The sequence below is a fragment of the Rana temporaria genome, chromosome 3 (genome assembly GCF_905171775.1).
Source record: "Rana temporaria chromosome 3, aRanTem1.1, whole genome shotgun sequence".
Classification (NCBI taxonomy): Eukaryota; Metazoa; Chordata; class Amphibia; order Anura; family Ranidae; genus Rana; species Rana temporaria.
In genome coordinates this window covers 449,679,402-449,751,490 of record NC_053491.1, presented here as the reverse complement: position 1 = coordinate 449,751,490, position 72,089 = coordinate 449,679,402, and the positions used below count along the sequence as shown (strand labels likewise).

At 42.4% G+C, this 72,089-nt stretch overlaps 1 protein-coding gene across 1 annotated transcript; it reads left to right on the top strand.

The window, feature by feature from the left end:
• The first annotated feature begins 24,589 nt into the window (after positions 1 to 24,589).
• On the top strand, positions 24,590 to 56,837 carry LOC120933411 (gastrula zinc finger protein XlCGF17.1-like). The gene is made up of 2 exons (XM_040346625.1): positions 24,590 to 24,960; positions 55,614 to 56,837. The coding sequence occupies exon 2, from the start codon at positions 55,776 to 55,778 to the stop codon at positions 56,634 to 56,636; it is 861 nt and encodes a 286-aa protein (XP_040202559.1). The 5' UTR covers positions 24,590 to 24,960; positions 55,614 to 55,775; the 3' UTR covers positions 56,637 to 56,837.
• The last annotated feature ends 15,252 nt before the right edge of the window (positions 56,838 to 72,089 follow it).

Sequence of the window (72,089 nt, the reverse complement as noted above, 5' to 3'; positions counted from 1 at the left end):
CAAGACATCGTCCGCATAAAGCGATATCTTGTCTTCCTCCGAACCCCTTCTAAACCCCAGTATGTCTTTGTTTAGTCTAGCTTTAATAGCAAGAGGTTCCATGGCCAATGCAAACAGGAGTGGGGGAAAGGGGACACCCCTGTCCCGTTCCCCTCTCAAGTTTGAATGTATCTGAGGCCTCTCCATTAATTTTTATTTTTGCTATTGGTTCGTTGTATAGGAGTTTGACCCACTTGGTAAATATTGGACCAAATCCGAAGCTTTCCAATACCTTCCATAGGTATGGCTATTCAATACTGTCAAACGCTTTAGCGGCGTCCAAAGCCAACAGTGCTCTAGGCCGCTCGATGTCGGTGGGGATCTGGATATTTAGGAAGGCCCTTCTGATATTTATGCTGGTTGACCTGTTCGGGATAAACCCTGATTGGTCAGAGTGGATAAGACTCTCAATGCACCCTTTTAAGCGATTTGCCAAAACCTTGGCAAGGATTTTTGCATCTGTGCAAAGCAATGAAATTGGTCGATAAGAGGAAGGGTCTAATTTGTCTTTTCCCTCCTTATAGATTACCACAACCATTGCCTCCATCATAGAGGGAGGGAGTTGTCCCTCCAAAAGCGCACTTTTCAATGTCTGAAGCAGTTCTGGTAGCAAGATTGCACCAAACCGCTTATAGATCTCTATTGGGAGCCCATCAGGGCCAGGTGATTTGTGGTTAGACATCCCCTCCATCACCAGCCGGAGTTCCTCCAGTGTAACAGGGGACTCCAATTTCTCTCTATCTTTATCTGACAGAGTTGGAACTGGAGTTCCCCGAAAAAAGGACTCCATTCCTTCATTTCCTCCCTTAGACTTATAAAGAGATTTATAGAAATCATAGAATATATGTCTTATCTCCCTGCCATCAGTGCAAATCTCCCCTGCAGGGGCCCTAATTGCCACAATATTGGAGGAGGGAGAGTTGGCCTGTATCAGCATGGACAGCAATCGTCCAACTTTCTCCCCTTCCCCAAATTGGGTTTGTCTCTGGAATATTTGATGATTCTGTGCTTTTCTCATAGTAGCCATTCTATAAACCTCTTGTCTGTCCCGCCACTCTTTTCGGGTGTTTAGAGACGGGGCCTCGATAAATCGTTGTTCGGCTACCATCGCTTCACTCCTTAGATCCTCTTCCCATGCCCTGGACTCCCTGCGTACTCTGGCCACGCTCTGAATCAACAAGCCCCTTAAATAGGCCTTCAGTGAGTCCCAGACCACTCCAGGCTTTGCCGAGCCTGAATTTATTTGCACATATTCATTCAGACTATTGAGAAGTTCCCGTGGTTCGCCCAGTAGCTCAAGCCAGTTTGGGCTAATTTTCCATTCTCTTGGAAAAGTTCTCATGTTTGTCCTAATTACTAACTCCAAGGGTGAGTGGTCTGAGACCACCCTTGGCCCATACTCTACCTTCTCCACTAGATCTAGTACCAACTCATTGTCCAGGGCCATATCGATTCTCGACAACGTAGAATAGGAGCTAGAAAAACAAGAGTATTGTCGGATACCAGGATGGCGAGTGCGCCAGATGTCCATTAGTCCTGTCTCGTCTAGGAAATGGGTCAATCGGCTCACTTGTTCTAGCTTTGGTTCGTGTGTCAGAGGAAATCTATCGTAGGCTCTATCTAGAACTTCATTATAATCGCCTACCGCAATCAGGGGGGTATTGGTTTTATCCAGCATAAATTCGACCAACCTCTGTAAGATGTCAAATTTAAAGGGAGGGGGGATATAAATATTGGCTAGTACAAATGGCCTGTTCCCGATAGAGCAGGCCAAAAATATGTACCGACCCTGATCGTCGATCCAGCTTTTCTCGCAGGTAAATGGCACATCCCTTCCCACCATTATGCTCACCCCTCTCGAAGAAGAGGAGTGAACTGAATGATAGCGGAATGGAAATTTCCATGAGCCCAACTGGGCCATTGTATCTTTGGTTAGGTGTGTCTCCTGTAGGCAGAGTATCCCTGGCCCCCTACCGTCGATTGATGCTAGTACCAAGGCTTTCTTAATAGGGTCCCCCAATCCATGTACGTTCCATGATCTAATCCTCCAAGCCATAGACTGTAGAGAAACAAGCAATTATAAAGAGTAGCAGTACCATACAAAAGCAAAGATAGTAGAAAAAAGCCACCTCTTCTGGTCTCCCCCTCTCCTCCCTCTCTCCCCCTCTCCTCTCCTCCAGACACCCATCTGGACTAAAGCTCCTCCTTTTTCCTGTATTAATTAAGGTACCTCCCTCTCTCAGAACTCCCCCCCTAACCCCCCTCCCTCTCCCCCAAACCCCCCTCCCTCTCCCCTCCCCCCCCTGCCCACCTGGGCTCCCCCATGGGGCTACACCTGTGGCCTCACCTCTCCCATCTACCCGCAGCCATACTCCCATTCTTACACTCATTTACCTCTCGCCCTCCTTTGAAGTGCGAGAATATCCACCCTCCCTCCCCATCAATTAAATCAAAATCGAATTATGGCTAAGTGTGCCATCTCAAATCAAGTAGACCCTTTAAGAATACAAAAAAACAACCCAGAAGAAGTATAAAAGTGTCAAAATGAATACATAGTGCCCCCCCCCCCCCCCGAGAGGAAAGGAAAAATCACCCCTCCTTCCCCTCCCCTCCCCCCTCCTAATGAAAAGACCCCCTAGGTTAATAAGAATTGAGTGCAATTTATCTTATAGTGCAAGTTTTCTTATGCTAATTTTTCTTGTGAAAGCTCTCTAAGAAAAAAGAAAAACGGGGAGGATCCATAGGATCCAAATTCATGTTCATCTAATAAGTGAAAAAATAGTTAAAAGTCAATGTAGTGTACCCAGCAAAAAAAAAAAGGGAATAAACAAAATAATAAGTATTAAGTGCCGTTCATCATGTGGTACAAATTCTCTTATGCAGAATTTTCTTGTGAGAGTGATCTATAAAGAAAAGAATTCCATAAAATCCGTATGGACTTTCTGTGCACCTAGCAGTTAAAAAAAAAAAAATAATAATAATAATTAAAGTCAATAAAGAGTCTCCCCTCACAAAAAAAAAGGGAAGGGCGGCCCTCCAAAAAAAAAAAAGGGGGGGGGGAGAGGGGAGGGTAAATAATTATGTTGATGTCTATAGGTCCTTGGAGTTTGCTTCCAGCCATTTTGTCCCTTCTGCCGGGGAGTTGAAGAAGAAGGTCCTGCCCAAGGCTGTAACCCGTAAGCGGGCTGGGTACTGTAAGGCATATACCACCTTGTGCTGTTGTAGGGTGCGCTTTATTGGCATAAATTCGGCCCTGCGCTTTTGTAGGTCAGGGGAAAAAATCGGGGTAGAATGAGATTCTGGCTCCCTTATACATGATATCTCCCATTCCCCTAGCTTTTTGAAGGAGAGTGACCTTGTCACCATAATAGAAGAGTTTGAAGAGTAATAGTCTAGGCCGCTCACCTTCCTGCGGGGGTTTAAAGGGCACGCGGTGAGCCCTCTCAATAGAGAAAAAAGACGAGAAAGTAGCAGTGCCAAAAATCTCCTTGAGCCAGCCCTCCATGAAGGCTATAGTATTGGGCCCCTCACTCCGTTCTGGTAAGCCGATCACACGGACATTATTCCTTCGGAGCCTATTCTCAATTTCGTCTATTTTTGCTGCTTGTTGTTTCGTTTTCTCCTGTAAACCTCGGAGTTCATTTTCAAATGGATATAAAGTGTCTTCAACTGTACTCATTCGTTCTTCAAGGGTGGTAACCCTTTCAACAGTTTTACGCATGTCTTGATGTATTGAGACAAGCTCCTCCCTCAGAGTCTTTAGCTGATTATCAAAGCCCACCATAAACTCTTTGCAGTCATTGACAGCCCGCAGAACATCTTTCAATGTTGGCTCTTCTGCTAGCTCAGGGCCGGGTGGGGTAGTGGTATCAAGTGCCACTTGTCCAGCTAATGCAGGCTCAGTCACGTGTGCCCCCCCCCAAGCCCTTTAATCATATTCGGGGCTTTGGTTGCATTTGAGTTTGTGGGGTTGGTTGGTTTAGAGACTGCCGTCCCCAGACTTTTCCTAGCCCCTGATGCTGCTGCAGAGCCCCTAAACTGTGTAGCTGGAGGTGATGGTGATGGGCCTCTTTTAGTGGGTGATTGAGGTATAGTCTGGGAAGGGTGAAAGAAGCGCTCCAGCTTAGCTGCCGCAGCCTGGCTACCCTTTTCCTTTCCCTTGGCGGACCGTGTGGTCGGGGCACCCTCTAAATGTTGCTGGTCCTCAGCCCCGCGTTTACTAGTCATGGTAAACATAGTGGGGAAGATAAAGGGGAAGATCAAAAATGGAATGACCCCCTAGAAATGAAAAAAACAACGAAGAAGGGGGAGGGAGGGGGGATGACAAGACTCTTAAGAGCCCCCAGGGCTTATCAATAACCCCCGTATCTCCCCAGTTCGTGGGAGGATGTATATGGAGACAATACCCCTTAGGGGTTAAATGGACTGCTACTTATGCCAAATGCAGTGAGATATATCCCCCATACACCTTCTCCATTAGACCACTCCGCCAGCGAACCAAAAAAATTTTTTTTTTTTTTTCCCCTTTCTTTTAAAGAGATATTAAAGTCCACTTCTTTCACCTCTCTCTTTCCCCTTTCCTTTCCTCTCCCCGCCTTTTTAGCCAACAGTTGTAGTCCTTAATAAGCCCAGTCTATTGTTACCAAAGAGATGGGAGCCGCAACTATTAAACCAAGTCCCAAGTCGCAGGAGCCCAGCTCAAATAGCCACCAATAATCATTAAATGCTTGTTCCTACAAGCTGCACCAGGTGTCCCCTTACCAGTACCGTCAGGTGTAGTCTATGCTCCTCTGTTGAGTCCCTCTGCTAGCGCCAACGGGGCCGCTCGTTTTTCCTGTGGTTCTGCAATTCGCTTCCCCAGCTCTGGTCCGGACGGTGTAGAAGGAAGTCACACTCACGGGGTCCCGAGATCCCGCGAGATCATGGGAATCAGCTGATGTCGGGCAGCTCCGGTCACTCGCCGCTCCTCCGTAGAGACGCAAGCCGGCTCCTACTCAGAGAGGGACACACACGTGCAGCGGGGGGGATCCACTAACAGCCCGGCACCCAATCAGCCCCCGGGAGAGACAAGGTAAAGGGTGGGCTTTAAGGCAATAATTTCTGGGGGTTTGGATCCATCCTCAGACACAGCTCAGCGGCATGAGAATTCGCGGAGGGGAGAGGAGGCGAGGACACCACCACTCACATCACCACCACTCTCGCTCTCACTCCCTCCTACATCCGACCACGCCCCCACGATCTGGGTGACACTCTTAGTTGCACTTTTTCTGGGGAACTTTACAGAAAAGTGTGGATTTTAAGGGGAACTCCACCCCAAATAAAAAAAAAATGGCGTGGAGTTCCCCCAAAAATTCACACCAGACCCCTTATCCGAGCACGTTAACCTGGCCGGCCGCAGAAAAGAGGGGGGACAGAGTGCGGGCCCCCCCTCTCCTGAACCGCACCAGGCCACATGCCCTCAACATGGGGAGGATGTCCCCATGTTGATGGGGACAAGGGCCTCATCCCCACAACCCTTGCCCGGTGGTTGTGGGGGTCTGCGGGCGGGGGGCTTATCAGAATCTGGAAGACCCCTTTAACAAAGGGGACCCCCAGATCCTGGCCCCCCCTATCTGAATTGGTAATGGTGTACATTGTACCCCTACCATTTCACAAAGCAAGTGTAAATAGTTAAAAACACACACACACACACACACACCATAGAAAAAAGTCCTTTATTAATAAAACAAAAGAAAAAAAAATCCAGCGGTGACACTCATTCGCGGCTTCCTGCTTTAACGTTGTCTGTATCCAGCGACGGGTGCGGGTGATCTCCGGTCCAGCGATGAGAAGATCCATCCATCCAGAATGCAGCATTGCTGACCTCCTCTCTCCGCTGGACACAGTCCAGCGAATGAGTGGCTGAATCTGTGACATTTCTTATATAGGGGAGGCGGGGCCACCCATCACGTGACCCCGCACCCTCTGACGCACCCTCTGCTACGTCGCTGGGGAAGCCCAGTCTTCCCCCTTGCTGGGCTTCCCCAGTGACGTAGCAGAGGGTGCGTCAGAGGGTGCAGGGTCACGTGACGGGTGGCCCCGCCTCCCCGATATAAGAAATGTCACAGCTTCAGCCGCTCATTCGCTGGGCTGTGTCCAGTGGTGAGAGGAGGTCGGCGATGCTGCGCTCTGGATGGATGGATCTTCTCATCGCTGGACTGGAGATCACCCGCACCCGTCGCTGGATACAGACAACGTTGGAGCAGGAAGCCGGGAACGAGGGTCACCGCTGGATTTTTTTTCTTTTTTTTATTAATAAAGGACTTTTTTCTACAGTGTGTGTGTTTTTTTTAACTATTTACACTTGCTTCGTGAAATGGTAGGGGTACAATGTACCCCATTACCAATTCACATGGGGGGGGCCAGGATCTGGGGGTCCCCTTTGTTAAAGGGGACTTCCAGATTCTGATAAGCCCCCCGCCCACAGACCCCCACAACCACCGGGCAAGGGTTGTGGGGATGAGGCCCTTTTCCCCATCAACATGGGGACATCCTCCCCATGTTGAGGGCATGTGGCCTGGTACGGTTCAGGAGAGGGGGGCCGCACTCTGTCCCCCCCTCTTTTCTGCGGCCGGCCAGGTTAACGTGCTCGGATAAGGGGTCTGGTGTGGATTTTTGGGGGGAACTTCACGCCATTTTTTTTTATTTGGCGTGGAGTTCCCCTTAAAATCCACACCAGGAGGCGCATGCGCGGCAGCTCCCAAGATGGCCACCGGCATCTAGAGCTCCGCACCACCACGGCCCTACTCTGAGCACCGGAGCCGACCGAGCGCTCCCCCGGCCTGCACTCCGGGAGATTTGTGCAGGGGAAACACTCGGGAACCCGCGGATGTCATCCCCGCCGGTCAGGAGGGATCTCTCGAGCCAGATGGCGGAGGCGCCCGGCCCCCTCAGCTATGCCAAGATGGCGGCGGCTACACGAGGCCAGCCCGCCTCGGATCCCACAGATGAATCCATAGCCGACCAGGACCTGGTCCAACTACACTCCCCAGGTACCGATTACCCCCCGCTGCCGCCGGCTGTCTCCCCAGCCTCTACAGAATCTTTATTGGGCAGGATGGGAGCGGGCTGTCCCACTACCCCCATGCTGGATCCTCACACAGGCATGCTGCTTGCAGTGTGTGACGCGCAGGTGGAGGCCCCTACTCCCACAGACTTTAACTCAATGATGTCTGCTTTCTCACAGATGCTAACTAATAGCCTGGCTCTGAATGCAGCACAGATTACATCCTCTATACATGCGGATCTGCAACAGATAGGTTTGAGGATGGACAATATTGAGCAAAAGGCGGACCAAGCAGTGCTTAGAATTAATCAAAACTCGGCCAGACTCCAGGATGTACAGGATCAGTTGGAGACCGCGTTTGCGAAGATCGACGACCTCGAGAACAGATCGAGAAGGTACAATTTTAGGGTACGGGGGCTCCCGGAATCAGAAAAAGAGGTTCAGGCTGCAGTAAAATCTCTTATTAAAAATGTAATCCCTGACATTGCGGAACACCGCCTTGAACTGGATAGAGCTCATAGAGCGCTGCAGGCCCCTCGCTCGGACGGTCTGCCCAGAGACATCATAGTAAAACCTAATTTCTATTCAGTGAAGGAGGAGGTCATGAGAAAATCTAGAGCTGCGGAAAGCCTCACCCTTCTAGGGCACAAGATTCAAATATTTGCGGACCTGTCCCAATATACGGTCCAGAGGAGGCGTGCACTCAAGCCGTTGCTTCAGGTCCTGATGGACAGAGGAATTACATACAGATGGTCCTTCCCTCTCCGCCTGAATTTTTCCTACAAAACTAAGAACTTTGGCTTCTCCTCGTTCGCCGAAGGGGAACGTCTCCTAACCCACATTGGACTGCTCCACCTGGACCCCCCCCTGCACAGGCCAATAGGGGTACCCCTTCATCTGCAAAAAGACCACCTCCGGCGAGCCCGCTGCAGCAGACCTGGATGAAACACGGCTCCAAGCGTTCCAAAGAAAATTTACCGCCATGAAGAGTCTACACATCTTTTTGTTTGATTCCTGACTACAAGGCTGTATTTTTGTGTTTGGTTTGGTTCGCTGGACTTGGACTGGTCCTCCTTCTCTGGAGCTGTTCTGGGGCTTGTCCCTGCCGTCCTGGTGGGGACTGTTCATGTGGGCCCTGATTCATTTTTGTTTCCTTCGTTTAAACGTTTATTTGTTGATAGATTTTTTTTTTTTTTGTCTCTCAATTTACTCTCCCACTCTGAGGGATGACCTGGACTGGGACTTGGAAAGGGGGATGGGGAGGGAGGTCCATATCCCTATCTCCCGGAGGAATGGTTTACGCTTGCCATGTAGTCAGGTCCTATTTTTTCCCCTTTTTTCCTAATTGTTTTGAGCTGACAGGCAGTCTCCTCTTCCAAGGGGTTATGGGCTGGGTTGTGCATTTCACTGTTTGGGGCCTAGCCTGGTATACACGGTCTTGCTCCCCAGCTAGATTAGGAGGGCATGTTTAAAGATGTTGTACGGGATTGGGGCTACTGCTCGAGAGGTCATGCATACCTTCTGGACCTCCAACCGGGGGGGGGGGGGGGGAGTCGGGTGGGCTTTCATTCTTGCGCTGAACTGCACAATTTGTATCTAGGAGCGCTCGGTATTCACGGGATCAAGGGTCTTTTTGGGACCTTCAGTTCTATGTACAAAAGGGTGTTGGGGTTGTGGTGGTCCCAGTGCACCTCCATTGGTTCAGGAGCACAATTGGTGCTTCTTGTTCCGTTTCCGGTTTCCCTGACTTCAGGGACTTCCGGTGCCTTTGGGTCATGGGGATGGGGATGGCTAGCCCACTCCACCCCAGGGGGGGGAGGGGGTCGGGGGATCCCCAGGTAATGTTCTGCTTGGTTATTATAGTTAGATTGTTCTCTCAGGTACGTAATGATGTTCTCTTCTTTTCTCTCCTGTTTCTCTTTCATTTCTTTTACTCTTCTGATCCTTCACTTAACCATAGGTGTCCGCAGGCCTCACGGATGTCTCCGATCTCCCTTCCCGGGCCCCGGGCCGTGGTCTCTGGAACTCATCGGATTTGCTTCCCTCTCGATCCGGGTAAGTGGCGGAGCTTCTGCACAGCCTCATTCACTCTGTACCATGACTGACACACACTGTCCCCTACCTACTCTCAAGATTATATCTCACAACACTCAGGGCCTCAACTCCCCGGTTAAACGCCGGAAGCTTCTCCAACTTTATAACTCCATGCATGCGGATGTTCTCTTACTACAGGAGACCCACTTCCCCTCCACCTTTAATCCCAAATTCCTACATCAACGCTTTCCCCAATTTTTTCTGGCATCTGCGGACAACAAAACCAAAGGGGTGGCGGTATGCTTCGCAGGGCATATCAATCTCTCACAGCCTGAATCTATTGTAGACCCGCAGGGCCGCTACATTCTAGTCTCGGGGCATATTGATGGGGAATTATACACTTTTGTTTCCTACTACACTCCCAACAAGGGGCAAAAAATATTTTTCGAGTCCTTGATGGGTAAGCTCCAAAAACACTTTAAAGGTACGGTCTTTATAGGCGGAGATTCGAATATTGCTTCCGATTATGCCCTGGACAGACTGGCGAACGGCTCCTCAAAGCCCAAGCGCCCGTCTAAACAGAGCGTCAACATTGCTAAATTGCTTAACTCGGCAGGTCTAATCGACATTTGGAGGGAAGTCAACCCGCGCACTAAAGATTATACGCACTTCTCGGCACCCCACAACTCTTACGCTAGGATTGATCATATTTTCGTTCGCGCAACCACGATCCCACTCATTAAAAGCTCCAAGATTGTGGAGTCATCCCTATCGGATCATTCCATGGTCACTTTAATAACTCATAGGCCCACGGCGTCGGGTGACCCACCTCGGTGGCGCTTACGGGAGTCACTTTTAAGCGATCCAGTGCAATGCTCCTTGCTGGAGGAGGCCATTAAAGAGTATTTCCTTCTTAATGATACGAGCGAGGTCTCACCTGTTTCCGTCTGGGCGGCGCACAAACCTGTCATCAGAGGGAAACTGATCCAAATGTCGACTAGACTAAAGGCGGAGCATAATGCGAATACGTTGAAACTTACGGAGGACTTTCGGAAATTGGCAAGGGCCCACAAATCCCGACCAACACCCGAATCTCTAGAGAAGTTAGACAAGGCCCGGGCACTCCTGAACCTATCCCTGACCACGGCAGTGGAACAACACCTTAGGTGGACGGGGGCTAGGTTCTATGCACAAACTGACCGGATAGGGTCGAGGCTAGCCACAAAATTAAGTCCCAAACCGCGTACTCTGGCGTTCCCTAAACTTCGGGTGGCCACGGGGGAACTGACGCAGAACCCTTCCAAAATAATGGACGAATTCTTACGTTTCTACTCTGACTTATACAAACCTTCCTGCACCACTCCCAACTCTTTGCGAAATGAATTTCTGGATGGGCTCCCTCTGCCCACACTAACCAAAGAACATGGCGAACTCCTGGAGAGTCCGTTCACTCAGGAAGAAGTCTTAGATACTATTAAGGCACTTAAGTTGGGCTCCTCCCCGGGACCGGATGGCTTCTCCACTGGTTACTATAAGAAGTTTGGCGCCTGCCTGGCGCCCCACCTGGCAAGGCTGTTTAACTGTCTCAGGGATGGGGCTCACCTGAATACGGACATGAACTCTGCTTACATCTCGGTAATACCAAAACCGGACAAAGACTTTAGCGAGGTGGGAAATTATCGCCCTATATCACTTATTAATAACGATGTAAAGATTATGACCAAAATAATGGCTACCAGATTATCTAGTTTCATTGCACAGTATGTCCACAAGGACCAGGTGGGCTTCATCCCTGGGAGACAGGGCCCGGATCAGATACGTAGAGCAATTGATATAATTTCCCTGCTCAAGTCGGGTTGGGATGGGGGATCCCCTCAAGAGGGATTCTTGCTTTCCATAGATTTACATAAGGCTTTTGATTCCATAGATTGGGTTTACCTGTCTGAGGTTCTGGGGAGATGGGGCTTCGGCCCAAACTTCCTTAACCTTGTCAACTCGCTCTATTCCTACCCCACTGCGCAGATTCGCCTACTGGGCAGATATTCGGACTCCTTCTCGATCGGTAGGGGGACCAGACAGGGATGCCCACTGTCCCCCCTCCTCTTTGCGGTAGCTATAGAAACCCTGGCCATAGCTCTGAGATCGAATTCGGACATCAAGGGGGTTACCTGCGATTCCCAGGAACATAAGTGCGCTCTTTATGCGGACGACCTCCTTCTTTTTGTCACCTCCCCCCTGACTGCCACCCCCATGATTCTGAAGACGTTGCGGACATTTAGCGCAGTTTCTGGCCTGAAGGTCAACATGGACAAATCAGTTGCGTTGAATGTCACCGTTCCCCCGGACCTACTCGCTCAACTGACTAACAAATTTCCTTTTGCATGGGCCCCCTCCCACATCCCCTATTTGGGAATCAAACTGACGCCTGAGGTCAAGAGCCTTTTCAAAACTAACTACCCCCCTATGTTCAGCAGATGTCAGGGAGACATGGATCGGTGGAATAGGATGGGTTTGTCCTGGTTGGGCAGGATACATGCGGTCAAAATGACCCTTCTCCCACGCCTTTTATATTTATTTAGATCTCTCCCGATCCCGGTTCCGAAAACGGTCCTCGTTGGGTTGCAGTCAGGGATAACACGCTTTGTATGGGGTAAAAAGGGATACCGTTGTCCCTCAAGTGTGCTGGTGAGATTAAGATCACAGGGAGGCCTGGGCCTCCCGAGCTTATGGGGTTATTACCAGGCTGCACAACTAGAACAGATATCATTGGCCTTTGCCAGGGGTCCGAAACCGGACTGGTTGTCTATGGAGAGGCAGGCTGTCCCGTTGAATACAATAGATTACCTCTTGGGATGTGACTCTAAAGATAAACCAGCCATACTGTCGCCAACTCTCTCACATTCTGTGGCTCTTGTCTCCAAGCTCTATACCCTAGGTTCCCTGATATCGCCGTGGAGGCCTCTACGGCATTTATTTCATAATAAGGAGTTTTCCCCGGGGTTGGATATAGCCACGTTTCGATGGTGGACGGATAAGGGACTATATAGTATTGGGCACTTTTTTTCCCCGGCGGGTCCCCTTTCCAAATCACACTGCAGGGAGAAGCTAGACATGCCTGACACAGAGCTCTTTAGGTTCTCTCAAATCTCTCACTTCCTGCACTCCATCCGGACTGACAAACATATGCCCCCCTCCATTACTCCCTACGAACAATGGTGCACAAATGCTACAGATCGGAGGGGAGGAATCTCGCTGATTTATACGGCGCTGATGACTAAGACGGACAAGCCAGCGTATGCTCGGGCCTGGGAGGAGGACACGGGCGGCTCGTGGGACCCAGAAGTCTGGTTCCACGCCTCGAGTAGAGCGTATAAAGGTATACTCAATGTATCTCTCATCGAGGCTAGCATTAAAGTGTTGATCAGATGGTACTATGTCCCTTCCAGGCTGGCAAAAATGTACCCAGGGACGCCCCCAGTGTGCTTTAGAGGCTGCGAACTTGTGGGCTCCATGCTGCACGTTTGGTGGACCTGTCCGCGCATAAGATCCTTTTAGCGGAAGGTATTCCGTTCCATTGGTTCCTTGACTGGGGTAACGGTATCCCCTCATCCCACTGTAGCTCTGCTAAATCACAGTATTCCAAACTTATCCAAAACTTCACAAGCACTGGCATTTTTTATACTATTGGGCGCCAAGCTGACCATCGCAAAGGCCTGGAAGAGACATACTGTCTCCTTCCAAGGGTTCAGGAGGAAAGTCTCTTGGATCATGGTACAAGAGCAAATGGTTGCTAAACTTAATGATAGAACGGAGAAATTCAGGACCATCTGGGAGCCCTGGGCCACTTCCTGCAATATCTCCCTCATACCGGGGGTTCGGGGGGGGAGACTAGAAGGTCTGTATCTATCATAATCTGTGTACACACCTCCCTTCTATCCTCTCACGTTTTCTCCTTTATTTTCTTTTCTCTATTTTCCGCAGCCTCTCTTGGCATGCCTGGGTTAACCCTCTATCCTGATGGCTTACTAGGAAACTTTCCTTCAGAGGCATATTGAGATGGACCGTCGGGGGGGGTGTCCCCCTCTGAGTGGGGTTGGGTGCAGATCCGGTAGCCACGGGGGGAGACTTGTGGCCCTGCCTCCTGGGATGCAGCATGTTCCCTTTGGGGCTACCGGGGGAATGAGGGTCTCGAGGCTTGTCCCACTATGATACGGCTGGTAGGGTCGGGACTTGGCTGCTGGGTGTGCGCCTGGGTCTGGGCAGTAGGGGGGACAGGCTTGAAGTTGAGCACTATAGTAGCTCCTGTTATTATTGTTAGTAAATACCTGTGCATCACTTAGGTGCGGTACTGTATAAATAGCTTTCGTATTACTTATCCACTTTCCCACCGGACCATTTGTCAGCCTTAAGACCAGAGGTGTTTTTACAATTTTCCACTGCGCTGCTTTAACTGGTAATTGCGCGGCCATACAATGTTGTACCCAAACAAAATTTGCGTCCTTTTTTTCCCACAAATAGAGCTTTCTTTTGATGGTATTTGATTGCCTCTGCGATTTTTAATGTTTGCGATATAAACGGAAAAAGAGCGAAAATTTTGAGAAAAAATGATATTTTCTACTTTTTGTTATAAGAAAAATCGAACAAACTCAATTTTAGTCATACATTTTGGCCAAAATGTATTCAGCCACATGTCTTTAGTAAAAAAAATGCCAATAAGCGTAAATTTATTGGTTTGCGCAAAAGTTATAGCATCTACAAACTAGGGTACATTTTCTGGAATTTACACAGCTTTTATTTTATGACTGCCTATCTCAATTCTTGAGGTGCTAAAATAGCAAGGAAGTACAAAACCCCCCCAAATGACCCCATTTTGGAAAGTAGACACCCCAAGGAACCTGCTGAAAGGCATGTTGAGTCCATTGAATATTTTTTTTTTTTGTAACAAGTGATTGAATAATGACAAAAAAAAAAAAAAAAAAAAAAATTACAAAAAGTTGTCACTAAATGATATATTGCTCACACATGCCATAGTTATATGTGGAATTGCACCCCAAAATACATTCTCCTGCTTCTCCTGAGTACGGGGATACCACATGTGTGAGACTTTTTGGGAGCCCAACCACGTACGGGGCCCCGGAAATCAAGCACCGCCTTCAGGATTTCTAAGGGCGCAAATTTTTGATTTCACTTCTCACTACCTAAGACAGTTTTGAAGACCATAAAATGCCCAAATAGCACAAAATCCCCCCAAATGACCCCATTTTGGAAAGTAGACACCCCAAGGAATCTGCTGAGGGGCATATTGAGCCCACTGAATATTTTTTTTTTTTGTACCAAGTGATTGAATAATGACAAAAAAAGAAAAAAGAAAAAAGAAATTACAAAAAGTTGTAACTAAATGATATATTGCTCATACATGCCATGGTTATATGTGGAATTGCACCCCAAAATACATTCTGCTGCTTCTCCTGAGTACGGGGATACCACATGTGTGGGACTTTTTGCGAGTCTAGCCGCGTACGGGACCCCGAAAACCAAGCATCGCCTTCAGGATTTCTAAGGGCGCAAATTTTTTATTTCACTCCTCACTACCTATCACAGTTTTGAAGGCCATAAAATGCCCAAATAGCAGAAACCCCCCCCAAATGACCCCATTTTGGAAAGTAGACACCCCAGGCTATTTGCTGAGAGGCATGTTGAGTCCATGGAATATTTAATATTTTGACACAAGTTGCGGGAATATGACAATTTTTTTTTTTTTGCACAAAGTTGTCACTAAATGATATATTGCTCACACATGCCATGGGCATATGTGGAATTACACCCCAAAATACATTCTGCAGCTTCTCCTGAGTACGGGGATACCACATGTGTGGGACTTTTTGGGAGCCTAGCCGCGTACGGGACCCCGAAAACCAAGCACCGCCTTCAGGATTTCTAAGGGCATACATTTTTGATTTCACTCCTCACTACCGATCACTACCTATCACAGTATTGAAGGCCATAAAAGGCCAAGATGGCACACAACCCCCCCAAATGACCCCATTTTGGAAAGTAGACACCCCAAGCTATTTTCTGAGAGGCATTTTGAGTTCATGGAATATTTTATATCTTGCCACCAGTTGCTGGAATATGACAAACTTTTTTTTTTTTTTTTTTTTTTTGCACAAAGTTGTCACTAAATGATATATTGCTCACACATGCCATGGTTATATGTGGAATTGCACCCCAAAATACATTCTGCTGCTTCTCCTGAGTACGGGGATACCACATGTGTGGGACTTTTCGGGAGCCTAGCCGCGTACGGGGCCCCGAAAACCAAGCACCGCCTTCAGGATTTCTAAGGGCGCAAATTTTTGATTTCACTCCTCGCTGCCTATCACAGTTTCGGAGGCCATAGAATTCCCAGATGGCAGACAACCCCCCCAAATGACCCCATTTTGGAAAGTAGACACCCCAAGCTATTTGCTGAGAGGCATGGTGAGTATTTTACAGCGCTCATTTATTTTTGAAAATGAAGAAAGATATATATATATATTTTTTTTTTTTCTTTTTTCAATTTTCAAATCTTTGTGACAAAAAGCAAGATCTGCAAAATACTCAACATACCTCTCAGCAAATAGCTTGGGGTGTCTACTTTGCAAAATGGGGTCATTTAGGGGGGTTTTGTGCCATCTGGGCATTCCATGGCCTCCGAAACTGTGATAGGTAGTGAGGAGTGAAATCAAAAATTTACACCCTTAGAAAGCCTGAAGGTGGTGATTGGTTTTTGGGGTCCCGTACGCAGCTAGGCTCCCAAAAAGTCTCACACATGTGGTATCCCCGTACTCAGGAGAAGCAGCAGAATGTATTTTGGGGTGTAATTCCACATATGCCCATGGCATGTTTGAGCAATATATCATTTAGTGACAACTTTGTGCAAAAAAAATAAAATAAAATAATAATAATTCTCTTTCCTACAACTTGTGTCAAAATATAAAATATTCCATGGACTCGAGATGCCTCTCAGCAAATAGCTTGGGGTGTCTACTTTCCAAAATGGGGTCATTTGGGGGGGGTTTTGAACTGTCCTGGCATTTTATGAACAACATTTAGAAGCTTATGTCACACATTACCCACTCTTCTAACCACTTGAAGAAAAAGCCCTTTCTGACACTGTTTGTTTACATAAAAACATATTATTTTTTTGCAAGAAAGTTAAGTTGAACCCCCAAACATTATATATTATTTTAAAGCAAAGGCCCTACAGATTAAAATGGTGGGTGTTGCATTTTTTTTTACCACGCAGTATTTGCGCAGCGATTTTTCAAATGCATTTTTTTGGGCAAAAATACATATTTTTTTATTTTAATGCACTAAAACACACTATATTGCCCAAATGTTTGATGAAATAAAAAAGATGATCTTAGGCCGAGTACATAGATACCAAACACGACATGCTTTAAAATTGCGCACAAATGCGCAGTGGCGACAAACTACATACATTTTTAAAAGCCTTTAAAAGCCTCTACGGGTTACCACATTAGATTTACAGAGGAGGTCTACTGCTAAAATTACTGCCCTCGATCTGACCTTCGCGGTGATACCTCACATGCATGGTACAATTGCTGTTTACATATGACGCCAAACCGACGCTTGCGTTCGCCTTTGCGCAAGAGCAGGGGGGGACAGGGGTGCTTTTTTTTTTTTTTTTTTTTTTATTATTATTTAATTTGCTTTTTTAATTTTATTTTAAACTGTTCCTTACTTTTTTTTATTATTTTTATAATTTTTATTGCCATCTTAGGGCATGTAAATATCCCCTATGATAGCAATAGTTAGTGACAGGTACTCTTTTTTGAAAAAATTGGGGTCTATTAGACCCTAGATCTCTCCTCTGCCCTTAAAGCATCTGACCACACCAAGATCGGTGTGATAAAATGTTTTCCCACTTTCCCAATGGCGCAGTTTATATCCGGGGAGGGGACATACCCTCCCACTGCTTGTAAAAGCAGTTTAGAGGCTAATTAGCCGCTAGGACTGCTTTTACATGAAAGCCGACCGCTGGCTGAAAAGAATGATACCAAGATGATACCTAAACCCACAGGCATCATTCTGGTATAACCATTCAAAGTCCAGCAACATACCATACGTTGATGGTTCTTGTTGGACATGTATTGTAATCTTTTTTTTTTTTCATGCAGCCTGTTGGCTGAACGAAAAAAAGATTGATCGGTGGGTATGCCCACCATTAGAATACCTCCCTTCATCCACCCACTTCTAATGATGGGCATACATGCACCATTTATATATGCCGAAGCATGGGGCATCCTCCCGCAAAAAAGTTATGCCGCTCACACACGTATGTACGCCGCATAAAAAGTTATGGCGCATACACACGGTCGGACTTTTCCACGGGCAAGCTTCCGACGGAATTTCGACCGTATGTACGCGGCATTAGGAGCAAAATCGCTCCTCCGCCCCTAATGCCCCCATGCTTCGGCATATATGCTCTTTTTTTAACTGTGGTGGTGAAATCACCTCCCACAGTGTTGGAGTCGCGGCTTTATGTATCGTGGGAGCAAACGCTGTTGCTGTCACGCTAAATAAATCCGTGCTGCAACTGAATGGCGTACCTGCTAAGCAAATGATGGTTAACATTATAACAAAGTAACATTACATTTTAACATTAAGATCTTACCATACCATACCTGCAAAGCAAATACCAAAAAAATAAATACAGTAAAAAATAAAACATTTTTTAACGCAACCTGTGCCTAAAAAATATACATGCCAAAGCATGGGGGCATCCTCCCGCATAAAAAGTTATGCCGCATACACACGGTCGAACTTTTCCACGGGCAAGCCTCCGTCGGAATTTCGACCGTATGTACGCGGCATTAGGAGCAAAATCGCTCCTCCGCCCCTGCTGCCCCCATGCTTTGGCATATATGCTTTTTTTTTTAACCGTGGTGGTGAAATCACCTCCTACAGCGTTGGAGTCACAGCTTTATAAATCGTGGGAGCAAACGCTGTTGCTGTCACGCTAAATAAATCCGCGATGCAACTGAATGGCGTACCTGCTAAACAAATGATGGTTAACAATAAAACAAACATTACAGTATAACATACCATACCTGCAAAGCAAATACAATAAAACATTGTAAAAATAGAGAGAATAGATATAGAACAATAGTGAGTGGACAGTAGAGAGTGAACATAAGAGAACAATAAAGAGAGGAGAAAAATACAACCACAACTATTTTTGGATTTTTTATTTTATATTTTTTTTTGTGTTTTTGTGTAAGTTTTTTTAATTTTTTTTCCACTTTTTTTCACTTTTATAAAAACTGTAAGAAAACTGTAAACTGAACGTTGCAGATTATGGTCTCTCAAAATGTGATGGCCATCACATATTCCGAGACCCTGTGTTGGTGTGCCTAGGACTGTGTGGTGCTGTACCCTACGCTAAAACTCAATTAGTGTGTGGTAGCGTTTGAAACATACACCAATGCAGAGACCAGGTTGGTCAGGACAGTCGGGACAATAAAAGCGGGTGTCACGCCTAAATCCGAGTTTGCTGCAGACACGACATCTTTTTTGGCGGGCTCTTTGGGTAGGGGTACCAGGGAGGACAAAAGGAAAATGCCTCTCATACAGCCGGCTCACTGCATTTGCGTTGGGAAGGTGGGGCACAGCACCATCTGGAAACAGAAGGGCTTCGACGATCTCTTCCTGGAATTTTAGGAAGGATCCAGTCCGTCCTGAAGCTCTGTATAGCACATGAGCGTTCAGCAAAGCCAATTGAAACAAATACACTGACACTTTTTTGTACCAGCGTTTGGACCTCCGGGCAATTAGGTACGGCGCCAACAACTGGTCATTGAGGTCCACCCCTCCCATGTTAAGGTTGTACTCGTGGATACAGAGGGGTTTCTCCACAACACCAGTCGCCGTAGGAATTTGGACTGCCGTGTCTGCGTGAAGCGTGGACAGAACGAAAACATTCCGTGAATCCCTCCACTTCACTGCTAACAAATTATTACACCGTAAGCAGGCTCTCTCCCCCCGACTAAGACGGGATTCTACAAGCCGTTGGGGGATGCCCCGGCGATTAGGTCGCACGGTGCCACATGCGCCAATTCCATAATCAAAAAGGTGACTAAAAAGTGGCACGCTTGTGTAATAATTGTCCACGTACAAGTGGTACCCCTTTCCGAATAAGGGTGACACCAATTCCCACACTATCTTACCAGCGCTCCCTATGTAATCTGGGCAATTCTCCGGCTCTACGTGACTGTCTTTTCCCTCGTAAACCATAAAGCTAGATGTATAGCCTGTTGCCCTGTCACAGAGCTTATACAACTTGACCCCGTATCTGGCACGCTTGCTGGGAAGGTATTGTTTGAATGACAAGCGGCCAGAAAACTTAACCAGGGACTCATCAACGCAGACAACTTGATTGGGATTATACAAGGCTGCAAACCGTTCGTTGAAGTGGTTTACGAGGGGCCGAATTTTGTAGAGCCGATCGAATTCAGGGTCTCCCCGAGGACGACAGAGTTCATTGTCACTAAAATGCATGAACCGCAAGATCTGCTCGTATCGTGTCCTGGTCATGGAGGCAGAGAAAATGGGCATATGGTGAACTGGGTGCGTGGACCAATACATCCGCAGCTCACTCTTTTTAGTAATGCCCATGATGAGGGAAAGGCCCAGAAAGATCTTAAATTCGGAAACCGTAATTGGCTTCCAATCTCTGGCAAGGGACAGCTGGGGATTAGCGGCGAAGAATTGACCAGCGTACAAATTGCTTTGGTCCACAATAGATCTATAGAGATCTTCCGTGAAATACAGCGAATAAAAATCCAGTGACGTAAAATCAACTGTATTCACCTGAATTCCGGGTTGGCCAGTGAATGGGGGAAGTACGGGTGCTGCAGAAGTGGTGGGTACCCAATCAGGATTGGCGAATGCAGCAGGAAGGGCACTATGGGGACGGGCCTGTCTTTGTCGTCTTCTTCTTCTTGGTGGCAGCGGGACACTACTCGTGCTTGCCACCTCTCCAGCTTGAACTGCACTTATGGGACTCGCCACGTCACCAAGTGTTACTGCAGTGCTGGATATATGACCAGGATGTACTAGGCCGCTGGTGCTTGCCAGTTCACCAGAAGGAATAGCGGCGCTAGTACTTCTCTCCTCCATACGAGAGCCCTGCGGTTCTTGCACCTCAGCGACAGCAGAAGATCGGGGTCTGGTACGCCTGACCCTAGCAGGGACCACTCCGTCGTCAGAGCTATCTGTCAGGGAGCCACTGTCGTCTACAGGATCGTATTCTGAGCAAGAATTTGACAGATGCGTGACCTCCTCATCACTATCCGTCAGGCTCATAAACAAGTAGGCCTCTTCATCACTGTACCATCGATTTGCCATTTTGGGCTCTAAATTTAGGGGTACAGTGGTGAGATTCACAGGCAAAAAAGCACCTGACCTGTTAGCGACTGAGTCAAGCGCTACCAAAAAAACTGTTAGCGATCGCAGAGATCAGGCCTGACTCTGCGAACGCTGCAGTTATGTGTTTTTGTGTTTTGTGTCAGTGATCGATCGATTGATCGATACTGCACTTCGGTGGGCTGGACTGGGCGAAGGGGCTAAACGCAGGTGCTAGCAGGTATCTGGGCTGATCCCGCTAACCATGCGTTTTTGGGAACCCTAAACTGCAGGGGACGCTAGTATAGATCTGATCAGATCAAGTATCGATCCGATCAGATACTATACCACTAAAGGGATGCGTATGGTGCGTGCGTGGGTGTTAGCGCTATTGGCCGCTGCCTGGGGCGACGCAGACCCTATCTGGCGCTAAAACCAAACTTTGATCACCCGCCGGGCGATCAGGGGGTTAAAATTTTATTGCAAAAAATATGGCGGGTGCCTTGATGCAATAAAAAATTAACTAGCTAAACTGCGTCACCGGTGACACTTATACTGTGATCACTGGTGACAGGGGGTAATGATGGGGTTAAACCTTTATTGGGGGGGGTTAGGGGGGGTCCCTAGACTATTTAGAGCCTAATACTGATTACCCTAACACTTATTTTTGTCACTAATGACACTAGTACAGCGATCAAAAAAAAATCTGATTGCTGTACTGGGTGACACAGTGACAGGCAGTGAATGGGTTAATTTGGGGGGTGATCGGGGGGTGATCAGGGGGTTAAAAGTGTGCCTACGTGACCTGGTGTCAGTGTAGTGTTGTGCAACTCACTGTTAGATGCTCTCTCCCTCTCGGTCTGGAACGGAAAGACCGACACGAGGGAGAGAGCAGTACTTCCCCTGCCAATGTTTACAAAACATTGCCAGGGGAAGACAACCATTGGTAGGAGCGATCACCAGGTCCAGGCCAGATTTTATTGGCCTGGACCTGGTGATTGATCAGTTCTGCATCGAATCTGATCATCGTGAACGGCGGTGGGGCGCGCGCGCGTGCCCCATCGCCGTTCACGCGCCGGACGTCATAATACGTGATCTCGCCCAGGAGTGCCATCTTGTGGACGTATTATGACGGTGCGGCGACGGCAAGTAGTTATGCACCTTGTATTTTGCTTATTCTACTTTTGTTCTCATCTGAAAATTGCAATAAAAACTTTTGAACCAAAATCCACACCAGACCTGAAGGGTCTGGAATGGATATTTGGGGTGAACACAATGTCATTTTTTTTAAATTGACGGCGGGTTTCCCTTAATATCCATTCCAGACCTGAAGGGCCTGGTAATGGAATTTGGGGGGACCCCCACGCTTTTTTTTTTTTAATGAATGAATTCGATCTGAATTGCCAGAGCCGACAATTCATTATAGCCGCAAAGCCGGTTTTAAAAGACTTTTTTTTCCTTTCAGAAATTACACTTTGTGCAGGGACAGTTCTATGTACTGGAAACATGCGCTATTTCACATGCTAACTTTACACCCCCCCTAGGTACGAAATTTAAAGCAATATTTCACTTTTATTGTTTCACTTTTAGCATTATTAAATTCAGTTTTTAAAACTTTTTTTGCATTGATACATGTCCCCTGGGACAGGACCCAGGTCCCCAAACACTTTTTAGGACAATAACTTGCATATTAGCCTTTAAAATTAGCACTTTAGATTTCTCCCATAGACTTTAACAGGGTGTTCCGCGGCTTTTCGAATTTGCCGCGAACACCCCTAATTGTTCGTTGTTCCCTGAACAGGCAATGTTCGAGTCGAACATGAGTTCGACTCGAACTGGAAGCTCATCCCTACTGATACTTATGTAATGTTGAAAAAGATTAATAAAACAGATTAAAACAGAAGATAAAATGCTCCCAAAAGGAAACATCAGAAGGAATATGGAACTGTTTTACTTCGGATTGCCATAATATGAAACATTTAGCATGGAGGTCATTTTAAAGATATTACTCTTGTGTTTGGGTGTTGTGTTTATGCCCCTAGAATTACTCAAAGATATATATATATATATATATATATATAAATAAAAACATTCATTATATTTGTATGTAGAGAGAGGTTTACTATATAAGAGTTAGTATTCAAATTGTAGTTTCTCCCACAATTTTTTATGATTTTTCAGAGAAGTAAAAATAAAGAGTAACAAACAATAGACATACAAGGCCAGCAACAGACCAGTATGTACTGTATGTACTGTACTGTAGAACACAATAGGTTAAAAGGACTCAATGGGCGCAACAACCAAATGACCTCAGATGGTGTTTGTAGAAATAACAAATTCAATTGAGCCCAACCCAGAGAGATGGCTAACAGCGCCTTAACTCACAAGGGTTAGAAAAGGAAAGAAAAGAAATAAAGAAAGAAAGATCCTGAGCATGTCACTCCTGGGAGTAGAGAACTCTAGATAGGTAGGTAGCAATCAATATAGAGGCCTCATGAGGTGCAAATGTTACTCTTATCGGAGTGTAATGTTCATGGAAAATGTTTTATAGCCACTTGGTAAAAATTGTAGGATAATAGTGCATTGCAGTAAGACACAATTTAAGGTGCATAGTACTGCAACGCCTGTTAACTCATATTGAATGGTACCTCAATGCTTGAAGATTAGACAACTCCAATGCACATACTTTGCAGTGCAAAAGTATGTGATGTGCTGCATTGCCAGAAGTGGTGTATGTCTTTTTTTGTGCATATTTTGCCCCCCATTTATGTTGTAAAAAAGTCCACGTTAACAGACATGTGTAAATGTGACGCACTAGGGCTTCAATTGAAATAAAGAGGCCCTTCCCAAGGGCGACTCTTTTTCTGCACTAGGGCTTAAAGGTCTTAAAGGGCCCAAACCATTAAGTACATATAAAATAATGAAAATAAAGGGTAGTGGCGCTGTCTTATCTCTCCCCTATCGCTAGGGTGTAATATCTGAGCTGATCACTTGCATGAGAAGTACCAATATATACTGCTGAGAGAGCTACTTCCAAGCTAGGGTCATGCAAAAGGTGTAGCTGGTAGTTATACCATACACAAAAATAAGTGAAAAGTCATATATATATATATATATATATATATATATATATAATCGCATAAATGTGCGTTAATACAGTGTAAATATGTGCAGGATTAGAAAATGCCCCAGGGGCTATTATTTAGCCATATAATATATATGAAAACTATAAGTGTTTGTTAGTCTATAAAGGTGAATGTGACTGCACAAACTATGCACTGGTGTGTGAATACACAAAATACATAAAAAATAAAATATAAATATATTAACACAAGGTGTATCAATTACAAGTGTACCACCAATATAGAACAAGTGAGCCTGTGAAATTGAACCATAGAGTTCTAATCACATTCAATTAAATAAACAAATAAAATTGCATTTAAAATTGCATAAATTAGCAACAGCATTGGGAATATAACAGTCCAAAGCCGCATATACGATCCATCCAAACGATTATCTTGGTGCAAAATATATCACAATATTCGTGACTGATGAGTGCTCAAAAACGATCAATGGTGTTTCCACGCGTGATGCCAGTGGTCCCCACTCACCAGATATCACAACCCCTGCAGGGGTAGAACGCGTAGTATATTTATTACTCTGGAGTCTGGGTGTCCTTTATCTCTCCTTCCAATCTCCTGAGATGTGCTGTTCAGGTCAGGTTATCCACAGCTGCCAGTAATCCGCACTACTCAGTTCAGACAAAAAGAGACAGGCTTCCATGGTGTAGTAAAAAATAAAAAGTTTTTATTTGCAATACCCCCGCTGCTCAGGGAAATGCAAGACAAAGTTGGCTTAACAAGAAATAGCCAGATAACACAATACTTAAAATAAATAAGATAAAATAAAACGAGGCCAGCATCCAATTTCCAGCTATATGAATCTGTGTCTTGCTGATATAAACACCGTGCGCTCCAGCTGATTAGCACAGGCGTCTCAGCTGACTTCCTGGAAAGGATGCAGTAGTGCATCCTTTCCAGGAAGTCAGCTGAGACGCCTGTGCTAATCAGCTGGAGCGCACGGTGTTTATATCAGCAAGACACAGATTCATATAGCTGGAAATTGGATGCTGGCCTCGTTTTATTTTTATTTTATCTTATTTGTTTTAAGTATTGTGTTATCTGGCTATTTTTTGTTAAGCCAACTTTGTCTTGCATTTCCCTGAGCAGCGGGGGTATTGCAAATAAAAACTTTTTATTTTTTACTACACCAAGAAAGCCTGTCTCTTTTTGTCTGAACTGAGTAGTGCGGATTACTGGCAGCTGTGGATAACCTGACCTGAACAGCACATCTCAGGAGATTGGAAGGAGAGATAAAGGACACCCAGACTCAGAGTAATAAATATACTACGCCTGCAGGGGTTGTGATATCTGGTGAGTGGGGACCACTGGCATCACGCGTGGAAACACCATTGATCGTTTTTTGAGCACTCATCAGTCACGAATATTGTGATATATTTTGCACCAAGATAATCGTTTGGATGGATCGCATATGCGGCTTTGGACTGTTATATTCCCAATGCTGTTGCTAATTTATGCAATTTTATATGCAATTTTATTTGTTTATTTAATTTAATGTGATTAGAACTCTATGGTTCAATTTCACAGGTTCACCTGTTCTATATTGGTGGTACACTTGTAATTGATACACCTTGTGTTAATATATTTATATTTTATTTTTTATGTATTTTGTGTATTCACACACCAGTGCATAGTTTGTGCAGTCACATCCTCCTTTATAGACTAACAAACACGTATAGTTTTCATATATATTATTTGGCTAAATAATAGCCCCTGGGGCATTTTCTAATCCTGCACATATTTACACTGTATTAAATGCACATTTATGCGTTATATACTTTTCACTTATTTTTGTGTATGATATCACGGGTTTAACTACCAGCTACACGTATTGCATGACCCTAGCTTGGAAGTAGCTCTCTCAGCAGTATATATTGGTACTTCTCATGCAAGTGGTCAGCTCAGATATTACACCCTAGCGATAGGGGAGAGATAAGACAGTGCCACTACCCTTTCTTTTCATTATTTTACTTATTATATGCTCTTCTTAGGGGGAACATAGTATAGGGGGCTGCAGTCTTATAATAAGCCACTCCTAAGCGCAGGTTCCCCATTATTTACCTGCATTAAGTACATATGTACCAAAATAAATATATTATGAGTGTATTATAGTATGACAATTTTGAAAAAAAATGAATATTTTTTACTTTTTGCTGTAATAAATATCCCCCAAAAATATATAAAAAAACATTTTTTTTCCTCAGTTTAGGCCGATATGTATTCTTCTACATATTTTTCATAAAAAAATCGCAATAACCGTTTATTGATTGGTTTGCGCAAAAGTTATAGCGTTTACAAAATAGGGGGTATTTTTATGGCATTTTTATTAATATATTTTTTTACTAGTAATGGCGACGATCAGCGATTTTTTTCGGTACTGCGACATTATGGCGGACACTTCGGACACTTTTGACACATTTTGGGGACCATTGGCATTTTTATAGCGATCAGTGCTATAAAAATACATTGGATTACTATAAAAATGCCACTGGCAGTGAAGGGGTTAACACTAGGGGGCGGGGAAGGGGTTAAGTATGTCCCTGTGTGTGTTCTTACTGTGGGGGGGGGGGTGGCCTCACTAGGGGAAACACTGATCCTCTGTTCATACATTGTATGAACAGAAGATCAGCATTTCCCCCGCTGACAGGACCGAGAGCTGTGTGTTTACACACACAGCTCCCGGTCCCCGCTCTGTAACGAGCAATCGCGGGTGCCCGGCGGCGATCGAGCCCGCCGGGCACATGCACGGGAGTCGGGGGCGAGCGGGGGGCGCGCGCCTCCGGCGGCACGCACGCGCCCCATAGTGGCCGCTCGAAGAGCGGACGTATAGCTACGGGCTCTCGCCTAGGAGAGCCGACCTGCCGCCGTATAATGACGGTGCGCGGTCGGCTAGTGGTTAAAGGGGTTGTAAAGGTAAAAAAAAAGAATTTCCCTAAATAGCTTCCTTTACCTTAGTGCAGTCCTCCTTCACTTACCTCATCCTTCAATTTTGCTTTTAAATGTACTCATTTCTTATGAGAAATCCTCACTTCCTGTTCTTCTGTCTGTAACTACACACAGTAATGCAAGGCTTTCTCCCTGGTGTGGAGAAAGCCTCTTGAGGTGGGAGGGAGCGAGCAGGAGTGTCAGGATGCCCACTAACACACAGCTCCTTTCTCTATCTGCAAAGTAGAGAGTGTCCTGACCCTCCTGCTTGCCCCCCCCCCCTCAAGAGGCTTTCTCCACACCAGGGAGAAAGCCTTGCATTACTGTGTGTAGTTACAGACAGAAGAACAGGAAGTGAGGATTTCTCAGAAGAAATAAGGACATTTAAAAGCAAAATCGAAGGATGAGGTAAGTGAAGGAGGACTGCACTAAGGTAAAGGAAGCTATTTAGGGGAATTTTTTTTCTTTACAGCCCCTTTAATAAAAATGTACTGTTTCTGACCAATTGTACACACTGCTGTTTCATCTGCGGTCTTTATATTCTTATTGAGAGTTTGATATACATTTTCTGGTGACAGGACAGTTTAGTATCATGGAGAACAGGGGAAACTTCCACAAAAAAAAAGGTAAACCTCTATCTGACGAACAAAATAGGTCTATTATTGTTTGATGAATAAACATGTCACTACTACCTGAAAAAAAAGTGCTGTAATAGGTAGGGAAAGTTGATTGTAAAAGAAAAAAGAAACAATTCCACAGCCAAATATTTACTGCTAGTGTATGCTGTCGCTGTGTACTGTTCTGTAACATCACATACAGCTTTAAAGCATCTCACAAGTATATTACATAGGGCATTGCTGTATTTGAAATATTGCCCGTAATATACAGAAAACTGACAATCACCTAAAGCCTCGTACACACGACCGAGGAACTCGTCGTAAAAGACACATCGTTTTCCTCGACGAGTTCCTTATTGTCGAGAAACTTGACAAGCTTTCTTTGCATACACAGAGTCAAGACCAAATCTCCTTGTTCTCAAACGCGGTGACGTTCAACACGTACGACGGCAGGGGAAGTTCGATTCCACTGGCACAACCCTTGGGGCTGCTTTAGCTAATCTCATGTTACTGCGTGTTGAGTAAAAGTTTGGTAAGAGACGATTTGCACTTTTCAGTCTGTTACAGTGTGACAAATGTGCTATCTCCATTACAAACGTCCTTTTGCCGAAGGTGCGCTCCTGTCTCATACTTTATTCTGAGCATGCGCAGGTTTCGAAGCATACACACGAATGTGTTTCTCGTTGAAAACCAGCCCGATGAGGAAAATGAGACTCCCGGCGAGGAAAAAGAGAACTTGTTTTCCTCTGCAAAAAAGCTCTGCCACCAAGTTTCTTGATGGATTCTGTTGAGGAAAACGGTTGTTTGTACGAGGCCTGACTGTACAGTATTTTTTACCCATTGCCTTTTTTTTTTACAATAGTTTGACTATTAGTTCTACAAATAACCAGATTGGGACTGGAATTTGTGGCTAAGGTTGGGTTCATTGAATTAAACCAATACAGATCCCACTGTACCAAATGGTCATCTAACTGCTACTAATTTCATTTCTCTGCAGGCAGTTCCTCTGTGAATTATTATTATTTTTTATGTTATGAAAACCAAGCTGAGAGTTTGAAACTAAATTTAAATATAAATTTAGCATTACAAATGGCTGCCTAAGTAGACTTTAGTAGATTTATCTGCAGAGACAGAACAGTATGGTTACACAGCTCATGGGATCATGTGACTGAATCTTAATGAAGATCACAAAACATTGCTTTACCATCTCCAGTCTCTTTTGTCATTGATAATATATGTATAGAGTCACCTGTTGTTTATGCTAAAGATGAGAGACAGCAGCCATTCATTTTCAATGAAGGTACACTCCTACAGTCTTCCCTCCACATATTAGAATGTTAATGAACTTGCCCTGGCTGTGATTGTGATGGAGAGCTGAAACAAAGAGAAGTTGAAACTATCTATGTAGACTGTGAAGATGTCTTTTGTTAAGTAGAACACACCTTTTTAACCAATGGGAAATGAGCACGTGTTAGTGGATGATGGTGAAATAAATAAAAGATGAGGCTGGGCTCAGTCACTTACAAGAACTACTGGTCAAGTGAACTACTAAGGAAGCTACTAAAGGATCCTATATTACTTTATACCAGGTGGGTACATTTTTATGATTGTACACTTGTACTGTTTAGATGATTGTACAGGTTTATCTATTACCATTTAACCGTGATCTATGGTGTCAGTAGGTGGACTACATTGCAGCACTTGTTTTTTCACATAGTAGAACTTCTATATAGAAAAATTTCATAACATATGCATTTTTTCATATTAAAACTGAAAAATATTAACTTTTTAAATATATTTGTGACCATTTTATCTTGATATTTTTGCTGTCTTTTGATACACTTTATGTTTGTATTACACCCACATATTACATTTACCATTTGTGCATCAATAAGCATTCATGGGTTTTCTGAACAGGTATATTTATATCCATATACCATCATTTTATAATGACATTTATTCATACTGGAACTTATGACAGTTTTGTTATGTGTTTCACAGGTGACTCTAATTCATAAAGACCCACAGTCTTCTCAAATTTCTGTACAAATTAAAAATGCACATAAGTTCTAGACATGTGCACACTGAAATATTTTGTTTCAGAATTTCGTTTTCCTAAGAGAAATATTTTTTTTTATTTTTTTTATTTTGTTTAGTTAAAAAATGCATTTGTCCGAAAATCTGAAATAATTAGGTCAAATCTGTCATTGAAGGCTTATGGTGTCTGTCGAATGCTCTAAGAAGATTCGACAGAGCAGCTAAACTGTATGATGCCGCAATCATACATTTCCAGTTGAATGGTCCGCCTACAAGCTATAGTAGAATTCTAATGTTGTATGACACTAGTAATAATTATATTTATTAATTATTATTACTAGTCAACCAACATTAGAATTCTTCTATAGCCTATGGGCGGAGCATTTGACCATAAATGTCTGCTCGCAGCAAATGCTTCGTCGAATCTTCATGTCAAATCTTCATGTCAAATCTTTTCTCTCTATGTCGAATAATCTTTGACTAATAGAGTTAGGTTAGGCACATTCAACCTTTTTTGCTATTGTCTCTATAATGTTGAATCTTTTCTCTCTAAGTGAAATCTTTTCTTTCTATGTTTCTTGGGCTAATCTATCTTGGGCTAATAGAGCTAAGGTTAGGCACATTCGACCACAGGTTCGATAGACACAGATTGCTATTGTCAGCGTCATGTCGAATCTCCTATCTGTATCGAACTGTTGTCGCAACAAAAACTAAAATAAAGCATTTGTTTATGTTGGAACTTACGGTTTTTGGGTTCTGTGCGTTTGTCATCGTTTGTTAAAACGATAACGAAATTACCCGAAATTCGGTTGAAAATGCATTCAGATGAAAACGAATGCACATGTCTAATAGGTTCTATAGTAATAGAAATACATCAATATGCAGGCTAATTTACAAAAGTTGTTTAAGGTTATTATAGCAATTTATCTCTATATTCCTATAGATCTTAATCAGCGCAATATGATCCATGAGAAATCCTTCAGCAAAGCTCAGTAATCATCAGAGAATTACCATAGGAGAGAAGACTTTTTCAATATATTTCTATATAAGATATTTCTTTGCCACAAGAAGATCCAGAAGGTGAAAACATGTTGAAATGTTTGGAATGTGATAAGAATTTCTCAAGAAAGGCAAATTTTATTATACACATGAGGAGTCATACAGGAGAGAAGCCATTTGGGTGCTCAGAATGTGATAAGTGTTTCTCATCAAAGGGAGGTCTTACTATACACCAGAGATTTCACACCGGAGAGAAACCGTATAGATGTTCAGAATGTACAGAGAGCTTCTCACAACCATCATCTCTTTCTTACCACCTTAAGAAGATTCACCAAGGAGAAAATACATTTAAATGCCCAGAATGTGACATGTATATCTATAAGAAGTCAAATCTTATTGCTCATCAAAGGAGTCACACAGGGGAGAAGCCATTCAGATGTTCAGAATGTGACAAATGTTTCTCTGAGAAATCTAAACTTAAGCAACACCAAAGGATTCACACTGGAGAAAAGCCATTTATGTGCTCAGAATGTGATCAATGTTTTAAGCAAAGTACTCATCTTATGCAACACAAGAAGATTCACACAGGAGAGAAGCCATATATATGTTCAGAATGTGACAAATGCTTTGTGAAAAAAATATATCTTACTCTACACCAAAGGATTCACACAGGAGAGAAGCCATATAGCTGTTCAGAATGTGACAAATGCTTTGTGAAAAAATGGTATTTAACTCAACACCAAAAAGTTCACACAGGAGAGAAGTCATTTAGATGTCCAGAATGTGGCAAATGCTTTGGGCGAAAATCTAACCTTAATCAACACCAAAAAGTTCACACAGGAGAAAAAAACATTTAAATGTTTGGAGTGTGACAAGTGTTTTAATAAAAACACAAATCTTACTCAACACCAGAGGATTCACAAATGAAAATAAGCCACTTCAATTAGTTAAATATGAATGTTATAAATATTTCATACGTTGTATATATCTGCTTAAAGCTGATCTCCAGCTTTTATTGAATTGCAATATTTAATTTGGAGCAAGCTGGTCCAAACAAACTATTTATTTCACCAAGATATGCATTGGGGCTGCTTAACCACTCAGACAGCTTTGTATTTTCTGAATGAATGCAAAGCTTCCTGTGAATGGCTGAGCAGCTTTTGTTCTGGGTGTGAGACAGGGAGATCCCATCTCATTGCCATAACACAGCACTTTATACTGTGTGTAGCTGAGGCTACATACAGCTTATACAGCTTATAAAGTGCTAAAAGCAGCTGCATGTCTTAGTGATGTAAATAGTTTGTTACACCCGGTTGGTCCAAACAAACTATTTAAACATCACTAAAAGCAGGAGATCAGCTTTAAAGCGGTTGTATATCCACTGACACTTTTTTCTCTCCCCTACACCTGTAAGGCAAAAGGCATAATGAGCTAGTATGTACAGCATACTAGCTCATTATCAAATACTTCCCTTAGAACAAGGCGTCGGTATCTCAGGCGCTCCATGCCAAGGAAGATGACATTTTGCATTGGCGTATCTTCCGGGTATTGCGGCTCCAGCGCTGTCAGTGGCTGGAGCTGCGATGTCATCACTCCCACGCATGCTCACGGGAGACCTCTTTCTGGCAAGGTGCGGCATCTGTCGGGCTTTCAGCTGAGAATCCCCAATGCGCATGCGCCGCTGAATTCAGGGGCCCATTGCAAGGGGAATATCTCCTAAACCATACAGGTTTAGGAGATATTCTTTTTACCTACAGATAAGCCTTATTATAAGCCTTATATAAAAATGACTATACAACCACGTTAAATACTACAAGGACCACAAAAGCGAAAATCACTTTGTAGATTGTATTTTTTTACTCTTTTCAAAATATGTTTTAGCTATCGTGCTATAATTAGATAAAGATTTAATACTTGCATGGAGAACATTTGTTTTCTACAGTTTTTAAACATCTTTTGTATTTTTTTCATTTCATATTAAAATGCATGATTACAAAAACATGAGATTACAAAAAGTGTGAGAACATAAAAATACCTCTATGGTGTGTGTACTTTTCTACGTTGCCTATAATATATGAATGATATAAATGATTTACATGTAAAATGACACAAGTTTTGTCACTTGTATAATTAAAAGAAAGTTCTATCACTTAGGGGTTAATCTACTAAAACGGGAGAGTACTAAATCTGGTGCAGTTGTGCATGGTAGACAGTTTCTAACTTCAGCTTGCTCATTTAACCACTTAACCCCCGGACCATATTGCTGCCCAAAGACCAGAGTACTTCTTGCGATTCGGGACTGCGTCACTTTAACAGACAATTGCGCGGTCGTGCGGCGTGGCTCCCAAACAAAATTGGCGTCCTTTTTTTCCCACAAATAGAGCTTTCTTTTGGTGGTATTTGATCACCTCTGCGTTTTTTATTTTTTGCGCTATAAACAAAAATAGAGAGACAATTTTGAAAAAAAATAATATTTTTTACTTTTTGCTATAATAAATATCCCCCAAAAATATATAAAAAAACATATTTTTTCCTCAGTTTAGGCCGATATGTATTCTTCTACCTATTTTTCGTAAAAAAAATCGCAATAAGCGTTTATTGATTGGTTTGCGCAAAAGTTATAGCGTTTACAAAATAGGGGGTATTTTTATGTCATTTTTATTAATATATTTTTTTTACTAGTAATGGTGGCGATCAGCGATTTTTTTTTTCTTCGGTATTGCGACATTATGGCGGACACTTTGGACCCTTTTGACACATTTTTGGGACCATTGGCATTTTTATAGCGATCAGTGCTATAAAAATGCATTGGATTATTATAAAATGCCACTGGCAGTGAATGGGTTAACACTAAGGGGGCGGGGAAGGGGTTAAGTATGTCCCTTGTGTGTTCTTACTGTGGGGGGGTGGCCTCACTAGGGGAAACACTGATCCTCTGTTCATACAATGTATGAACAGAAGATCAGCGTTTTCCCCCGCTGACAGGACCTGGAGCTGGGTGTTTACACACACAGCTCCCGATCCCCACTCTGTAACGAGCGATCGCGTGTGCCCGGCGGCGATCGTGCCCGCCGGGCACACGCACGGGAGTCGGAGGCGAGCGGGGGGGGGCGCGCGCGCCCCTAGTGGCGGCTGAGAGAGAGGACGTTATACTACGTGCTCTCGCCCAGCAGAGCCAACTTGCCGACGTAGAACGGCGGTGCGCGGTCGGCAAGTGGTTAAGCTTTGAAAAAAAGCTTAAAAAAGTTGAAGCTGCACTAGATTTTGCACTCTCCAGTTTTAGTAAAGCAACCTCTTAACCCTTTCTCTGCCAGGTCCATACATCTTACAGACCTGACAGCAGGGGGTTTAACACACAATCCTGCATCCACAGAGATTGTGTATGAAACTGACAGAAACTGCTCACATACACCTCTAGTACTGGTGTCCCCGCACGCTCCTCCCACCATGCTTTTTGGGATCTGCTTGTTCATCTGCAAGAATGGTGGCTTCTCCCCCAAAGAAGAAGAGCAGACACACGCCTGCTCTTCTCCGCTTCTTGCTGTGACCTGAAAGCCATGTCTGTGACGTCAGTTCTGGGTCAGCATCTAGGTGTTCCCTGGCTAGGCTAGTCAGCAAGTAATGTTTTGCAATGTAATTTATATTGTAAAACATTCAATGGAGTACAAAGGAGACACGCAGGGTCTAAAAGACTAATAAAAAAAATGCTCTCCAGTGTTTCTCAGGTTTACCATTTCTGCCAGTTCGCTGAGAAACTATTCGACTGTGCAGCCGGCTGCTTTCATAAATGATTAAAAATTAGATACTCTTTGATCAACTCTATGGCCTTGAAGGACCAGAGCAATGTCATGGAACCATTTTTTTAAATCTTTTGCTTTTAATTTACAAACATTTATTAGAAAGTTTCAGGTGCTACAGAGAAATTTGCAATAGAAAATCATAACAAGTATAAATGCAAAAATAATGCTGATAGTACAATTATTTTGTGAATAGATAGTAAAATGGACATCAGCTTTAACCACTTAAAGCGGAGGTTCACCCATAGCGAACACATTTTCCCCTTAGCTTCATGCTCGTTTTGTCTAGGGTAATCGGCTAGTTGTTTTAAAATATGACCTGTACTTACCGTTTACGAGATGCATCTTCTCCGCCGCTTCCGGGTATGGGCTGCGGGACTGGGCGTTCCTTCTTGATTGACAGTCTTCCGAGAGGCTTCCGACGGTCGCATCCATCGCGTCACGATTTTCCGAAAGAAGCCGAACGTCGGTGCGCAGGCGCAGTATACAGTAGAGCCGCACCGACGTTTGACTTCTTTCGGCTACGAGTGACGCGATGGATGCGACCGTCGGAAACCTCTCGGAAGACTGTCAATCAAGAAGGAACGCCCGCTCCCGAAGACCCATACCCGGAAGCGACGGAGAAGATGCATCTAGAAAACGGGTAAGTACGGATCATATATTAAAACAAATAGCCGATTCCCCTAGACAAAACGAGCATGAAGCTAAGGGGAAAATAGAAAAAAAAACGAATTGGGTGAACTCCCGCTTTAAGCCCCGAACCATTTTGCAGCTAAATGCCTAGGCCAGGTTTTGCGATTCGGCACTGCGTCGCTTTAACAGACAATTGCGCGGTCGTGCGACATGGCTCCCAAACAAAATTGGCGTCCTTTTTCCCCACAAATAGAGCTTTCTTTTGGTGGTATTTGATCACCTCTGCGGTTTTTATTTTTTGTGCTATAAACAAAAATAGAGCGACAAAAATGCAATATTTTTTACTTTTTGCTATAATAGATATTCCCCAAGAACATACATAATTTTTTTTTTCCTCAGTTTAGGCCGATACGTATTCTTCTACCTATTTTTGGTAAAAAAAATCGCAATAAGCGTTTATCGATTGGTTTGCGCAAAATTTATAGCGTTTACAAAATAGGGGATAGTTTTATTGCATGTTTATAAAAAAAAATTTTTTACTACTATTGGCGGCGATCAGCGATTTTTTTCGTGACTGCGACATTATGGCGGATACTTCGGACAATTTTGACACATTTTTGGGACCATTGTCATTTTCACAGCAAAAAAATGCATTTAAATTGCATTGTTTATTGTGAAAATGACAGTTGCAGTTTGGGAGTTAACCACAGGGGGCGCTGTAGGAGTTATGTTTCACCTAATGTGTGTTTACAACTGTAGGGGGGTGTGGCTGTAGGACTGACGTCATCGATCGAGTCTCCCTTATAAAAGGGATCACTCGATCGATACGCCGCCACAGTGAAGCACGGGGAAGCCGTGTTTACATACGGCTCTCCCCGTTCTTCAGCTCCGGGGAGCGATCGCGACGGAGCAGCTATAAACGAATAGCCGCGCCGTCGTCCCAGATCGCTCCCCGTGGGAATCCGCCCGCCTCACGCAGCGGAGGGGGTCCAGATCGGACCCCCCACCCGCTAGAAGGCAAGGACGTATATATACGCCCTTCTGCCTGTCCGTGCCATTTTGCGGACGTAAATAGTCGTGCGGCGGGTGTTAAGGGGTTAATATTGAAGGAGACATACAACGTTGATCATTATGGTGGTTTATTCAAAAGTATTGCAATTATCAAACCCGGGAGCCCATTTTCATTCGTAATAAGGCATAGGGTGATACAAGGTGTGGAAAAGTTTTCCTACTCTACTAATAGATTCTACTCTGAGTTTAACTTAAAGTAGTGGAACCAAGGGAATTCTCCAATGCGCAGCAATCACACAATGAATAGCCACACTGATTGTGTGAATCAGTCTCATTTGAAGAGTGATAGCTTCTACGATGGGAGAAAACAATAGACAGTGGGACGGTTTAACCACTTAAGACCCGGACCATTATGCAGGTAAAGGACCTTGCCAGTTTTTGCGATTCGGCACTGCGTCGCTTTAACTGACAATTGCGCGGTTGTGCGATGTGGCGTTCAAACAAAATTGGTGTCCTTTTTTTCCCACAAATAGAGCTTTCTTTTGGTGGTATTTGATCACCTCTGCGGTTTTTATTTTTTGCGCTATAAACAAAAATAGAGCGACGATTTTGAAAAAAACACAATATTTTTTACCTTTTGCTATAATAAATATCCCCCAAAAAGATATAAAAAAACATTTATTTTTTCTCAGTTTAGGCTGATACGTATTCTTCTACCTATTTTTGGTAAGAAAAATCGCAATAAGCGTTTATTGATTGGTTTGCGCAAAATTGACAGCGTTTACAAAGTAGGGGATAGTTTTATGGCATTTTTATTAATATATTTTTTTCACTACTAATGGCGTGTGACCTCATGTGTGTTTATAACTGTAGGGGGCGGGGCTGTATGTGTGACGTCAGTGATCATCGTTCCCTATATCAGAGAACAGACGATCACTGACATTGCCACAGTGAAGAACGGGAAAGGTGTGTTTACACACACTTCTCCCCATTCTTCAGCTCCTGTGTCACGGGACACCGGCAGCGATCGGGTCTGTGGGTCACGGTCACAGAGCTTCGGACCGGGTCGCGCACGGTCCTTAAGTGGTTAAGGGAAAGCTAAACCCCTGTGATTATAGATGCAATAGAGGTCAGTTTTCTCCAGATTGGGGCAACATGGACAGTCCCAGAATAAGTGGAGAAATGAGCCTAAGGTCTGACACCCTCTAAGGCACAGGGGAGATACTGTAGGGAAAAATGTATGAACTCTGGTTGGGGTCCGGTACCATATTGTGAAGAGTTTTATCGCAGTTTCTCTAATGTTCAGAGATCTCATGCATTTTTTAACCACTTCCGGACCGCCGCACGACTATATACGTTGGCACTTTAACCACTTCCCGCCCGGTCAATAGTAAATTGATGTCTGGGAAGTGGTTTGTGTTATCCTGACTGGACGTCTATTGACGTCCAGCAGGATAACATGCCGGCGCGCTCCCGTGGGGGCGTGCGGCGATTGGTGATGCGGGGTGTCAGTCTGACACCCTGCATCTCTGATCTCAGTAAAGAGCCTCCGGCGGATGCTCTTTACCATGTGATCAGCTGTGTCCAATCATGGCTGATCACGATGTAAACAGGAAGAGCCATTGATCGGCTCTTCCTCACTCGCGTCTGACAAACACGAGTAGAGGAGAGCCGATCGGCGGCTCTCCTGACAGGGGGGTTCGCGCTGATTGTTTATCAGCGCAGCCCCCCCTCGGATGCCCACACTGGACCACCAGGGAAGCCGCCAGGATCACCAGGGAAGGGGGCAACATGTGGATGGCCAGGTACATCCCCCATGGCCATCCACATGTAAAAAAATTAGCACAATAGATGCCAATCAGTGCCCACAAATGGGCACTGACTGGAAACATGGGCACTGACTGGCAAACATTAGTAAATAAACAAGTGATGCTCAGCAATGCCATCAGTGCCACCCCTCAGTGTCCATCAGTGCCACCTCTCAGTGCCAATCCATGCCCAGTGCCCACCTATCAGTGCCCCTCTGTGCCACACAGAAGTACCCATCAGTGCCACCCATAAATACCCATCAGTGCGGCCTATGAGTGCCCATTAGTGCGGCCTATGAGTGCCCATCACTGCCGCCTATAAGTGCCCATCAGTGCCGCATACAAGCGCCGCCCATCAGTGCCGCCTATCAGTGCCCACCAGTGCTGCCTATCAGTGCCCATCAGTGCCGCCTCATCATGCCCATCAGTGCTGTCTCATCGTGCCCATCAGTGCCATCTTATCGTGCCCATCAGTAACACCTCATCAGTGTCCATCAGTGTCGCCATATCAGTGTCCGTAATTGAAGAAGAAAATTTACTTATTTACAGGAAAAATTTACAGAAAAAATAAAAACTTAGGGTCAGATTCACGTATCCTGGCGTATCTTTGTGCGGGCATAGCATATCCTATTTACGCTACGCCTCCGCAACTTAGAAGTGCAGTATTCACAAAGCACTTGCTCTGTAAGTTGCGGCGGCGTAGCGTAAATGGGCCGGCGTAAGCCTGCGTAATTCAAATGTGGAAGAGGTGGGCGTGTTGTATGTAAATCAATCGTGACCCCACGTAAATGATGCGCCTAATGAACGGCGCATGCGCGCGCATGTTCAGTATCACGTCAAATTGACTCCATAAGATACGCCAGACCCATTGCCTGTGACGTGAACGTAACCTACGCACAGCCCCATTCACGTACGACTTACGTAAACAACGTAAAAAGATACGCTTGCTGATGTCCATACTTTGCATTGGCTGTGCCTCATATAGCAGGGGTAAGTTTACGCCGGACGTAAGCCTAACGTAAACAGCATAGCGGGTGCAAGTACGTTCGTGAATAGGCGTATCTACCTAATTTACAAATTCGACGCGTAAATCTACGGAAGCGCCCCTTGCGGCCAGTGTAAATATGCACCCAAGATATGACGGCGTAGGAGACTTACGCCGCTCGTATCTTGGTCAAATCTATGCATAACTGATTCTAAGAATCAGGCACATAGATACAACGGCTCACATTCAGACTTACGACGGCGTATGTGGAGATATGCCGTCGTAAGTGCTTTGTGAATCTGGCCCTTAATTTTTTTCAAAATGTTAGTTTTTTTTTAGTTGTTGCGCAAAAAATAAAAATTGCAGAGGTGATCAAATACCACCAAAAGAAAGCTCTATTTGCGGGAACAAAATTATAAAAAAATAGTAGGGGTGCAATGTAGCATGACCGCGCAATTGTCATTCAAAGTGCGACAGCGCTGAAAGCTGAAAATTGGCTTGGGCAGGAAGGTGCGTAAGTGCCTGGTATTGAAGTGGTTAAGGAGGGATATCTCTGTTATGGCAGCAGCTAGCTGCCATAACCCAGGTATCCATCTCTTCAGGCGGCAGTCCGTACCGCCTGCACACATGTCTCAAATGCACACGTGAGGTATCGCTACGATTGTTAGAGCGAGAGCAATAATTCTAGCCCTAGACCACCTCTGTAACTCAAAACATGCAATCTGTAGAATACTTTAAACGTCGCCTACTGAGATTTTTAAGGGTAAAAGTTTGACGCCATTCCAAGAGCGGGCGCAATTTTGAAGCGTGACATGTTGGGTATCAATTTACTTGGCATAACATTATCTTTCACACTATATAAAAAAATTCGGCAAACTTTACAATTTTTTCATTCAAAAAGTGTATTTTTTCCCAAAAAAGTGTGCTTGTAAGACCGTTGCGCAAAAATACGGTGTGCCAAAAGGTATTGCAATTCTCTAGGGTGTTAGAATTTTTTTAAATGTTTGGGGGTTCTAAGTAATTTTCTCGCAAAAAAAATGTTTTTAACTTGTAAACAACACATCTGAAAAAGAGGCTCTGCCCTTAATTGGTTAAGGTTATTTATACATATGCCCCAGTCTAAGATCTCAGGTTCTAAAGAGCATTCAGATTCCCATTTTTTAGACCTATATAATAGCTTATCAGTCAAGTTACAGTCGCTAAGGGATGAATATATTGCTATGTCATTTCCCTCTGGGATTCTCCATACAAATGAGTTTTTTATTGAGTTGGATTTGAGATAGAGTCAAGTTTAAAACAAGATGAGTAAAAGTTTTTTATTTGAAGGTATCAGAAAATGTCACTATTCGGTATGTCTATTTGGACTGCAGGGTTTGGAAGAAGGAGAATGTTGAGTCTTCTACAAGTTTATGTAGAGAAAGAACCCCAGTAGAAATCCACCAGGTAAAACAATGCGTTTTAGAGAAGCCAGGGGGAAACACTGGGTCACCTAGGAAGGCTGCAAGAGGGTGGCCTGAGAGGAAAGTGTGTATTTATGCTTATAACCTTGCTATAATTGTAGTGATTGAGCGACTAGAATATTTAAAGTTTGAATGTTAAAAGGGAGAAGCTCCGCCTGACCAAAGGAGACCTGGGAGACAATACAGGAGGATCGAATCTGATTCAAAGGCCCCCTATAATTAAATATATGCCACTGAGCTAATTGTGAGAATCTGAATGCCAGATAGTAGTGCCATAGGTTAGGGGCCCCCAGACCTCCTCTATGTGCTGAGGTACAGTATATAATACTGTTTTGCATAGTCTGGGGAGCGAGTCTGCCCAAATAAAGTTATTTAGGTCTCATTGAAAAGACTCTACAATGGCTTTAGTGATTTTAATGGGGAGAGGTATAACAATTTTGGAAGGACTGTCATCTTTTCCGCAGTAATCCCAAAAATGATATACTGTATGATATGACCTCCAGAGTTTGTGTTTGCTGAGTTTAGCAATTAAAGGGGGGTCATTTTTTTTAAAACATTGTGTGCAAATCTGTGATGAGATGAACCCCTAGATATGAGAGGGAAACCTGTGATCATTAAAAATCAAAAGAGTCTTTCAAATCCTGAAATTGAGAAATGGGAATATTATTGGGCATTCCTATAGATTTAGTTATATTTATAGTGAGACCTGAAAGGCTGAGAAATCATGTAATGTCTGAAGTAACTTGTGAGGGAGATGAAAGGGTTGGTAATAAACAGTAACATGTTGTCTGTGTACATACCAAGTTTGTATTGGGATCGCACTTTGCTATATCCTATATTGTCCAGAGCTCCAAGGATGGCTGATGCTAGGGGTTTCATTGTAAGGGCAAACAGGAGTGGTGAAAGTGGGCAATCTTGACAGGTGCCTTTGCCTACTTTAAAGAAATCTGAGTTGCAACCTGGGATGCATACTCTGGTTTCGGGGTTAGTGTAAATGGCTTTAAAGGCATGAAAAAAGTCTCCATGGAGCCCATAGCGTAGTAAGAGCTCAGCCAGATACTCCCATGTAACACTATTTAAGGCTTTGCGTATGTCTAGACTTAAGAGGAGTACAGAAGATGATGTTAAGTTACCGTCCTGTATAATATTGGTGGCTAATATTATGCTGTCAGTTATTTTCCGATCCGGTATAAAACCCAATTTGTATGGAGAAATAAAAGAGTAGGGATCACAGCAGCAAGTCTGTTGGCCAGTAACCTACTGAAGATTTTTAAATCATTATTAATGACCGAAATCAGATGAAACTTAGCAGGTAGCAAGTGATCTTTACCTGGTTTTGGAATGAGGGACATATTGGCTAGAAGCATCTCGTTTGGGAAGTGTCCTCCTTCCAGGATATAATTAAACAAGTAGGTCAATTTAAGGGTCAAAATGTCTGTATATTGTTTATAATAGGCTGAAGAAAAGCCATCTGAGCCTGGGGCTGATCCTGACTTGAAAGATTTAATTATGAGTCAAACTTCTTCTTCTTCTGTACAAGATGCATTTAGAGATTCCAGTTGGGAACGAGTTAAAGTTTAAAAAAAGGGATATTAGCTAACCAGGAGAAAGCCACTGGGGAGATAGTAGAGGAAGGTTTAGCCAACAGGTCAATCTTTTGATTTTAAGGGAAAAGGAGAGATTTGATTTTTTTCCCCCAGATCTCTCCATAAAGCGGACCTGTCATCATTATCCTTTTATTACCATATATTATTAAAGGGAAAGTGTAAAACGAAAAAAAAAAATATATATATATATATATATATATATTTATATATATATATATATATATATATATATATATATATATATATATATATATATATATAAACAAAAAGGAACCCCATCTCTCTGTGCTCACGCAGAGAAGTGAACACATAAATAAGTCAGTCACGCATATGTAAACGGAATTTGAGGTATCAATGTAAACCTTAGAGCGAGAGAAATAATGTTATTATTAGACCATGAGATCACTAGACTAGTAACCTGTAAAGAGTCGCCTATGGACATTTTTAAGTACCGTAGTTTTTCGGTATTCCACGAGCATGTGCAATTTTAAAGCGTGGCATGTTAAGTATTTATTTATGTAGCGTAACATCATCTTTCACATTATACAAAAAAAGGGTTAAATATTGTGTTGTTTTTTTTATCATTAACCACTTAAGCCCCGTACCATTATGCAGGTAAAGGACCAGGCCCCTTTTTGCGATTTGGCACTTGGTCGATTTAACGGACAAATGCGCGGTCGTGCGACGTGGCTTAGAATCAAAATTGATGTCCTTTTTTTTCCACAAATAGAGCTTGCTTTTGGTGGTATCTGATAACCTCTGCGGTTTTTATTTTTTGCGCTATAAACAAAAATAGAGCAACAATTTTAAAAAAATGCAATATTTTTTACATTTTTGCTATAATAAATATCCCCAAAAAGTATCTAAAAAAACATTTTTTTTCCTCAGTTTAGGTCGATAAGTATTCTACATATTTTTGGTAAAAAAAAATCACAATATGCGTTTATTGATTGGTTTGCGCAAAAGTTATAGCGTTTACAAAATAGGGGATAGTTTTGTGGCATTTTTATTAATATTTTTTTTACTAGTAATGGCGGCGATCAGTGATTTTTTTCATGACTGCGACATTATGGCGGACACATCGGACACTTTTGACACATTTTTGGGAAAAGTGCTATAAAAATGCACTTATTACTGTGAAAATGACACTGGCAGTGAAGGAGTTAACCTGTAGGGGGCGTTAAAGGGGTGAAGTATTATCTAATTTGTGTTTCTTACTGTAGGGGGCATGACTGGGTGTGTGATGTCACTGATCGTCGTTCCCTATGACAGGGGACAGACGATCAGGCTCACTAGGAAGCATGGGGAGAGGTTTGTTTACACTTACCTCTCCCTGTTCTTCCTCTCTGTGACCCGATCACGGGACACCGGCAGCGATTGGGTCCACGGGTCCTGCGTGCGCATTCAAGGAGGACAGGACCGGGTCGCGAGCATGCCGCCGGCTGAACACCCACGGCTGGGCTTCTTAAAGGGGACATACCTATATGTCCATATGCCCAGCCGTGCCATTCTGCCAACGTAAATAGGTCCTTAAGGGGTAAAGTGTATATTTTCCAAAAAAAATGGGTTTTCAAAACCATTGTGCAAATACATGTAACAACAAAATTGCAATAATGGCCATTTTATTCCCTGGGGTCTCTGCTAAAAAAAATATGAAGTTTGGGGTTATAAGTAATTTCCGAGAAAAAAATACTGATTTAAGCCTGTAAACAAAAAGTGCCAGAAAATGCCTGATTGGCAAATGGTTAAAAAAAAGTCCGCTTGCCATCCCAGAGTTAAGCAGACCAGTAAGCCAGCATGCAAGCTTGTTTTCATACAGCAAGGAAGCAGTGAAAGTTAAGTGCCCTACTATTTGTATACCAGCCCTCATGCACTGCAGCTTTGGGGGTTGATTAGAGAGGAGTAAACATGTAACATGTTACATACTGTAGTATGGCCAATTACTTGTAAAGCAGCTAAATATCCATTATGATGTCACTTTAGGAAATATTATATATTCTCTGTAGGGAAAATGGATATCAGATATTGGATAAGAGTGACATAAAATGTTTTCACCCTTTCATATTCATGCTTTTTGGGGTAATGTAGAAACAGAACACTGGAACACAGACCCTACAAGCAAAGTTGAAAATAATTTGCAAAATGTTAGATTAAAAAGTTGTTATAGTTGTGCAAAATGGCCCTAGAAAAATGCAACACAAACTTTACACTTTCTCAGTGGGTGCCAATTACGAAAGGAGACTAATATCTTAAATTAGGGATGTCCCGATACCGATACTAGTATAGGTATCGGTACCGATACAGAGCATTTCCTGAGTACTTGTACTCGGGGGAATTGCTCCGATGCTTTACCCGATACCTGAGCAGTCAGGTATCGGGTGGTGGGGGGAGTTACAAGTCTTCTCCGTGCTGTCTTCTCCCTCCCCGTGCTGTCTTCTCCCTCCCCGTGCTGTCTTCTCCCTCCCCGTGCTGTCTTCTCCCTCCCTGTGCTGTCTTCTCCCTCCCCTAGCTCATGTCTTGTCCCCCCGTGCTCATGTCTTGTCCCCCCGTGCTCATGTCTTGTCCCCCCGTGCTCATGTCTTGTCCCCCCTCAATTTGTCAGGATGGAGAGCGGAGGTAGGAGCCGCTAAACCCGGCTCCTACCTTTTCCGAATGGACAAAATTGTGTAAAAAAAAAATACCGCCACTGTCACATGACATTAAAAAAAGTATCGGTATTCGGTATAGGCAAGTACTTGAAAAAAAGTATTGGTACTTGTACTCGGTCTCAAAAAAGTGGTATCGGGACAACCCTATCTTAAATTAGTTAAAGTTGCATAAAGCAGATTATAACATATGGACAAAACAAGAAAAAAACAACACCATAGTATAAAGTTAATCTAGATATAGTAAAACACAATTATTTTGTCATAGTGATCTTTTGTATTTACATTTTCTTTATTTAGAGGGTTTGTTTGTGCATATTGCATAAGGAATGCAAAGTATATTTGTAGAGTGGGTGAACCTCATTCACACCTTTGTTACAGACCATCACCCCTGATCACACACTGTGAGTTTCTGCACCATAACTTCATTGCATTTAGTGAGATGCTCATAGTTTAAAAGGGAGCATAACATGTAAACAATGCTATTCATTATACTTGTGTCTAGAGACATTTCTATACCATAATAAATACTGAAGTTTTCAACTTGTTTTGTATTTAATTACAGTCATTTAAGACAGGCTTTTTATAAGAGGTAGAAAAAGTTGTTTCAAGTGTTCTGAAATATTATTCCCAAATGTGTGTAATGTTCATTAAAAGCACTACAAACAGCTTAATAATAAAGCTAAAAGTACATGCATGTTTGAGAGAACTGCAGCACATGCTATAACAGGAAGGGACATTCACATCTTTGCATTGTGATGCTTTGCAAAAAGGTACATGGTAATGTTACTGCAATGCATGTTGAAAGACACCTCAATGCACTAAGGCATGCAACTCCACAATATGTGGTAATGCACTTCTTTGTGTTGTGGTGTGCTGCATTTCCAAAAATGGGGCATGTCCTTTTTTTGGACATTTTGGTGCATTGCCAGCCCATTCATTTCAATAGGGTGTCTAACTCCAGGCGGTGTGGGGTGTGTTAGGTATCAGTTTCTTAATAAGCTCTTGTACAGCAGGGGGCCCCAGGAAGTCTCAGGAAACCCCCAGATTCTGAAATTATATCTTCTAGATCTGTTCTTAAGGTCATCAATCCTGGAAAGGGCTGTTTCAAGCCTGTCCTGGAGGACCTGGATGTGTGCTGCATTCTAATTGGTTCTGGTTACCGTAATGTACAGTTTTTTTTCTATGGCCTCCATTCTGGATCCTAGGTTTAAAAAATCTGATTTAATGTCTCTTGTTATTTTAGCTGTTGTGTTTGCCAGTCCCCTCTCTAGGAGGTCTGAGAGTTTGAGTAATAAATCTGCTGGTGTTGTGGCTGGGTCTTGGTTAGGCATGCCTTGGGAAGGGTTTGCAAGCAGGTGGATTTGTAAAGCCCCGACAGGGGACATTGTGTATTCCTCCATAGGGACCAACAGGGACTTGAGAGGGGTGCTGGAGGCTGTCATGGGTAATGTGAAAAAAGGTAAGGTTTGCTGGGGCTAGAATTTGCCTCTGTTCCTGTGACCTTTCTACATAGACCGTGTGTGGCTGGGCTGCAGCGGTGGCAGTGGCCATCTTGGTACATCCGTCCTTGTCTGCCGTTTTGAACTCCGGCCCAAAATCCCATCTGATGGCAGGTCTGGACATCCAGGGGTGTGCTCGGGGTCTCCTGGGTCAGGATGGCTCATAGTTTGCTGTCCTGAAGGGTCGTAGTGGGGGCTGTGTGTGGCATGGATCCAGAGTGGTGCGGAGCTCCAAATAGGCAGCTATCTCGGAGCTCCCGTGCATGCGCACTCTATTACTTTAAGGCAGAGGTTCACCCAAAAAAACACTTTTTGACATTAGCTCCAGCATACTGCTAACATCTGCAGTATGCTGTTTTTTTTTTTGTACTTATCATTATATGAGCCCTTGTTATCCGGCTCCGAGCGGGGAATCCTGCGGGGAATGGGCGTTTCTAAGTGAAGAGGAGTTGATTGACGGCTGCTAAGGCATGTCACGCCTTCCGAAAATACCCAAAGTGACACTCGGGTGTTTACGGCGCCTGCGCCTGCCATGTAGAGCTGACTGCGCAGGCGCCGTAAACACCCGAGTGTCACTTCGGGTATTTTCGGAAGGCGTGACGCAATTTAGCAGCCCGTCAATCAACTCCTCTTCGCTTAGGAACGCCTATACCCGGAAGTAATCCCCCGCTCGGAGTCGGATAACAAGGGCTCGCATAACAATAAGTACAAAAAAAACCCAGCATACTGCAGATGTTAGCAGTATGCTGGAGGGATGTAGCTAATGTCAGAAAGTTTATTTTTGGGTGAACCCCCGCTTCAACTGACAATTCATGGTAATGTGATGCTGTACCCCTTTTTCCCCACAAGTAGAGCTTTCATTTGGTGTTATTTGATCTCTCCTGCGTTTTTTTTTTTGCAATATAAGTAAAAATGACTGACAATTTTGAAAAATAAAACTTTCCACTATAAAACATCCAATTTAAAAAAAAACAAAAAACAGTTTTCTTCATAAATTTGGGCTAATATGTATTCTGCTACAAAAGTTATAGCGTCTACAAGCCATTGGGTATATCTATGATTTTTTTTATTTTTTTTATAGTAGTAGTAGTAGTTAAAAAAAATGTTATAAGCGACTTATAGCAGGACTGAAACATTGCAGCAGACAAATCGGATCCTAAGTGATACTTTTGACATTTTTTTGGGAACCGGTGATACCAAAACAGTGATCAGTGATAAAAATATACACTGTCACTGTATTAATGACACTGGCTGGGAAGAGGTTACCATCAGGGACAATCAAAGGGTTAAATGTGTGCCTAAAATGTGCTTGGTTAATGTGGGGAAGGTGCTTGTACTATGAGAAGGCAGGGATCTGTATTCCTGCTTTGCAGAAACACAGGATCACTACCTTGGCTACTGACAGAACAGCAGTCTGCCTTGTTTACATAGGTAGACCATCATTCTGCTTGTGGTACAAACAGTCTGCGGGTCCCAGTGGATGTCTTTTTCACCGACTCGCTGATTGGCTCCCACTATGGCCAATCACAGCGGGAGCAGGTCGCTGGTGGCGTGCATATGCGCCCCAGACCCCGAAATGCAGTATCATGTACCAGTATTTGATCCTGAACAGGAAAGGCGCCTTGCTGTCGTATATGTACAGCATATGGTCAGCAAGCGGTTAAAAGAGAAGATTGTGCCGCTACTCTGGGGGTGGAGCGTCTGGCCGCCCTGCCTGCCCCCCTCTAGTTTAAGAGGGAGGCCTGTCCACATGGACCGAATGTCCGGGTCAGGCCGGGATGGGCGGGGTGCCCCGACGTTTGTACATTACTAATGGCGGTTCTCCCCGGCGAAATGTGATGGTTGTCTATGCTCGGACTATGCTAAACATACCCCCCTGGTGCTCTCCCTCCCCTCAGTACCCTCCCCTTTCCCCCATTTGCACTTGCCCTCTGTTCCTCCCCTGGCCTCCTTCCCTCCCTCCCTGATTGTTGTGGCTTTGTTGTGAAGTCATATTGTTTTTGTCTTTTAATTTGAAAAATAAAAATAAAGATTATATAAAAAAAAGAGAAGATTGTGTGGTGTTTTGTGAATGATTTCACCCAAGATTCACATAACTTTTCAAACCACAATTACACATTTTCAGACAACATTCAAATGTATAAATTCACTTTATCACTGGAGTTTTCACCCATTTTCAAACCAGATTTACTCAATATACACAGGGGAAATAGAATGAAACAACATTCACCCATGTATAAGTATACCACATCTCTTTTAAAAATAGAAGAATTGCTATTTTGTATTATTCATCCTATTTATCAGTAGATATGTTATGAAATTAACCCAATATTTCAATATTTTTCCTTATGCAGTATCCATACTCCTTCATGGTTTGAGGTGAGGGTAGTGTATGTTTAAGTGCTTTTTGATTTGGAGCTGTGCATTGTTTATGTCTCATCATTGGAAGTTTGAAACCTGTGTTTGTTCTTATAATAGATTGAGCAATTTTATATTTCCATTTTTATTGTTTTTTTTTTATATACATGTCCTGGCCCCCTCCCAGAGTTAAGCAGCCCTGTGTGTCAGGCATACAATATGGTATCCCCATAGAAACAAAGCAATGAGAACACAGCTCCCCTACTACCAGTCCCCCAAGTAAAACACTGCTTTGTATTCTTTTTTTCTCTAGTACAAACCAGCCAATTCTTCCTTAATAAAAATGTACTGCTGCTGGCCAATTGTACACTGCTGTATCATCTGTGATCTTTATATTCTTACTGAGAGTTTGATATAAATTGTCTGGTGACAGCACAGTTTTGTATCTTGGAGAACAGGGGAAACTTCAACAAACGAAAAGTAAACCTCTATCTGCCGGACAAAATAGGTCTATTATTGTTTGATGAATAAAAATGTCACTACTACCTGAAAAAAAATATATTTTTTTTTTAAACAGAAATGATTCAGATTGAGGTGCTGTAATATGTAAGGCAAGCTGATTGTAAAAGAAGAAAAAAAAAACAATCCCACAGCCAAATATTCACTGCCAGTGTATGCTGTCGCTGTGTCCTGTAACATCACATACAGCTTTAAGGCCGCATACACACGATCAGTCCATCCGATGAGAACAGTCCGAAGGACCGTTTTCATCGGTTAACCGATGAAGCTGACTGATGGTCTGATGTGCCTACACACCATCAGTTAAAAAAACGATTGTGTCAGAACGCGGTGACGTAAAACACAACGACGTGCTGAAAAAAACGAAGTTCAATGCTTCCAAGCATGCGTCGACTTGATTCTGAGCATGCGCAGCTTTTTAGCCGATGCTTTTGCTTACTAATGATCAGTTTTGACCTATCGGTTAGGCATCCATCGGTTAAATTTTAAAGCAAGTTCTCTTTTTTTTGACCGAAGGATAACTGACCGATGGGGCCCACACACAATCGGTTTGGACCGATGAAACAGACCTTCAGTCCGTTTTCATCGGTTTTGACCGATCGTGTGTACGCGGCCTAAGGCATCTCACGAGCATATTACTTAGGGTGTTCCTGTATTTTATATATTGTCTGTGATGCACAGAAAAAGACCCTCACCTGACTGTACAGTATTTCAGCCCTCAAAAATTCACTCTTTTACTCGCATTTTGCGAGTATAATTTTTTCCAGGGCGAGTGAGGATGGAGTGAACCAGGCTGACAGCCAGGAAACTGTCAAGCGGCAGGGCTGGACTGCCTTGGTGCCGCTTTGAGCGAGGCTGCAGTAGGACACTTTCATTGCAGGACAATACAGTGTCCCGCAATGAAAGTGACAGTCTGGGAACAGGGGTGGACCAAGCTGCCATAGTGCTGGCTCTTGGTCTGCCTCCACCTCTTCCACCTACTACTGATCACTGGTTGCTATAGCCGCTTGGCGTCTGGCAACCAGTGACGTCACTGCCCACATTGAAAGCAGAGGATTTCACTTCCTCCTCCGCGCTAGTGCTGCTGGGGAGTCATGCTGGTTCTCTCACCTCCGCTCCAGTGACTGGCTTGCTGCTTGGCTGTGGGGTGTTCCTGTTCCCACTTGCTACGAGGCATCTCTCCCTCTCACTTCCTCCCCCCTCCTGCCCACCTCACACTAACACACGGACTGAAGTCCCCCCCCCCTTTCTCCTTGGCTCGGATGTCACAGGAGGGGGAGGAGAATGTACACACAGCACTCAGGAGGACGGGACATGCTGATCTGAGGTCAGTACACACAATCTTTCTGCAGCACATGCAGCAGAAAGAGACACAGAGACAGGGGGCAAGTTGTCAAAAAATAATACTTGCAGTGATTTGGGGGGATAAGAGCATTCTGTATGTGCTATGGGGCACTTTAGGAGGGGAGAGAAATTGTTTTTTATTCAACCCCTCCTTCCAGAACAATTTCTCTCCCTTCCCAAAGTGTGCCCCCCAACACATACAGCATGCTCTTATCCCCACAATCACTGCCAGTATTCTTCTTTGACAACTTGCCCCTTCCCATCTTCAAAGACAAGCTGTCTGCTATTGAGGGGAAAATTGTACCATCTGGAAACTTTGCTAGAGATTCAGGGCACAATTGCTCCAGGTGTCAGTGCCCCCCCCCCCCCCCCCCGTCAGGCAAGTTAGTGAAGCCAAGTGCCTGACCTTTTGTTCAGCAATGGGCTACAAGACTCAGGACTGGTTCACAGCACAAATCACATAGGAACACGCTCTGCTTTCCTTTGCAATTCACATGGCTTCCAGGTTCTGTGCGATTTCAGCCCTTTCATTTGAATGGGCTGAAAACATGTCGGTCTGCACCAAGAGCTGTGCATGCGCTACCTGCCCCAAAAGTCGGCAAAAAATGTCAAAAATCATCTTTTTGTGGGGGGGGCACAGTAATGGGGCACAGTAATGAGCAAGTGATGGGGCACAGTAATGCTACATTGATGGGGCACAGTAATTCTGCAAGCAATGGGGCACTGTAATGCTGCAAGTGATGGGGCACTGTAATGCTGCAAGTGATGGGGCACTGTAATGCTGCAAGTGATGGGGCACTGTAAGGCTGCAAGTGATGGGGCACTGTAATGTTGCAAGTGATTGTGATGGGGCACAGTAAGGCTGCATTGATGGGGCACAGTAAGGCTGCATTGATGGGGCACAGTAAGGCTGCATTTACGGGCAAAGTGAGGCTGCACAGATGGGTACTGATATGATTTATGTTACTTTTGTTAATATTTATTTTTGGAACGTAATTCTGTTTAAAATATTTAACAGTGTAATTTCATGAGATAATTTACAAGGTCGTGTTTAGGGGCAGACTTAGGGGTGGGGCAGGGGAGGTGTTGGTTGGGGCAACTGGTAGCGAGTAACTCTTAAGGCCTGGCTAGTGGCTCAGGACTTGAAATTTTGAGCCCTGCAGTATTTATTCTGCATTGGTACATGTTCCCCATAGCAATGCCCAGTTACCCATTGCCTTTTTTTTTCACAAAAAGTTTTATTGAAAATATTGAAGTAATGTTTACAATAAAATCAACATATCAATTGAAATTGAATCTATGACATCTTTGTATAATGGAATGATATAAGTTGTCATGACATACAGAACAGAGGAACACTGTTTAACATTATAGTTTGTAAGAGATCTTAAACATTGCATGAACAGTCAAACTAATGAAAACTTTAGATAACAGAATTGTTTTTGAGTTAAATAGCTTTAATAACGGTAGTAATACCATTGAGACCAATATCATCAAAAGAGTTTCTGATTGATTATGGCGGGAAGCCAAATTATTCAGGATTGTAGATATGGCGAGGAAAAGAGACTAAAAGAGGGAAAATTAAAGAAGGGGGGCAGGGGGAAAGATAAAATATGAAAAGGAAATGGAAGGGGAGGGGGTGGGGACCATTCTCCGATCTGGTGTTCCCATCTGAGATATAAATACAGAGATTTCTGTCAGGTAGTATGGGTAGTTGTGTCAGGTAAAGGAAAAAAGGAGCTATAGCTCTCGGTAACCCAGCTTTTTTACAGTAGTTTGCCTATTGGTTCTACAAATAGACAGATTTTACTACCAGGATTCACCCTCCATTGACTGGGATTTTCCACTAAGGTTGGGTTCACTGAATTGAACCAAGACAGATCTCCCTTTACCAAATGGTCAGCTAATTGCTACTAATTAAATTTCTCTGCAGGCAGTTCCTTATGCAAACCAAGCTGGTAGTTTAACCACTTACCCCGCGGACCATATTGCTGCCCAAAGACCAGAGTACTTTTTGCGATTCGGGACTGCGTCGCTTTAACACACAATTGCGCGGTCGTGCAACATGGCTCCCAAACAAAATTGGCGTCCTTTTTTTCCCACAAATAGAGCTTTCTTTTGGTGGTATTTGATCACCTCTGCGTTTTTTATTTTTTGCGCTATAAACAAAAATAGAATGACAATTTTGAAAAAAATGAATATTTTTTACTTTTTGCTGTAATAAATATCCCCCAAAAATATAGGCCGATACGTATTCTTCTACATATTTTTCGTAAAAAAAAATCGCAATAAGCGTTTATTGATTGGTTTGCGCAAAAGTTATAGCGTTTACAAAATAGGGGGTATTTTTATGGCATTTTTATTAATATTTTTTTTTACTAGTAATGGCGGCGATCAGCGATTTTTTTTCGGTATTGCGACATTATGGCGGACACTTCGGACATTTTTGACACATTTTTGGGACCATTGGCATTTTTATAGCGATCAGTGCTATAAAAATGCATTGGATTACTATAAAAATACCACTGGCAGTGAAGGGGTTAACACTAGGGGGCGGGGAAGGGGTTAAGTATGCCTGGGTGTGTTCTTACTGTGGGGGGGGGGGGTGGCCTCACTAGGGGAAACACTGATCCTCGGTTCATACATTGTATGAACCGAAGAAAAGCATTTCCCCCGCTGACAGGAACGAGAGCTGTGTGTTTACACACAGCTCCCGTTCCCCGCTCTGTACCGAGCGATCGCGTGTGCCCGGCGGCGATCGCGCCCGCCGGGCACACGCACGGGAGTCGGGGGCGAGCGGGGGGCGCGCGCGCGCCCCTAGTGGCGGCTAATAGGCAGGACGTCATATTACGTGCTCTCGCCTAGGAGAGCCACCTTGTGGACGTATTTCGGCGGTGCGCGGTCGGCAAGTGGTTAAAATGAAAGTTACATATAAATTTAGCATTACAAATGGCTGCCTAAGTAGATATTTATCTGTAGAGACAGAACAGTATGGTTACACAGCTCATGGGATCATGTGACTGAATCTTAATGAGGATCACAAAACATTGCTTTCCCATCTCCAGTCTCTTTTATCATTGATAATATATGTATAGTGTCACCTGTTGTTTATGTTAATGATGAGAGGCCACTGCCATTCATTTTCAATGAAGGTACACTCCTATAGTCTTCCCTCCACATATTAGAATGTTAATGAACTTGTCCTGGCTGTGATTGCGATGGAGAGATGAACAAAGAGAAGCTGAAACTATCTATGTAGACTGTGAAGATGCCTTTTGTGAAGTAGAGCACACCTTTTTAACCAATGGGAAGTGAGCACATGTTAGTGAATGGGGGTGAAATAAATAAAAGGTGAGGCTGGGCTCAGTCATTTACAAGAATTGCTGGTGAAGGGAACTACTAAGGAAGCTTCTAAAGAATCCTATGCTACTTTATACCAGGTGGGTACATTCTTTATGATTGTACACTTGTACGGTTTAGATGATTGTATATGTTTATCTATGACCATTGAACCGCGATCTATGGTGTCAGCAGGTGGACTGCATTGCAGCACTATATTTCTGCTGGGTTTCACTACAAAAAAATCCAAGCAACAGATGCAATCAGAAATTAGACAGTATATACTTTACATAGGATTTTTATTTTTAAATTAGAAATTTCTATACAGCAAAATTTCATAACATATGTATTTTTTCATATTAAAACTGAAAAGTATTAACCCTTTAAATATATTTGTGACCATTTCAGCTTGATCATTTTTCTAGCTTTTGATACACTTCTTGTTTGTGTGATGCCCAAAAATTACATTTAACATTTGTGCATCAATAAGCATTCATGGGTTTTCTTATCGGATATATTTATATCCATATACTGTCATTTTATAATGACATATATTCATACTGGAACGTGTGACGGTTTTGTTATGTGTTTCACAGGTAACTCTGATTTATAAAGACCAACAGTCTTCTCAAATTTCTGTACAAATTAAACATGAATATAAGTTCTATAGTAATAGAAATACATCAACATGCCGGCTAATTTACTAAATGTGTTTAAGGTTATTGTAGCTTAGATTGTTCACAATAATAAATTGTCAGTCATATGCAGAAGAAATACATGAATATAATTTTTTTTTTACGTGACTTTTGGTTCAGATAGTATCAAACATTTGTGGTGGCAACAAGGTGAAGAGTGCAAAGACAAGTGTGCTATGGCTACAGTCAAACATGGTGGTGGGAGTTTCATGATCTGGGACTCCATGCCGAGAGGGTTCAGGCAGTGCTGGAAAATAATGGTGGCCACACAAAATATTGACACTTTGGGCCCAATTTGGACATTTTCACCTAGGGGTGTACTCGCTTATGTTGCCAGCAGTTTAGACATTAATGGCTGTGTGTTGAGTTATTTTGAGGGGACAGCAAATTTACACTGTTATACAAGCTGTACACTCACTACTTTACATTGTAGCAAAGTGTCATTTCTTCAGTGTTGTCACATGAAAAGATATGATAAAATATTTACAAAAATGTGAGGGGTGTACTCACTTTGGTGAGCAACTGTGTGTATGTATGTATATATATATATATATATATATATATATATATATATATATATATATATATATATATATATATATATATATATATATATGTATATATATATATATATATATATATATATATATATATATATATATATATATATAACAGGACATATTAACAAATCAAAGTGAATATAGGGAAACTATAAATGCTCTAGCACCCACAGTAAACAGGAACAATATAATTATTAAAAACTTGCATCCGCAGGACTATTTCTCCCAATTTGAGTGTTTTTTTTACTGGTGATGAATCAATCCAAACATTTTATCTCAAAGCAGTATTAAACCCAAAAGAAAACATTTCTTGTATTGCAGCTTACCAATTCTTAGGTCTGAGGGCTGCATTGGTATTATTTTTTAGACTTGATTTATTTTATTATTATTTGGTGGTCCAGTCAGTACGTCTAATCTTTTTCAAAATAACAAGCTCTCAGGGATGAAGCAAACCATTTAACACTGGCAGAGGTGCTTACAATGATTTTATTTGATTTATTTGTGTAAAACCTTTATCCCAAAATAAAAAAAACTGTTTGCTGTAGCTAATTATAAAGTATTAGCTAGAGTTTGACATCAGTTTTTAGTGTATTTAAATCTGCTAGTCCATCTAACACTCCCCTCCCCCAGACTGACAATACTGCCTTCCAAAGGTGCCCCCTGTGCTCCTTCATCAAGAGTGGGGGCATTATAATACAAGAAGTGTGTTATTGGCCAGATCACCAGGTGAGGACAGAGGGGAAAAAAGCCTAAAAAAGAAAGCTAATGCAGCCACTACACATATTGATTGGTAAGCTGCAATATATTCCCATAGACATACTCCTAAACCTTGTAGACAGCCTTCCCAGAAAATGTGAATCTGTCATAATTGCATAGGGTGGTCCAACTCAATATTGAACCCTATGGACTAAGACCGGGATGATATTAAAGTTCATGTGCGTGTAAAGGCAGGTGTCCCAATACTTTTGACAATATAGTGTATATACAATTTTACTTTTAGATGAAAAACAAATTTTGGTTTATAATTCCATAATGTTATTCCCAAATTGATATTCATCTGTATTCGATATTTATTCTATAACAATTTATTTTCATATTCCCATAGATCTTAATCAGCACAATATGACCCATGAGAAATCCTTCAGCAAAGCTCAGTAATCATCAGAGAAATAACACAGGAGAGAAGACTTTTTTAATACTCGGAATTTAACAAGTGCTTTTCAGAGAAGACATTTATTTGCCACAAGAAGATCCAGAAAGGGAAAACATGTTTAATTGTTTGGAATGTGATAAGAATTTCTCAAAAAAGGCAAAATGTATTATACACATGAGGAGTCACACCGGAGAGAAGCCATTTGGATGCTCAGAATGTGATAAGTGTTTTTCATCAAAGGGAGGTCTTACTAAACACCAGAGAATTCACACAGGAGAGAAACCTTACAGATGTTCAGAATGTACTGAGAGCTTCTCACAACCGGGATCTCTTTCTTACCACCGGAAGAAGATTCACCAAGGAGAAAATACATTTAAGTGCACAGAATGTGACAAGTGTTTCTATAGGAAGTTAAGTCTTATTACTCATCAAAGGATTCACACAGGGGAGAAGCCATTCAGATGTTCAGAATGTGACAAATGTTTCTCTGAAAAATCTAAACTTAAGCAACACCAAAGGATTCACACTGGAGAAAAGCCATTTATGTGTTCAGAATGTGACCAATGCTTTAAACAAAGTACTCATCTTGTGCATCACAAGAGGATTCACACTGGAGAGAAGCCATATAGATGTTCAGAATGTGACAAATGCTTTGTGCAAAAAAATTGTCTTACTCTACACCAATGGATTCACACAGGAGAGAAGCCATATAGATGTTCAGAATGTGACAAATGCTTTGTGAAAAAATGTCATTTAATGCAACACCAAAAAGTTCACACTGGAGAGAAGTCATTTAGATGTCCAGAATGTGACAAATGCTTTGTGAAAAAATGGCATTTAACGCGACACCAAAAAGATCACACAGGAGAAATAACATTTAAATGTTTGGAGTGTGACAAGTGTTTTAATAAAAAGTCACGTCTTACTCGACACCAGAGGATTCACAAAGGAAAAGAAGCCAATTCAATTAGTTAAATATGACTGTTATAAATATTTCATATGTTGTATATATCTGTTTAAAGCTGATCTCCAGCTTTTATTGAATTACAATATTTAATTTGGAGCCAGCTGGGCCAAACAAACTATTCATTTTTCTAAGATGTGCATTTGCACTTCTTAACCACTCACAGACAGCTTTGTATTTTCTGAATAAATGCAAAGCTTCCTCTGACTGGCTGAGGCCCCGTACACACACGACCAGTTTCCTCGGCAGAATTCAGCTTCCAACCGAGTTTCTGGCTGAATTCTGCCGAGAAACCCGGCCGTGTGTACACTTTCGGCCGAGGAAGCCGACGAGGAGCTCGACGAGGAAATAGAGAACATGTTCTCTATTTCCTCGTTGTTCTATGGGAGCTCTCGGCCCGCCGAGCTCCTCGGCGGCTTCAGGGCTGAACTGGCCGAGGAACTCGATGTGTTTGGCACGTTGAGTTCCTCGGCCGTGTGTACGGGGCCTGAGGCAGAGAATTTGATATCATCTGCCCACCTCTCCACCTCAGTAAATCAAAGAAAGCTTTGTACAGTATTCCTTGAATTCCTTGAAAATGCTAAGCTTCCTGTGAATGGCTGAGCAGCTTTTGTTCTGGGTGTGGGACAGGAAGATCCCACCTCAGTGCCAAAACACAGCACTATATACTGTATGTAGCTGAGGATACATACAGCTTATACAGCGCTAAGAGCAGCTGCATGTCTTAGTGATGTAAATAGTTTGTTACACTCGGATGGTCCAAACAAACCATTAAGATATCACTAAAAGTAGGAGATCAGCTTTAAATATTACAAAAGAGAGAATCGTTTTGCAGAATGTACATTTTATGACCCTTTTCAAAATATGTATTAGCTTTTGTGCTCTAATTAAAGATTATTCATAATGCTTTATTTTAGTGTAGATTTCATACTTGCATGGAGAACATTTGTTTTCTATTTAAACATCTTTTGTATTTTTTTTTCATTTCATATTAAATTGCATGAATACAAAAGTGTGAGAACATAAAAAATATCTTTATAGTGTGTACTTTTCTACATTGCTTATAATTTGTGAATGAGGAATTGCTAAATGATTTACATGTAAAATTACACAAGTTCTGTCACTTGTATAATAAAAAGTTCTAACACTTAGGCCTCGCACACACGACTGAGTTTCTCGGCAAAAACCAGCAAGAAACTTGCTGTTTTTTTTTTTGCCGAGGAAACCGGTCGTGTGTACACTTTTCGACAAGGAAACTGTCCAGGATCTCGTCGAGCCAAAAAGAAAGCATGTCTTCTTTTTCCTCGATGGCAATGGAGAAATTTGGTTTGCTGAGACCATCGAGTTTCTCGGTCGTGTGTACAAGGCCTCAGGCCCGGATTCACATACATTGGCGCATATTTATGCCGGCGTAGCGCATCTAATATACGATACGCCGACGTAGCGCAGAGAGGCAAGCACAGTATTCACAAAGCACTTGCTCCCACTCGCTCTCAAATCTACGCTGGGTTTCCTCGGCGTAAGCCAGCGTAGGTGAGCCATGCTAATGAGGCGTGACCCCATGCAAATGATGGGCCAAGCGCCATAGAAGTACTTAAAACGAACGGCGCATGCGCCGTCCCATGGCTGCATCCCAGTGTGCATGCTCAGAATCACGTCGAAACATCAGCCGAAGATACGTCGAATCACTGCCTACGACGTGAACGTAACCTACGCCTAGCCATATTCATGTACTACATAAACAACATAAAATACGACAGCTCTGTTCCCTGGTCCATACCTTTGCATGAGTTGCGCCTCCTATATGGGGAATAACTTTATGCCGGACGTTTGACTTACGCAAACTGCGTATATTATGCGCCGGGCGCAAGTACGTTCGTGAATCGGCGTATCTCCCTCATTTGCATATGTGCATAGAAAATCAATGGAAGCAGCAATTGCGCCCAGCGTAAATATGCGCCCACAATACGACGGCGTAGGCAAGTTACATCGGTCGTAGGAAGCCTATTTTTAGGCGTATCTCAGATTGTGGGCACGGCGCACAGATACGATGGCGCATAGTTACCCCAAGAGTGGGGCTATATGTGTGCCAAGAACCAGATCCCCAAAGTCCGGGAGATCAGACGCAAAAAGTTGATTCGAGTATAAGCCGAGGGGGGCATTTTCAGTACCAAAAAATGTGCTGAAAAACTCGGGTTATACTCAGGTATATACGGTAAGTTGTTTATGAAGCATGAGTCATGACATAGAAAACGGAGGAACACTGTTTAACATTATAGTTTGTAAGAGATCTTAAACATTGCATGAACAGTCAACCTAGTGAAAACTTTAGATAACAGAATCGTTTTTGAGTCAAATAGCTTTAATAATGGTACTAATACCATTGAGACCAATATCATCAGGTCTAACAATGGTTGTAGTAGTGTCATTCATTTTAGCCCGTATTTTTGCAAAATAATTCCCGATTGATTATGGTGGGATGCCAAATTTTTCGGTAAAGTAGATATGGAGAGGAAAAGAGACTAAAAGAGAGAAAAGGAAAAGAGGGGGGCAGGGGGCAAGATAAGATATAATAGGGAAGTGGAGGGGGTGGGGGCCACTCTACAATCCAGTGTTCTCATTTAAGAAAACGATAAAGAGATTTCTGTCAGGTAGTATGGGTAGTTGTGTCAGGTAAAGGAAAATAGGAGCTATAGCTCTCAGTAACCCATTGCCTTTTTTACAGTAGTAAAATATTGGGTTCACTGAATTGAACCAAGACATATCCCCCTATACCAAATGGTCAGCTAACTGCTACTAATTGAATTTCTCTGAAGGCAGTTCCTCTGTGAATTATTATTATTTGTTATGTTATGCAAACCAAGCTGGTAGTTTTATATTAAAGTTAAATATAAATTTAGCATTACAAATGGCTGCCTAAGTAGACATTTATCTGTAGAGACAGAACAGTATGGTTACACAGCCCATGGGATCATGTGACTGAATCTTAATGAAGATCACAAAACATTGCTTTACCATCTCTAGTCTCTTTTGTCATTGATAATATATGTATAGTGTCACCTGTTGTTTATCTTAATGATGAGAGACAACTGCCATTCATTTTCAATGAAGGTACACTCCTATAGTCTTCCCTCCACATATTAGAATGTTAATGAACTTGTCCTGGGTGTGATTGTGATGGAGAGATGAAACAAAGAGAAGTTGAATCTATCTATGTAGACTGTGAAGATACCTTTTGTTAAGTAGATCACACCTTTTTAATAGGAAGCGAGCACACGTTAGCGAATGGTGGTGAAATAAATAAAAGGTGAGGCTGGGCTCAGTCACTTACAAGAATTACTGGTGAACGGAACTACTAAGGATGCTACTAAGGGATCCTATACTACTTTATACCAGGTGGGTAAATTTTTTTATGATTGTACACTTGTACGGATTAGATGATTGTACTGTATGTGTTTATCTATGACCATCGAACTGTGATCTATGGTGTCAGCAGGTGGACTACATTGCAGCACTATATTTCTGCTGGGTTTCAATACAAAAAAAAAACAAGCAACAGAGAAAAACAGAATTATACAGGATATACTTCACAGTATATTACTTGCTAATTGAAGTAAAATTCATACAACTTATTGGTTGATAATTGTCAAGTCTTTTAGTAAATCAGCCTGACTGTATCAGTGTTATTATTTTTGTATACTGTACTAATATCTTCACTCATATAACATTGCATCACATTGGTTGTAACATTCATATGTTAGAAAGTTATACATCACTGTTTATTCATGATCTTGCCCCTCACCTTTATCCTTTCTTACTTTACAAGCAGACTTTGATTGTGAGTGTCACCGGCGCAAAAGAAAATAAATAAATAAATAAATGTGAACTGTGATCTGCTGCAGTACTGTGTGCCCTTAGTGGGGGTCAATAGTGCTCTAAGAAGAAAAATGTTACTGCGCTGATCTAATTATCCAGAGGTATTTAATCTCTGGGAATATGGACATAAGTGAAATATCAGGGCCACAATGTACCCAATCTTAAGTGTGAATAACCTGAATACAAACAATAAAAAATATAAGAAATATATGAGACATACAAATGTGACACAGTGATTTCAAACTTAAATCATATATCTAGATCAGTGTGTCAGCATACAATCCATATGCCACAGTGCTTCTATGAGAAAAATGGCTGTTGCTGCTACTGACCAACCAAATAGTGAAAACAATACGAAAGATATTACAAAAAAATATATTATATATATATATATATGTGTGTGTAAAAACCCAATATGCGGTACGCCAACTGCACCGTGAGTTGTCCAATAACCAATATTGGAACAAAATAAAATAAATATCAATAAAAGTGAAATAATTATCAAACAACCATACAAATGTGCAATGTGCTGGCTGCACTTAAAAATAGTCCAAATGACAGGCAATCTTGCTCTTATACAATAGGTTCCAGCAAACACAAGGTTCAATGTTGGTAATGCTGTATACAGGAAAGTGCCGCTATCTCTTCCACCCGACAAAGATGTGCCACCATCACCAATGGTTAAAATCAACACTCACCAGACCCCAGATATTATTAGGCTCCAAAGTGGTGTCTTTTCTTTGTCGGTCAGTGGGTGTTGCCTCCTTTTCCCTTTTACAAGGTGTCATCAATTCCTCAAAAACAAGGGGCTCATCATGGTGTAGTATATTAAAATATGTATTTATTTAAAAAAGGTAAAAAAATATAACACTTACAATATAAAGTGCCTCTGACCGGCACTGAGTGTCTTTGGCAGTGTCAACCGTTAAAAGCCGCTGACCAGCATTTAAGTGGCGTCCTAAGAGGTGTGCTTGCCCCGCTGTGCTCCGCATGTATTGCTACAAGGGGTCCGTGCGCGCTGGTGTGCTGCACCCTCAATGTGTGTGTCCAAACAGCCTCTACGCGTTTCGCTAGTTGCGTCGTCAGGAGAGCTGTGGACACTACTGTTTAGGCTGTATTTATACCCCTGTGGATTCCCTGAAATGCTGCAAGGTAGTCACAGGAAACAGGAAGTCTTCCGGCCACCATCTTAGCTGGTGGTGCAGGAAGTTCCTGTTCCACCATTTTGGTTCCTGGATACCTGGCTTTTTGCCAGTCCTGGCCATTCACAGGAAACAGGAAGTCTTCCGGCCGCCATCTTAGCTGATGGTGCCGGAAGTTCCTGTTCCACCATTTTGGTTCCTGGATACCTGGCTTTTTGCCAGTCCTGGCCATTCACAGGAAACAGGAAGTCTTCCGGCCGCCATCTTAGCTGATGGTGCCGGAAGTTCCTGTTCCACCATTTTGGTTACTGGATACCTGGCTATTTGCCAGTCCTGGCTGTTGTTACTGGGTGTCAGCAATAAAAATATAAATATAAATATGCCCAGCAGCCAGGGTGGCTGTATGTGTGGGGCGCTATGTGCGCTGCTACCTCCGTTCGTTTGTGCACCTCCCCCCACCCCCGTGTGCGGGCGCTTGTCGCCCTGTGTGTTATTCCCTGTATTAACGCCGCAACCGGAAGTGCTTGTGCGGCCACCTTGCCTCCGTTACCGGAAGTGTCCGTTCCGCCATTTTGGTTACTGGCATCCTGTGTTAGTCTATGCCTATTTTAGGTAATGGCTAATTCCCCACACAGGATGTAATATTGGTTATTTTAGCTACTGCCAATAGTCCCTGTGTAGCAGTCACCGTCTCTGGTTGACGCTGCCAGGGACACTTTACAAAAAACAACATTTTATCACCTATATTACTGTAAGTGGTCAAAAACTATGTTTACTAAAAGTTTTATTTACTAAAAATTAATCAAACACCATGAGGCCATAAAAAGCAGGAAACAAATACAGTTTTCATTTTTCTGCTGCTATATTTTAACTTTTCTATATAAACCCTTCTCAGTGTATATCATTACTGATATTTTAACCCTATATAATTAATACGCATACTCGTTGGTTTCTGATACTTGATGGTAGGTGATCCATCATCAAGTGATCTAGTGCTGTTTCTTAGATGCTGTTTCTTAAAGGGGAACTGCTCTAATTGCATACATACTAGAAATATTGATGTTATCAACTTATTAATGGAATGCTTAGGGGGAATGAAATGCGGAATACTTAAAACATCAAAAATCTTCCAAAAAACAATTTATATCTAATTCCACATTCATTCCCTTAGGCTTTAATGTGTCCAATCTAAAAATCCACTCAGTTTCGTTCCTCGATACTTCCCTTCTTAAATTTATGTTCCTCCAATTCTGTTCAATTTTATCTATGGCATAAAACTTCATTTTACTGGGGTCTCTGTTATGTTTATTTCTGAAGTGTAATGACACACTATGATGTATATACCCTTTTTTGATATTTCTAATGTGTTCTCCCATTCGCACCGAGAGTTTCCTTGTGGTTCTGCCCACGTATTGCAGCCCACACTCGCACTCTATTACGTACGTTACGTGTGTGCTGCTGCACGTGATCAGTTTACCCACTTTAAATTGTTCATTATTGGCGTGAGATTGAAACTGGTCAACCTTTCTTGATCCTTTTGTGGTGCGACAAGGTTTGCATCTTCCGCACCTATAAAAACCCTTCTGGTCAAGGAAGGATATCATCTTTTTGGGTGGGTCCGGTACATTTTTAACCAAGGAATCTCGTATTCTCTTTGCTCTTCTGTACACAAATTTTGGTCTAGCTGGTAAAATTGTACTGAGTTGTGGGTCTCCCAAAATAATGGGCCAGTGTTTTCTAATGATGTCTTCAAACACTCTGTAGTCTGCATTGAAACCCGTTATGAAGGTGACATCATTCTCTTTAGGGGGTGCAATTACTCTCTTTTTTAGCATATCATCCCGGTTCAGAGATCCAACCTCCAATCTAGTTTGCTCCAACCTTCCTCTATCATAACCTTTATTAGCAAACCTATCAATTAAGATGTTTGTCTGTGTCTGATAGTCGGCCATAGAGTTACAATTTCGTTTTATTCTGATGAACTGGCCTTTGGGTATAGCCCGCTTCCACTGCGGATGGTGGCAGCTTCCGAATGGTATATAACCGTTACGGTCGGTTTCTTTAAAGTGTGTTTTCGTGTGCAGTTCACCTTCGACCTTGAATATTTCCAGGTCTAAGAACTGGGTCACATCAGGTTGTACGTTTACCGTGAATTTAATTTCATAGTGGTTGGCGTTGATATGCTCTATGAAATTACTTAATTGCTCGCGATTCCCTTTCCAAACGATTAGGATATCGTCGATGAATCTTTTGTATATTTGTATGTGTGGCCAGCATTTTCCGAATATTTCCTCGTTTTCCCACTTATTCAGGAAAATGTTGGCGACACTTGGGGCGTACTTATTCCCCATGCCAACCCCCTTTATTTGGCTATAGTACTTATGGTTGTGCCAGAAGAAATTGTTCTTCATGGCCATCCGCAGACCTTCAAGTATAAACCTTCTTTGTTTTAATTTGAGTTCCGAGTGTTTTTTTAGAGCCCATGCCACTGCTGCCAGTGCATCTGCTTGTTTTATATTCGTATATAGAGACTCCACATCTATGGTTATTAATAGTGTGGAGTTATCTACAGGTACCTGTTTCAGTGCGTTTATGACGTCTTTGCTATCTTTAATAAATGATTCACCTTTCGCTGCCAATGGCTGTAGGAATACATCTAAGTACTCTCCCAGTCTTGAATGAACGGAGTTTATGCCGCTTATTATTGGGCGGCCGGGAGGTTTCGATTTATTTTTATGTACTTTTGGTACCTGATAGATCACTGGTATTCTGGGGGCCTTAGGTAGTATGTATCTTCCCTCTTTTTTGTTCAAAATGTGATCCGCGATCCCTTTGTTTAGAAAATCTCTCAGTTTATTTTTTAGTTCTTTATTGGGGTTCTTTTTTAATAGTTGATAAGTGGTGATGTCATCAACTAACCTGTTTAGTTCACTCGCATAATCTTGTTTGGTCAGGATGACCAGCCCCCCCCCCTTATCTGCCGGCCTCACCACTATGTTTTTACGTTTTTCTAGTTTTCTTATCCCTTGCCATATTCTATCTTGTTTGATGTTTTTCTTTGGTTTGATATTTTTTATTTCCTTTTCCACCATCTTTTTAAATACTTCTATATGGTGGTTGGAACTGATTTTGGGATTAAAAGTGGATTTGTTTTTTAGTTGACTGTGCGTATTCAGGGGTACTTGCCTTATGGGCATTCTCCCCTTTCCCCTCGAAGAATTTTAAGTGTCGCCAACATTTTCCTGAATAAGTGGGAAAACGAGGAAATATTCGGAAAATGCTGGCCACACATACAAATATACAAAAGATTCATCGACGATATCCTAATCGTTTGGAAAGGGAATCGCGAGCAATTAAGTAATTTCATAGAGCATATCAACGCCAACCACTATGAAATTAAATTCACGGTAAACGTACAACCTGATGTGACCCAGTTCTTAGACCTGGAAATATTCAAGGTCGAAGGTGAACTGCACACGAAAACACACTTTAAAGAAACCGACCGTAACGGTTATATACCATTCGGAAGCTGCAACCATCCGCAGTGGAAGCGGGCTATACCCAAAGGCCAGTTCATCAGAATAAAACGAAATTGTAACTCTATGGCTGACTATCAGACACAGACAAACATCTTAATTGATAGGTTTGCTAATAAAGGTTATGATAGAGGAAGGTTGGAGCAAACTAGATTGGAGGTTGGATTTCTGAACCGGGATGATATGCTAAAAAAGAGAGTAATTGCACCCCCTAAAGAGAATGATGTCACCTTCATAACGGGTTTCAATGCAGACTACAGAGTGTTTGAAGACATCATCAGAAAACACTGGCCCATTATTTTGGGAGACCCACAACTCAGTACAATTTTACCAGCTAGACCAAAATTTGTGTACAGAAGAGCAAAGAGAATACGAGATTCCTTGGTTAAAAATGTACCGGACCCACCCAAAAAGATGATATCCTTCCTTGACCAGAAGGGTTTTTATAGGTGCGGAAGATGCAAACCTTGTCGCACCACAAAAGGATCAAGAAAGGTTGACCAGTTTCAATCTCACGCCAATAATGAACAATTTAAAGTGGGTAAACTGATCACGTGCAGCAGCACACACGTAACGTACGTAATAGAGTGCGAGTGTGGGCTGAAATACGTGGGCAGAACCACAAGGAAACTCTCGGTGCGAATGGGAGAACACATTAGAAATATCAAAAAAGGGTATATACATCATAGTGTGTCATTACACTTCAGAAATAAACATAACAGAGACCCCAGTAAAATGAAGTTTTATGCCATAGATAAAATTGAACAGAATTGGAGGAACATAAATTTAAGAAGGGAAGTATCGAGGAACGAAACTGAGTGGATTTTTAGATTGGACACATTAAAGCCTAAGGGAATGAATGTGGAATTAGATATAAATTGTTTTTTGGAAGATTTTTGATGTTTTAAGTATTCCGCATTTCATTCCCCCTAAGCATTCCATTAATAAGTTGATAACATCAATATTTCTAGTATGTATGCAATTAGAGCAGTTCCCCTTTAAGAAACAGCATCTAAGAAACAGCACTAGATCACTTGATGATGGATCACCTACCATCAAGTATCAGAAACCAACGAGTATGCGTATTAATTATATAGGGTTAAAATATCAGTAATGATATACACTGAGAAGGGTTTATATAGAAAAGTTAAAATATAGCAGCAGAAAAATGAAAACTGTATTTGTTTCCTGCTTTTTATGGCCTCATGGTGTTTGATTAATTTTTAGTAAATAAAACTTTTAGTAAACATAGTTTTTGACCACTTACAGTAATATAGGTGATAAAATGTTGTTTTTTGTAAAGTGTCCCTGGCAGCGTCAACCAGAGACGGTGACTGCTACACAGGGACTATTGGCAGTAGCTAAAATAACCAATATTACATCCTGTGTGGGGAATTAGCCATTACCTAAAATAGGCATAGACTAACACAGGATGCCAGTAACCAAAATGGCGGAACGGACACTTCCGGTAACGGAGGCAAGGTGGCCGCACAAGCACTTCCGGTTGCGGCGTTAATACAGGGAATAACACACAGGGCGACAAGCGCCCGCACACGGGGGTGGGGGGAGGTGCACAAACGAACGGAGGTAGCAGCGCACATAGCGCCCCACACATACAGCCACCCTGGCTGCTGGGCATATTTATATTTATATTTTTATTGCTGACACCCAGTAACAACAGCCAGGACTGGCAAATAGCCAGGTATCCAGTAACCAAAATGGTGGAACAGGAACTTCCGGCACCATCAGCTAAGATGGCGGCCGGAAGACTTCCTGTTTCCTGTGAATGGCCAGGACTGGCAAAAAGCCAGGTATCCAGGAACCAAAATGGTGGAACAGGAACTTCCGGCACCATCAGCTAAGATGGCGGCCGGAAGACTTCCTGTTTCCTGTGAATGGCCAGGACTGGCAAAAAGCCAGGTATCCAGGAACCAAAATGGTGGAACAGGAACTTCCTGCACCACCAGCTAAGATGGTGGCCGGAAGACTTCCTGTTTCCTGTGACTACCTTGCAGCATTTCAGGGAATCCACAGGGGTATAAATACAGCCTAAACAGTAGTGTCCACAGCTCTCCTGACGACGCAACTAGCGAAACGCGTAGAGGCTGTTTGGACACACACATTGAGGGTGCAGCACACCAGCGCGCACGGACCCCTTGTAGCAATACATGCGGAGCACAGCGGGGCAAGCACACCTCTTAGGACGCCACTTAAATGCTGGTCAGCGGCTTTTAACGGTTGACACTGCCAAAGACACTCAGTGCCGGTCAGAGGCACTTTATATTGTAAGTGTTATATTTTTTTACCTTTTTTAAATAAATACATATTTTAATATACTACACCATGATGAGCCCCTTGTTTTTGAGGAATTGATGACACCTTGTAAAAGGGAAAAGGAGGCAACACCCACTGACCGACAAAGAAAAGACACCACTTTGGAGCCTAATAATATCTGGAGTCTGGTGAGTGTTGATTTTAACCATTGGTGATGGTGGCACATCTTTGTCGGGTGGAAGAGATAGCGGCACTTTCCTGTATACAGCATTACCAACATTGAACCTTGTGTTTGCTGGAACCTATTGTATAAGAGCAAGATTGCCTGTCATTTGGACTATTTTTAAGTGCAGCCAGCACATTGCACATTTGTATGGTTGTTTGATAATTATTTCACTTTTATTGATATTTATTTTATTTTGTTCCAATATTGGTTATTGGACAACTCACGGTGCAGTTGGCGTACCGCATATTGGGTTTTTACACACACATATATATATATATAATATATTTTTTGTAATATCTTTCGTATTGTTTTCACTATTTGGTTGGTCAGTAGCAGCAACAGCCATTTTTCTCATAGAAGCACTGTGGCATATGGATTGTATGCTGACACACTGATCTAGATATATGATTTAAGTTTGAAATCACTGTGTCACATTTGTATGTCTCATATATTTCTTATATTTTTTATTGTTTGTATTCAGGTTATTCACACTTAAGATTGGGTACATTGTGGCCCTGATATTTCACTTATGTCCATATTCCCAGAGATTAAATACCTCTGGATAATTAGATCAGCGCAGTAACATTTTTCTTCTACAAGCAGACTTTGGGCTTTATTTACTAAAGGCAAATCCACTTTGCACTGCAAGTGCACTTGGAAGTGCAGTGGCTTTAGATCGGAGGGGAAGATCTGATATTCAGGGGAAGCTCTGCTGATTTTATCATCCAATCAAGAAAAAAATGCTGTTTTTTATTTTCCTTGCACGTCCCCCTCAGATCTACAGCGACTGTACTTCCAAGTACACTTCCAAGTGCACTTGCGGTGCAAAGTGGATTGGCCTTTAGTAAATTAACCCCTTTGTGTCTCACCTGTAAGGTAAATATACTGTATAGAGCATATTCTAAAATAGGTAAACCAAATATCTACCAGTCCCCGTAAAAAAAAATATAATTACTGAGACAAAGTGGTGATGGAGAGAGAGATTGTGAGTAAAAAAAAATGTGTTGAGCTGGCATTCAGAAGGGTTGAGAAGATCGCTGTACAGTTCATATATATATATATATATATATATATATATATATATATATATATATATATATATATATATATATATATATATATATATATATAACTATCTCTCTAGCTTAGGATCTAGGATTTGTGATTTTATTCATATTAATATTACAGCCGTCTTAAGGTGCAGTGATTACATTTTGATATATACAGCGGATAAAATAAGTATTGAACATGTCACCATTTTCTAGGTAAATCTGTTTCTAAAGGTGCTATTGACATGACATTTTCACCACATGTCTGTAACAACACATGCAATCCATCCATACAAAAAAATAAGTTTAGAAATTAAGTTATATGTAACTATAGCTATAACTAACTGAAATGTATTTAATAATTCATACAGAATACTTTCAAGACGCCTCCTGTATGGAGAATCTAGTTCCATGCATTGCTCAGGTGTGATTTTGGCCCATTATTCCACACAAACAGTCTTCAAATCTTAGATTTTTCATGTACATCTTCTATGAACTCTGATCTTTAGTTCTTTCCATAGGTTTTCTATTGGATTCAAGTCAGGTGATTGGCTGGGCCATTCTAGTAGCTTTATTTTCTTTCTTTAAAACCAATTGAGAGTTTCCTTGGCTTTGTGTTTGGGATCATTGTCTTGCTGAAATGTCCACCTTAATTTCATCTTCAACATCCTGGTAAATGGCAGCAGATTTTTTATCAAGAATGTATTGGTAATTTTTTTCCATTCATCCTTCCTTCATTGACACAAAGTTTGCCACTACCATATGCTGAAACTTCACTATTGGTATGGGGGTGTTTTTGGGGTGATGTGCAGTGCCATTTGGCCTCCAAACATGGTGTGTATTATGGTATCCAAAGAGTTCCATTTGGTCTCATCTGACCAGAATATATTCTCTCAGTATTTCACAGGCTTTTTCTAAATGTTGTGCAGCAAACTTTAAATGAGCTCCAACATGTGTGGTGAGCGTGCATACAGGCCATGGCGGGCGACTGAATTACTTATTGTTTTCTTTGAAACAATTGTACCTGCTAATTCCATTTTTTTCTGAAGCTTTCCCCAAGTGTTTTTTGGCTCTTGGACAACTCTTCTGATTATTTTAACTTCTCTGTCAGAAACCTTGCGAGGAGCACCTGGCTGTGGCCGGTTTATGGTGAAATATGTATTTTTTTTCTAGATTATGGCCGACGGTATACACTGGAACATTCAGAAGTTAGAAATCCTTCTGTAACCAATGCCATTAATATGTTTTGCAACAATAAGGTTGCAAAGGTCGTGAGAGGTCTTGAGAGAGCTCTTTGCTTTTACCCATCATGAGATGTTTCTTTTGTGACACCTTGGTAATGAGACAACTTTTATTGGTCATCAGTTGAGACTGAACCAGCTGATATTAATTTGCACTGACAAGGGGCAGGATTGCTTTCTAATTACTGATAGAGTTCAGCTGGCATCTTTGCTTTCCATGCCTTTTTGCACCTCCTTTTCTTCATGCGTTCAAGACTTTTTTCCCTGTGTCATTTAATTTTATAACACATAACTTAATTTCTAAACGTATTTGTTTTGGCTTCTTTTAATGCATGTATTGGTTGGGTTGTTAACGTCATGTGGTTAACATTTCATGTCAATAGCACCTTTAGAAATATATTTACCTAGAAAAATGGTGACATGTTCATTACTTATTATATATATATATATATATAATATATCATTTTTAACCACCCAAGACTATGGGCCAGATTCAGATAGATCAGCAGATCTTTAGATCCGCGTAATCTATCTGATTTAAGATCCGCTGCTGCAAGTTTTTGAGGCAAGTGGGTAATTCACAAAACACTTACCTCAAAACTTGCGGCGGCGGATCGTAAATCCCCCGGCGGAATTCAAATTCCGCGGCTAGGGGGAGTGTAGTATTTAAATTAGGCGCATCCCCGCGCCGATTTAAATACGCATGCGTCGTCCGCAAATTTTCTCTATGTGAATCTGGCCCTATTTCTCCCTTTTTAGTTTTTTTCGCCCTTTTTGGTAGTGAATCATTACAAACATTTTATCTCAAAGCAGTATTAAACCCAATAGCAAAAACTTTTCTTGTATTGCAGCTTACCAATTCTTAGTAGACATGTGCATTCGTTTTCGTCCGAATGCATTTTCGTCCGAATTTCAGGTATTTTTAATAAACGATAACGAACGTGCAAGATCCGAAATCTGAAAGATCCGACATGAAAAAATGCTTTATTTTCATTTTCGTTGCTACAACAGTTAGATATAAATAGGAAATTCGACGTAACGGTGACAATAGCAATCTGTGTCTATCGAACCTGTAGGTGGAATGTGCTTAACCTAACTCTATTAATCCAAGATTATTCTACATAGAGAGGAAACTGTACGACGCCACAATTGTACATTTCTGGTCAAATGCTCCACCCAAAGGCTATAGAAGAATTAGAATGTTTGTTGACTAGTAATAATAATTTATAAATATAATTATTACCAGCATCATACAACATTAGAATTCTTAAATGTACGATTGCGGCGTTGAATCTTTTAGCTGCTCCGTCAAATTTTCTTAGAACATTTGACAGACGCCATAAGCCTTCAAAGACAGATTCAACCTTAATTCATTCGGATTTTCGGACGAATGCATTTTTTAACTAAACAACATAAATAAAAACGAATTTCGGGAGTAATTAAATACATTTATTCGGAAGAAAATGAAATTTTAAAACAAAATATTTAAGTGTGCACATATCTAATTCTTAGATGTGTTGCTGCATTTGTTTTCTTTTTTAGACTTGCTTTCTTCTATTTTCATTTTGTGATCCAGCCAGTAAGACTATTCTTTTTCAAAAGAACAAGCTCTCTTGCAGTTACAGAGATGAGGCAAACCATTTAACACCGGCATTTATCCCCAAAAAAACTGTTTTCTGTAGCTGATTATAAATTATACGCTGGAGTTTGACATCAGTTTGTTAGTGTATTTAAATCTGCTCTAAAACTCCCCTCCCCCTAGACTGACAATACTGCTGTCCAAAGGTGCACCCTGTGATCCTTCATCCAGAGTGGGGCACTCTAATAAAAGAGGTGTATTACAGGCCAGATCACTAGGTGAGAACAGAAGGAGGGAAAAAAGCCTGAAAATAAAACTAATGCAGCCACCAAATATAAAAATGCAATATATTTCATTTTTGGTTTTGCTACCCCTTTAAGCTGACCATCCACTGATCAAAATTCAGCCAGGGCAGCAGGGACTGACTGAATTTTGTTCATTGTGTGTCAATAGGTGTTAATTTTGGCAGAAAATTTCAATTTAGTTTTAGTCTTATTCTTTTGACTAAATTGCCATTTTGGTTTTACTCCCATTTTAGTCA

Excerpts from the sequence above, each read along its gene's own strand:
- LOC120933411 (XM_040346625.1), top strand. The coding sequence starts at position 55,776 with ATGTTTAATTGTTTGGAATGTGATAAGAATTTCTCAAAAAAGGCAAAA.